Genomic DNA, 60,948 nt, shown 5'->3' with positions numbered 1-60,948 from the left:
AGCGCCAGATTTCGGAGTGCAGGGGACAAGCCGAGATGAGCTATGAGACATACGTTCACACTCGGTATCATGTTTCAACACACTTTAGGTCAATATCACACCGGAATTCACCTTTAAGCCCGCCTAACGACTCTATGCACGATGTGATTGTCCCTGTCAAATTTTAAGGGTGCGTCTAGATTTCTAGGCTACCGAATTGTGAGTTTATTCGCTTGAAAATCTCATGGAAAAAGGGCTATAGATAGGCTAACTGTCTACGATGCATCCTAAACACCAGGCTGGTACACTTCTGCTTGCTAAATTAGTCACAGTCCTTGGTGGCCCTGTCAGTGCTTTGTATGTTGCATTAAGACCACAAAACGTCTACACAAAATAAATGTGAGCATCTGAGCTAATATTCATTCCCAAACACCCACTAGACTACTCCCTAGTTTCAGTCTTCAATTTCTTGCATTTCACAAACAAAGGTGTTTCAAGTAAGGAAGAACATGGTTTAGGCTACAAAGGTTAAAAGTAAAGTAACTGATCATACTTCTAAAATGTTTTGCTTGTGTAAAGGGATAGAGTCATTAATGGGATGGTTTGGAGTAATTTCACCCCAGGGCCCTTTGCACCATGACCTCGAGCCTAATGGTGGTGCTCCTTCCATCCCTGCACGGGACAGCATGTGTAAGACTGAATACACCTTGAAGATATACGAGTCTGATAAGCTTCTTGGAATATGGGATGGAAAAGTCTAACAAAAACAATGACTTTTGGGGATTCAGCATCCCAGATTGTATGCTGCAATGCAGTTGGTACTTCTGGGAAACAACCCATCTTCTCCCTTCATGTAGGTCATGAGCCTTTTGTTTGTCCTGATGTGGGCATGGATTCTGTTTGACGTTGCCATGCCATCCTTACAAACCTTGTGTAACCATGGCGATGCACAGAGAAGCAATGGCGGCAAATGCTACAGTGAAGCAAGGGGAAGAAGGGCCGGTCAATGAATTTAAGTGTTATGTTGGGGAAAGTAAAATGGATGCCTGCCTTCCTTTGTTCCTTCTGGACACATGATGGTCCAGTGTTGATTAAAAGGATCTGTTGGCTGCCTCCTGCATGACAACACATTTTCAGTTAAAATAGGATAGTTTACTGGAAACAGGCACCAGATTGCATCAGACTGTAAATAAGCCAACTAAGATTTACCACTACTAGTAGAGTAATTTAATTATTATGTGATACACCTGCAACATGTGGTATTACATCTGTATTTGTTTACTGTTTGATTAAAGGTACTATGTCATATCAGACAAAAATGAAAGACAGTTTCCTGGCTTTGAAATGCTGTCTTCTGTTGAATGTGCTGAAAGGATACTGTTTGTACTGGGCACAAGAACAGAGAAGTGTTTGTAAACTAGAAAAGAAACTGCGGAAAACTCTGGCAAACTGGCTTTGCCATTGTCTCTTTGGCACTGTCTTTTTTGTTTCAATGGCTTGAATGGTCTGGCTGGTTTACACTAGAGTGAGTGACTGTGTGTGTACGTGTGTGTCTTAGCAGTTTTGGGGACTATATTGGTGTTCTCTTTACTCCACTCTCACACAATTCTCAATAGGGACTATTGAGTCTTCACAGTCCCTCCAAAAGCCGATTAGCTGATTTCTCATACAGATTTCATTTCCTATAGTATTCAAATTATATTGGAAATACTTTAACAAAAACAAAAGAGTGAAAAATGTGTATACTCTACAATCAATATACATAATAAATATAATGTGATAAAAGTTGTGTGAGGGGAATAGACATAATGTGCCATCTATACGAGTAAACAAATAGATAAAACATATGTATGTGTATGTAGGTGTATATATTATGTAATGCCACATACAGTAAACCAAAAAAAAGAATAAAGGTTGAATCAGCAAAGACTGAATCTGGGTCAAAGCCCCAGCAGTGCTTTTGATTAATTGATCCTCTTTTTTGTCCCTGACAGCTTCATCGTTTAAAAGGTACTTTCTTAACCCAAACTCTTTATTCCTGTAGTGGCCATCTGTTGCCCAGGGTTCCCCAGGAAAATTCCTCCCCATAAGAGTTAATGGATCTCATTTGTGTTGACCGCCACTGCGTTTTACAACTCTGTGATTCATTGCTCAGTAGTTGACATGTTAGAGAACCAACTGAGTCAGACACAGCTTTCCCCCTGGATTTACCACCAAACTTTCCCTCAGCAATACCCAGCCAGTCTCACTAAGCGTCATCTCTGCCTAATCCTCCTACATCTACAACTTGTCTTTATTTTCTATTGAATGGTAAGTTTGTACTTGAACTATTCCCTTCCATTCTTTTTTTTACCTCCTTGGTTTGTTGAAAGACTGTCCGTGCAGAAGTGAAAGACTGTCCATGCAGAAGTGAATCAATATGCTCACACAGTCCCATTTGTCTTTATAGTTTACAGCGCTGCTCTGCACAACTCTGTAAAACTCATGTCATGATCACCCAGCTCTGCTCCACTCAGCACATACTTGCATGTCCCTTTGTGCTGGGGCCACACCAGGAGCCAACGGGAGAACAAGGTTAGGGCATTCTCCAGACATTCATTAGGTTAGTATGTGGTCACAGTGGTGTGTGGGCTATTGTTGGAGCCCAGAGAAGTGATGGATTCTGCTTTGTGGGGGATTTCTGTGTGGGTACAGATGTCTTAGGGGGCAGGGTGTTTAGGGTGCGCAGAAGTTATACAAACTGGGCTGGTGTTTAAATGATAGTGATACATGTTTTTTACTCATTTGTTTTTGCTCATTTCTGCATAGTATAGTATAGTATAATAGTTTTCCCTGTTGTAGGGCACTAGATAGAATTATACCTTTTTTCTTTTTTACAAAAAAAAAAAAAAAAACCTGGTTGCTTTCATCAAACCTCTGTTGCTAGATGTCCATCTGCAGTGCCATACTGTGGGACCGGGCAGCTGTTGAATACTAATGGAGGGTTTTGTCTTACACATCGGTGTACGTTAGGCATTAGTAATGTCACTGCATTTGTAAGGCCTCCTTACGCACATGCACACGTGTGTTTAATGGGGCGAGCCAAGAACTAATTCTCTCTCAGCACAAGGGAAGTGTAGACTAAGGAGCTTTTCCTTCCACCCTCTTTTCTTTTTATCTTCCCCTCTCTTCTTTTTTCCTTCTGTCCTTTTCTTTCTCATATATTTTGTGCTTTCTGTTCTTTTAAATGCTCTTTGTTCCCAACTTGTTTCTAATGGACATCACGGAAACATATTACTGATATTACAGAGTGCTATTAGCAAAATCTGATCTCTGGTAAAACAGCTGGCGGGTGACACAGTATGTATTATTTATGTTTTACATTTTGGTCCTCTATAAAGAAAGATAGAACTGAAAAGACACTCTGTACTAAAAAAAGAATATATTCTATATGGCCAGCGCTCTTCCTATGGCCACCTGCTGTTCTTGATTAACTCTCCATGCCAAGGTTGACAGTGCTTGCGCAAGAGGTTTCTTTGCAGAAATCAGGCCTATTTGCATGACAAAACCCTGGTACAGCACCACCAAAGGCAGTCGGAGGGCTTGAACAGAGGGAGGGTCTGCATTCACCTCCTTCCCAGCATCAGAGCCTCACAGACAGACAGAGAGGAACAGGCACAGGGGAACAGACCCAAGCTGCCCTTGGATGTGGAGGAAAGCTGAAGAAGATTCTGGAAGAAGACTTTGGATGCTCGCATGTGCTCACTGTGACTATACTGTGGATTTTTTTGCATAGTGTTTGATTGAGGAGGACTGGATCTCTGGGAGTTGACCAAAGGGAAGAAGACATGCTCCAATAGGACAACATTGACATTAGATGGCACTCAGCACACAGTCATCACTCACAGAACACACATGCTATACAAACACAAACACACATACACACACACAAGTGAACATACAGAGGGTCTTCTGAGCATAACTGCAAATTCTCCAAAAGTGTGGCTATTTTCCATGTAAGTTTGTTATTTTCATGTGCATTTTAATGGACATACGTTCTGTTTATGTTTTGACGGATACATTCACTGGAAATGTTGGAAACAATATTAGTGTTTTTTACATTTCAGAACATTCTATGATTTCATTATTTTTCTTCTATTCGCTATTTTTTCATCAATATTGAAACAGTGATCACTTCTCACGGACTGAGAAGCAAACTCAAGGACAAGCTATGCAAAGATGACGGGAATGTTGTTTATCATTCTTCTGGCCCATGCTGTGGTAAATAATAACAAAAAAATTGTTTTGATTGCTTTATTGCTTTTAATGACTATATATTTTTATGATTATATTCAATGGTAAAATATTGCATAGGTGTACCTTTTTAGCATCCTACAGTTTGTAAAGTGTTAATTCATTATTTTTTGCCTGGCAGTTGATTTACTTTTCCATGGTGTGTGTTTTCTTTGTTGCACTCTGTAGGTGGTTAGTGAGAGTGAACCCACCCAGCCCGGGCTTGAGAGAGGGGGGCAGGACTCTGAGGGTGAGTTCTGGAGCTGCTCCTGGCTGTGTGTGTGTGTATGTGTATGTACTGTTATACTGGCTGCTAGATAAAAGAAGCGCACAGTAAAGAATCCTAGTAAATCCAACTGGGGGCAATTGTAATGTAATACTGTCTGGAATGTGTTGCATCTCTATACACCATGCACTTGCCAAATACTCCTATTGTTTCTCCAAATGTTCTCCTAGTTACAGAAGTGGGGGTTATAGATCTTGTGCTGGTCCATATGACGGAAGACAAAGTGTTCCAGCTGATCAATGCCTCCTTGAGTTTCCAGTGGGCCAGGCGCTTCTGCAGGAGTCACTTCAGTATGCTGACTCTAAAGGAGTCACAGGAGGATGAGGAGGGAGCTCTCTGGCTGCTAAAAGAGTTCCAGCTGCAGGAGCCCATTTGGGTTGTAGATGGCAACAGACCACTCTTCAGAGAATCTGTGGCTGTGTCCAAACAGTGTGAGCATACTAGTACTGAACAGGGTTTCAGTGTAAGCGTTCTAGTGCTGAACTAGGTCTTGTTTTCAACCCTAATAAAACAGATTCAGTGACAAAAAAAAGTATGATTATGTGAATCACTCACGTAAAGGTGTTTATTATTACTTCTAGTAGGCACGTTTTGTAAGGCTAAAAGTAACTCTTCAGCACTTCACAAAGCTTTAAGGTATGGACATGTAAAACTTCATTCATATATGACTTGATTTCTTATCTCTTTTTCTGTTCTTTGCAGACAAGGTCCTGCCCACCTTGTCCTTCTCTCTGGACACCATGGAGGGCCACGCTCGCCTCAACACACACTTCCCACTGCTGCATGCTGTGAGTGTGTGTGTGCGCATCCAGTGGGATCAACGGCACAACCAGGTCTCCACCATCTTCTCCTACGCCGCCTCCGTCTTCATCAACGAGTTTCAGCTCCGAGGACGAGCAGATGGCGCGGACCAGCAGGTCCTGCTGGCCCTCATCGTTCATGGTCACCACTGTCCGTATAAGGCCTCCTTCCCCAATGATGGAGAGTGGCATCTGGTGTGTGTTAGCTGGAGGTACAGGGATGGACTCTGGGCAATATACGTTGATGGGGAGATGAGAGACACGGGGACGCAGACTGATACAACTCGAGAGATCCACGGCGACGGGATTTTCATCGTGGGTCAGGATCAGGATTCTTTTGGCGGTGACTTTACAGAGCCGTTTGTGGGGAATATCACGGATTTGAATGTGTGGGACAGGGTTTTGGAGGAGGAACAGATTCAGACACTGAAGGCATGCTGGCCCCTGGAAAACCAGGATGCCCTCTTCAGCTGGACTAGTCAGAATCTGACCCTCCACCCGGATGTAAAGGGAATACCTGCCAATATATACTGCCCAGGTAGGATAGGCACCTGCTTTTTACTTTTGTTTCTTTTTCTTTTCACTTACAATTAAAAATAGCTTTAGTACAGTTATAATAAAATTATCATTCATTTGAAATAAAATAATGATGTAGACTATTACGTATGCATCTGTTATTGTAAAAAAAAATATTTTCAAGGTATACTTTACAATTATAGCATGCATAGAGATATTATTGTTGGAAATAATATTTTCAGTTTACCGTAGTTGTCTAAGAAGTGAATAGAGCCAGATAACTAGGGTTAGGTACCGAACTCTGTACTTGAGATAACCCTGACAGATGTGGTCTCAAAGAAGAATATCTTCTACATTAAATCAGTTTGAATATCACGTGTTCTGATTTAATTAGATGGAAAGGGACAGAGTTCAATCAAATTAAGTGCAGCCTGTTGACATGTAACACGTCATTGTTGCCTCAGCTGCCTTTGTCACTGGTTTCCACTTGTTAGACCCCTGCTTCGTTCTGGATGACCTCACACCAAAAGACAACAGTTAACCAGTGTGCTGGCCATACAGATGTCGTCTGCGATAGTGAGAGATGGTCCTGACCAGACCAGGGTCAATAAGAAGGCAAATGGACCATGGGAAAATATTTCTGGGGAGTTCCTCCTGTCAAAGGCTGTCTGAGAATGAAATGAAGCTACTAAGAATCTTAGAGAGCACATTTTATCTTAATAAGGAAATAGCAGAGATGCTACCATTGAATATTAAAAGACGTAATAGCTGACAAATTATTTGAAACATTTCACAGACCTCTGTCTGTTGTGGGCTTTATTCTCTATATTCTAAAACGGATATTTCCGGTCCTTAATTATGATTGGCTAAATCACATTTTATGCCGTTGTAAAACCCAGCACAACCTCACATGTTGACCTCATTTCGTTCTATGGACCCTTTCAAGAGAGTTCCATTATCAGCATCATAGTTGGCCCCACAAGACTTCCTTTTTTAACATTCCATATGTTATCTTAATGCAGAGGAAGTAGATTGGGACCCAAATAGAACGTCTAAGCATTGTTTTTGTTTTTATTGTTGAAAGGGTCTATATTACTCTGCCACAACAATGCCCCTTAGCTGTTCTAAAATCATTGTAACCTATGGCTTCTCAGGGCTTATTGCTTAATGAAATTACCTCTAATTGCCCACAAACCCCTGACTATGAATAGCAATAAAAATCTTCATACACATAGGAGGAGATTAACAGTGTGCTTAACAGTTGTGGCTATATCAACAAGGAGCAGTTGCACGAATGTGAATGTATTGGACATGGATATTTCTCATACCGAAAATACCTGATACCTTAATTCACAATGAATGGTTTCATAATCTGTTAAGTATGATTAACAGCATCAGGTTTTGTCCTCCCTCCCCACAGGTATACAGAGGCAGAGTGGGCGAGAAGAGTGTGATGTTCTGCAGGGCTGGTCCTCTCACCACCTGCCACAGTACAGCAAACAGCTCTGCTCTGAGGAACTGCCCTTTATCTGTAGAACCAGCAAAAGTGAGACCCGAAACATACACACACACACACACACACAGTTATACTACAGATTTCAGAATGACTGTATTCTTTTGTACTCTTTCTCACAGAGCGTTATATGATAATGAAAGAGCTGAAGGAAGTCCAGAGCTCTCGTCCGAGTCCTTTCATGAGCCACTTGATGCAGGTCTCTGGGGATACACAGGTAGGCGTTGTGCTTCTGTACTACCAAGTCTCATGGATATGTGATAGCCAACCCCTGAAACAGGGGCGTGCAGAGACCTTTGAAGGGCCAGGGGCTCAAATTTAAAAAAGGGCACATGGAACAAAATTTTCAGAAAACGTGTTAACTTTATGTAAACTGGAACTTAAGTTTTACATTCCCTAGCCTATAAAGCTTTAATCTGAACCTGAGCTGGACTTTTTTTTTGCATTTTAATTCTAGCATTATGCTATTTCAATGATGATGGTGGGACAGGCTATTATATGGTTTAGCAATTTGCAAAGTAGTCTAATGTACTGATAAACATTTTTATAAATTTTCATATTTATTCATTATGTATCAAGAAGAATGGGTGTAAATAGCAGACAGAGCTGTAACACATTTTTCTCATTTCTCTCCTTGGTTCTGAAAATTCAATAGGAGTGCATACTGTAGGCCTACTGTAGCCAGGGCACAGACAGATAGGTTTTTTCCGTTTTCATTAGGCTATTGTCTACACAGAGATCATAGGCTATAAGGCTACATCTTATTGATTAAATTCAAAGCTAATTTTATTAGCCTAGAAATCTAGACGCACCCTAGCGGCAGCAAATATGTTATTGCCTAGTCTGGCTTGTCAGGCTATAATTTTAATGTTTATCACAGTGAACTACCACCATTATCAAGCTGGTGTCTTGCAGATTCACGTGTTGTGCATGTGGCCACTGAGTGAACGTAATGTAGCCTACTGTAAACAGAGAACGACGTGTGGAGTTGGGTTAGTTAAACAACTGCAGTAGCCTATGTCGTCGGCTTATGACTATTTAGAAAAGGTTTGCCTACTCTGTTTTATGAACTAGGTCTACTAACCTAAGCTATAACATAGTAACCTAAACAGAATATGTTATGAACGTTCAGCCTTAGATTTTCGAAGCTGCCAGGTTATTGAAATGGATGGACCATGACATGGTTAAAACGGGTTTGATAGCCTACTTCATTAAACATGAAACAACTTTAAACATTTTATTCTCTAAGCTGAATACTATTGCATGTTCAGATAGGCTAACTGCCAAGTGACCTTACCTTGCTCCCAAACGTCTCCTGCAGCACTGTGCCTGCGTGCACCTTCTGAGAGTTCACTGAATGTATGACGTCACGGATTGGTGGCCGCAAGGCATTTCAATTAACACAGAAAATTGTTATTTTTGTAAATTTCTAATTTCACAAACTATTAATGAGACATTTTAGCGAATATTCACGTTGGAACTAGCGGAAGTATTACAAATTTTAACAAGTAAAAAACGGGTCTTGTCAAAAGGGCACTTGGACATCAAAGGGGCAAAAGGGCAGGTGCTAGAGCCCCTGTAGCCCCCCTTCTCTGCGCGTGCCTGCCCTGAAATGACTACAGTGACTTAGTATATTAAATACATACTACACAACACAGGCTACTGACAATTTGCCTTTAGTTTGTGTTAGTTTTGTGTGTATAAAAAAGTAGCTCTAGAAAGTCTGTTATACCTGGTGTATAGTTGAGGAATCTGGCATGTAAAAATTGTCTCTGTGGTAAAGCAAGATGGATGTTCACATATTCTCCATTTGTTTTGCAGGTCATGGAGGAGCCTGTAGCAGGCATTAGCTTGGGGCAAGCGTCTCACCTCCTCAATGTCTCGCAGCAAGCTCTGAGTGAAACGCGCAAGCCCCTGGAGCCAGCAGACGTGCTGTCGCTCATGCAGATCCTGTCTCGTGCAGCTGAAGTGTCCACCGTTGCGAACGAGAGCCGAACAACCATCGAGCAACTGAGTCAACATTTCGTCACAGTGGCGGACAATATCATTAGCTCTGACAATGCCCGTATGTGGAATGTGGTCAAAGAGGTAAACCTCATGATAGAAGGTTCTGGCATAACAGGTGTGAAATTGATCACAGTGCTATGGCTATCAAAGTAGGCAGATAGCTTTTTGAGGTCATTATAGTTATTTATATTATCTACGTATATGATTTTTGTAGGTGATTCATGGCATGACTCTGTATTGTTTTTATATTACATTCTCAATGCATACAGTATTTGAACCTAGTCAAGTTAATTACATCAAAGACAGAATTACACAGGCCTAGGTCTGATTAAGTTTTTGTTTTATTAATGACAGTGCTTTGAATTATCTTACATTATCTAACTCTTATAACTGTAAATATCTGCATTATTAATCAAAGTGTGATGCCATAGTAAAACACTTCTCTAGGATATTATATAGAATGGTGACAGCGATACATTTGATGCTTGGTGTCCATGTTTGATTTGGCAATTATTGTGCTTCAGGTTGCCAGTGGGCCAATGTCTGTGGTCCGGAGCATAGACCGCATGGTGACCAATCTCAACCCCTTGCTGATAGCTGATAGAGATGTTGTTCAAATCCAAAGCGACAACATCAGTAAGTCAGATCACTGTTCTTACTTTTGTCTGTACAGATTGTTTAAGCTTGTATGTATACAGTTGATCAAAATAGTGTTTTAATTTATTACTGCATGTGCTTCGTTTAGAGCTGCAGGTTCAGCAAAGGAGTCTGGGAGAAGGCACAGAGAGTTCCAACTTTTGTGGTCCACTCTCAGAAAATAACACAGGCCTGGACTGCATCTCCCTGCCATCTCAGCAAATGGAAGAACTCCACAGCAATGGTACATCTAAAACAAGTTGTAATAAAGAGTATGGAGCTGCAAGATCTTTATCTACTGTACACCAATGAATAAAAAAGAAAGTTGACAATTAATAAAAGTCAAACTCTGTTTCACATTTCAAAATGATTTTCTCTTTACTTGTCTTTATTAGCTAAGGAGTGGTATATTAAATACCTCCATATATTCTTGTTTGCAGGGTTCAGGAAGGTCACATTCTTGAACACCTGGTATGGTTCTCTGCAACAGCTCTTTAACACAGAGGAAAACATCACCACATTTCCTGAAATCAGTGATGGAACACAGAGGTAAGCCTGCCTCTATTAGGTTATATTAAGGACTTTTCGGAATTGCACTTGCACAATTTGTAGGCTTCTGATCAGTCAGACCTCAGATGAAGGTCATACTGACCGAAACTTCAGTTCAATAAATTGGATGCACCGTGAAGGATGCAGTGTCACGCTTTTCTATTCCCCTTTTCCTAAGTTGCTTTTGTGAAATTGCTGCACCTGCAGTACAACCTATCAAGGTGTGCAGACTCCTCTCTACAATTTTATCTACAAGGCTCATCACAGTTTTAATGATCAAGGGGTAAGTCTACAAGTCACACCAGGGTTAATTCTTCTAAGTCTTATTTATACACCAGGTTCCTGGGCACCATATTAGGCTCATCAGTCATCTCCAGCACTGTTCTAGGGGATGGGCAACCCATCAGTATGCCTGTACGCTTTCAACTACAGCACAGAACACAGGCAAGGACATTATGTGTATTCTTCACCTCAAATACTGCTGTTGTGTGCCCTAGATGACTGATGATGGTGATATTTGTATTGGCTTAGCCTAGCTTACTTTCCTGCACTGAAACTGAATACTGCACTCTTTTGTTATACAGAATCCCACAGGTTTTGTATATGAACCCATATGTGCATTTTGGGATTTTAACCTCATGTGAGTATGAGAAATAGCTTGAATACTGCGGTTGTGTGCTTACTGCTCACGTGCTGAAGATGTTGTTGGTTGACCACCCTCCCAGGCCAGAGGATGGTGGAAGCTGGTCCTCGTATGGCTGTGAAGTCCTCTCCACCCAGGAGGACTCCACTACCTGCTCCTGCAACCACACCACCAGTTTTGCCTTGCTTCTGCAGATCTATGAAGTCGAGGTGAACTGTGTGCATCCTCGCAGCCTTTACACACTATATCACAACTCATCTCCTTGATCATTATCATTTCAGATGACTTGACATGGTCTTGTGTGTTACAGAGAAGCCCAGGGGACGAGAAGACCCTGCAGATGCTGACGTTCACTGGATGTGGTGTGTCCCTGTGTGGCCTTATTCTCACTCTCATCCTCTTCACTGCAGTTGGGTAAGTGTATGGAAAAGTGATCCATCCATGATGTGCTTATTAGCCATTAATATCAGCAGATCTTAATCCACTTAGATAGATTAGAGTCAAATAGCAATCATTAGTACATTACAGTACAGTACTTTGCTTTCTATTATTCTACTGGCCTGGCTTTAAGCTGATGGACACCTTTTTGTTTAGCCTGGGCTCTTTTCAAGGTTAAATTCTATTGAGGGGGAGTTTTACCTGCCACTGACAGTTATTTGCTTGTTTTGGGTTGGTTTGGGCCTTGAACTCTGTAAAATGCCTTGAGCTAACTAAATTGAATTATTTAGATTACTTCCCTTTCATGAGCAGAATTTATCATAACATCTCTTGTTCAGAGTGCCAAAATCAGACCGCACAACAGTCCACAAGAACCTGATAGTGGCTTTGGCAGTGGCACAGCTCCTCCTGATGATAAGTGACTGGGCGTCCACAAACCATGTATGTCTTGAATGTTTGAATTTGCATTACTCTTAAATGTGTGTTTGTAGAGAAACACTTATGTTGTGTTTTATCATACAAATCAGATCCCACATCTGTGTCAGCAATTCTTGCCATATGGTAGAACTGAGTGTATCCAATAGGATGGGTGACATTATACTTACAAGAGCTTAAAATGAGAGTGAGTATGAGTATCTTTTTGTCCTCATGCACTGTGCTCTGTGGCCACTAGGAGGCGTGCCTGTTGGTGACAGCTCTGCTGCATCTCTTCTTCATGGCTTCATTCAGCTGGATGCTGGTGGAGGGGCTGTTGCTGTGGAGTAAAGTAGTGTCCGTAAACATCAGCGAGGAGAGACGTATGCGCTTCTATTATGCACTGGGCTGGGGTATGAGTTTCCATGTCATGCACTTTGTGGGAGTGATTACTAGCACATTTTCATCAGAATTTTTAAAATGTAAATTCCAAACCTGCAACCTACTAGTAATTTTAATTTGTATATTTTGCTCATATTTACACACAATGTATTTCACAAACGGAGAGAGCAGTGGTGCAAGGGACAGCAGTCATACCAAATTTGAGTGTTAAGAGTTTAAGATTGATTCCTTTCAACCCATGGTCATTTCCCGGTCCCACGCCATCTCTCTCCACTCACTTCCTGCCACGCTTGACTATCCTGTCTGCATAAACACAAAAAGCCCCCCAAAATACACTCAAAATAAATTAGTAAAACATTTCCAGACAGATAAGCATTTGTGATCATTTTGTACACAATTGTATTCTCTCAATTATAATTGTTTTCCCGTGTAAAATATGAATGAATAATTTTCTCTACTTCTCTTGTCTCTCCACTTCTAGGTTTACCTGTTGTGATTGTCACTTTGACCTTGACAATATCCCTCAACAAGTACAAAGCAGACAACCACTGTTGGCTCAACATAGAGTCTGATATAATATGGGCCTTTGTGGGACCTGTTCTCTTCGTTTTGGCAGTATGTGCTTTTGTGTGTATTTAACAATAACTGTGAACATCTCTTTTCTGTTGAATATAATATATTATAAATTATTTGCAAAAACATATTTATGTCAGAATGAAATATGTCCACATCAGACTTCTCTTTCTCTCTCTCTTATAGGTGAATACTGTTGTGCTTTGCCGTGTTGTCATGGTAACTGTATCCAGCGCTCAACGTAGAGCAAAGATGCTCAGTCCAAGCTCTGTGTCCAAGCTCCACACATTTGACCTCACCTGGTGAGTCTCCATGGCTGTTAGCATATATGTGCCTCTCCGTACTGAGTTTAATGATATCTGTGTGATGCTCTTTACTAACCTGACCCCTGGTGGTCGTTGGCCAGGGCTGCGACTCGTCCTGTTCTGATTTTGCTGCCTGTGTTGGGCCTCACCTGGCTCTGTGGAGTCCTGGTGCACACGTCTGTGGTGGTGGCCTACATTTTCATCATTCTCAATGCCTTTCAGGTTAGGCCATTTTTTTCTCAATGACAATGTGATATGTTATACAAGGGAAGCTGTTTAGCTGAAGAAGGCAGTGTTTCTGTGCATATATGCACACTGAGGTAGAAGGTAGAATCAACCCCATGTATCTTCATCTTTATTTATGATTTAGTAATAAGATCAGAATTTGTTGATACATTTTAATCCTGGGGTATGTTGTAGGTTCTTAGGACTTTTATTTCCATTACATTTCCATTTATTTCCATTATTTCTTTATATTTAACATTTTAACCTGACATGAAATATTGCATAATACCATAGACTGCTTTGCCTCGGTTCTTTGCCTTTTCTTTGTCCATTAACCCTTAAAGGAGTACCGTCACACCGGTGTGATGGGAATGTTGGGAAATGAACGTTCTAAAGAATATCTGGGTTCATTGAATTCAACATAGAATTTTAGAACCTTCAATTGTTGCGGAACTTAGAATGTTCAAAAACCTACACCTTTAAGGGTTAATTCCGTATTGGGACACGTCAGCGGTTGTTACCCCTTACATATTATATATTCATAGAGTGGTTCTTGGGATTTGATCCAACCCAATTCAGTAAGCAGAACACCTGTGCATCTGTAGTGTTTCTGTGGAAAGCACTGGGTTTTGAGTTTTGCACTGAGGTGAGAAGAGAAAACTAAAAAAATTAGGGTCAGGGAAGCATTTGAAGGACAAGTCGGGAGGGACATGACTTAAGGGCCATTCACACCAAAAACGATAACTAACCATAACGATAAAAGCATCCACACTGACCAACAATAAGCAAAGTCTCTCCTTGTCTTAATGAATGCGATTGCTCAAATGTGATGGGTTTTGATTGGCTATTAGCTTTTTATCGTTCTACAAAATCGCTCTGAAAGTGATCCCCAACGATATCGTTCTTCATGTTGTTATCAATATAGTTTATGTGTGAACGTAGTCATTATAACGAGAACGATATTTGTTTATAGTTATTGTTATAGTTATTGTTCTTGGTGTGAACAGCCCTTTACACTTTGACTCTCCATAAGGCTTCTTTGGTTTTGTCTGGACCTCTGCATTTATGCCTCTGCTCATTTCTCTTTCAGAAAACATGGAAACACACGAAAACCCACACCTACACAAACACACACACACACACACACAGACATGAGAGAGAGAGAGAGAGAGAGAGAGAGAGAGAGAGAGAAAAATCAGTGCTTAGAAGCTCCCATCTAGTGTTGCTTTAACTAATCATGATGAAATGGCCTTTGATTGACCCGTAGCCAACTGCTCATTATTTCAGATTTACAGTAGACCTATGTGGTCTCAGGAGAGAGGAGGATAGGAAGAGAGAGAGAGAGAGAATGATAGAATGAGAGAAAGAGAATTTATGTCTTTGAAAAATCTTGGTAAAGAAATAAGTCTGATATGATTAGCCTGTGGGAATCCTGGTGTTTAAATCCCATTGGGACCATTCAAAAGTTATCTTTGTACTCAACCACTGGAAAACCTATTTATGTGAACCTTTACCATATCTATCCCCTCTACACAGGGCCTGTATATATTCCTGGTGTATGCCGTTTACAACAGTGAGGTATGTCACAAACTCAATAACTCAAGGAAGGAACCCCAAATAACCTTTAACAGCTTATCCCAACTGCATGCGAGCGTCCGACTGTGGCCTAGCAGTGTTTGCTCTCTGTCCAAACTGAATCCTTTAAACATTCTGTTTTATTGTGTCATATTTCTCGTTCAAAATAGAACAACGCAAGTGGCAGACATAAAATAGAAACAGGGCAACGACAAAAGTTCTGCTCAAAACGTTGCGCAATGCATCTAGTTCGGACATTCCTTTTGAAAACAATGTAGTCTAACTGATTTTCACTCGCATCACATGCAGCTAGGGCATGATGTAACACTCATTGATGTTAATAGGTGTTTCTATCAACTGTTTTGTGTGTGTGTGTGTGTGTGTGTAATGTATAATAATAATAATAATAATAATAATAATACATTTAATTTCTATAGCGCTTTTCAAGACACTCAAAGACACTTATTTCAGGTACGAAATGCCATAAAGAGGATTCAGGAGAAGAGGAAGGCGTTGTCCTTCACGGTGAGCACCAAAGTTGTAACCAAAGAAATTTTACCCCTTTACTTTTCTTATGAAACATTTCTGAATAAATTAATGTATTAATAACATTGAGTGTGTCATCAAGCTGTCTGCAATATGTTCATAGGACATTCTGGTAATAGTAGACAGACCGAGAACAAGTTGAAAATGTAGTGCAAACTTTGGATATGTTGCTGTAAAAAAATAATAAAATAAATGTACAGCTTTTCAGTTTTTTTTTTAAAGCTTTTTTTTCTTCTTAAAAAATAACAAAAAAACAAAAACAAATCATATTTCAATAAACAGACTTCAGCACACGTTAATATTTATATTGTGTGCCCTTTTCCTGAAGAACTGTTCTCAGCCCATCAGCTTCCTCCCGTCCCAGAGGACTCCCACAGCCTTCTGGGCCCAGAGCCTGCCCACTCCGTCCAGCCTGGAGAACAGTGATGCATCAAGCCCTGTCACAAGCACCACCTCCAGCTCACTGGTCTTCAAGAACGGTGGGGGCATAGTGCACACTAAACCTGTTTTTACACATTGCCTGAATGGTTTTCTGTTCACACCTGTAGCACAAAGACAGAGTTTCATTACAGCCAGTGGGAAAGGCGTGTAGGTATGAATAGGCATTTGAGTGATGTATCTTTATTAGGCATTTGCCATGTCTATTGTCGTTTTTGGGGGGCATAAATGCTTAGGAAACTCATACATGGGGTAAACATGCTGTGAATTGCACACTTTTGACCACCGTTCCTGTAATGGCAAGTGATTAGGAGTCTGTGAAACTTTCATTATTCCAGAGTTGCTTCCATTATTCCAGAGTCTGCTTAGTGCTATTTGGCTCAATAGTCCGGAGTGAACTAACTATCTAACTTTTTCTTTTACAGAGAGTTTCAGAAAGGACAGCTTTGTCAGTTTTTCTCTAAAACCAGCTTCTGGGAATCAGGTGTGTCATCTCCAGCAGCATCATTTTCTCAGCTGTTCATGTTAGTCTTTCATGTCTTACAAAGCTTAAATAAAACAAGACTATAACCCATTTTTATGATTGTTTTAAATAATTGTTTTTTGTTTTTCAGGTGGTTGAACTGACTGCCTTCAAGCCTTCAGGTAATGCAAGTGTTTTGTATTTTTTTAATTCATTTTTTTATGTGTGGTGTGTGGAATTCATCTGCCATATAGATGTTAGTCATTGTAGTTGTGCTCCCTCTTCTTTGCCAAGGTTGCTGAGATGAAATTGTGATAGTTGCTAAAGACCTGGACTTCACAGAAATATGGACTTCTTTATGGGATGAAGCAAAGGACACAATTTAGCCAAACATTAAAAATATGACATGCACACTCTCATTATTTCACACTCTTCCACCCAAACACACACACACACACACACATGCACACACACGCACACACACACACACACACACACACACACACACACACACACATCAAGCCAGGAAGCAGCTGGATAGATAGCTGCCTCCCCCACGATGCGCCAGAACTCCTCCACATTTTGCACAGCATTCCCAGGATTCAGTCCAGAGAACACAGAACAAGGTGAATGCCCAAGCCTGTCTACTACAGAGCCAGAACACCAGTATCATGAGCCTCTACCATTGTTTGCCTCAGTATTAAGTGCTGCAATTAGTTAAACATACTTCATCAGACTTGGCATTATTGTAAATACTACCATTGCATTTGTCTGCATAATACAATCTCCAATGAGGCATATGCAGAGACAAAACTGTGAGTTATTGCCTTTCATTTTATATCAGAGTATGTAACGCACAAAATCAAACTAATTAGAGGTAGTATTGTAAAACATTATCAAAACGCATGACCAGACAGCACTGTTGTATTGTCAGTGTACAAATGTAGATTTTGATTGAGGTGGATCTTCCCATCTGTACCGATGCTGTTCTGTAGATTCTGTGCAGAGCTCAATGAATGCACAACGCACAATGAAGTAAGACAACTGTGTAAACCTATCACTAGCTAAACACCTATCACAGCCTCTGTCTGTTTAAAGGGACATCCTACTGGGTGAAAAACATAACGAGCTGCTTTATTTCACAGAATATTCCAGAAACAAAACAATCAAAAAACAGTTGGGTCAGTGTACTGAGTACTGCATTCGGGTTTAGAACTTAAATGTGATTTTAGGGGAGGGTAAAGTTACTGTAGTAACTTTGTTTTGAGATGTTTTTTTTTGTTGTTCATATTGTCATAGTTCCAGAAAGAAGAGTCTGTGGAAAAGCTTTGTAGGGGCTTGTAATGGGTTTGGTATGTACATAAAATATTTGTTGTGATCTGAACATTGAAAGTTTGAGTGTTTTCTTTTAGTCTCAAGAGTTTCAATTGTCTTGTGATCTAAAACATTTTCAGCTGTTTGCTAAATAATAATAATAAACACAATCATTTATTTATATAACAATTCTAACAATTTATATTACTAATGAAGTGCTCTTACAACAAACAAGCAAATAACACAGTATTATATTTGAAACACTAACTGGTGCCTTTTATTGTTTTATAAATGTAGATATAGATTTATGACATATTTTCAGATAAATAAAGAGATAGGGATTCATCCTTTGTTGCCAGGTTGGAGTACAAACAAAAGCTCTGACTTTTAAGGAGCTACAATGCTCATGTTAGCCAGAGTAAAGTGAAGATCATCATGTCAGAATTGAGGGAATCCATCTAAAACATACGTCTATGTGATGAAAATGCAATTAAATAATTCAATGTTTATGGTAATGACTCAAACCTTTATTCGCTATACGTGGCCTATCTTTCAGGGTGATGAGGACAATGCAAAGTATTATAGAATGAAAACAGCTCTCTTATTGTTCATCGATTTTTATTAAAAACGCCTTACAATGATGTTAATAAATAGACAACTCTCATAAATTGTGATGATTACAGTAATGCCTTTTAATTACATTGAATTACAATTATTTAATACACTATTTTTCCAACATGCTGTACATGTAATCCTCAAAAGAAAAAAACAGTCTGCATACCATAAGGCACTTTTTAAAGTATAAAAATTAATTTTGAAAAATGTGCACTACTGTAAAACAGCATATAAAGTAGCATATATGAAAAATAGTACTACCTTTTGTTATATAAATACTTCAGCTTTCATTTACCCTAGGACAAAAATAGTGTTGTAAAAGATGTTTAAAGATATACAATAATTATTTTTTAAATAATACACTATTTTGAAATAACACAAACAATCAAAGTGAGTGAAGGCAGTAGCAGGTAAACATGTTTATGTTGGGGGAACTAACAAGGACTGACCTAAGTAAAAAGAAATCCGCCAAAATACTGCCATGGTAGAAAAGTAAATATATTGGCACAGACCTATGTGCTCACACATACATACATGTAGGCAACATGACATAAAAAGTTAATCTTACAACATAATTAGCTTATCTTGTTCTTACTTTAGTGTCTGTTGCTCAGTGCTCTCTCTCTCTCTCTCTCTCTCTTTCTCTCACACACACACACACACACACACACACACACACACGCCTGTGGATCATACCATGGCTCTCTTGGCATGGAGCATTTCTACAAGCAGGTTGTTGCAGGGCACCTCCCCGCTCAGGTGTTTGAAGAGCAGGTAGTCCTCTGCCTGTGTACTCAGGGCACGTAGCTCTGGTAGGCGCAGCAGCAGCTGGCTACAGCGATCCACTGTCTGGGGGTAAGAGCAGAAGGTGTACTCCTTCAGAGCACAGTTCACTTGCTCCTGAACGCTCTCCACAAACGCCTGGTTCTCCAACAGTTTCACACCTGGAGGGAGAGCCATCTCACGTTAGTCATAACAGGTAAATAGAGACTCTAGGCATGCAATGGGTCACTGACAGGAACTTTCCAGATGCTGTGTTATAAGCCTCTCTCTCTAGAAAGTACATGCATAAGAAGGGTGGCAGAGTAATGTAACATTGTACAATTACATTTTGACTCAGTGTTTGGATAAATCAGACTAATGGTGGGCTGTGGACTGAATCATTTTCTACCTGACTGATTTTCCAGTTCATTTCCACCAGAAGTTGTGGCTTCAAGATCCAACATAAAAATGACAACTCATTCTCCACCTCATCTTGTGTGTCTGTGAGCACAAATTTCTTACTCGGATTGAAGAGGATGAGAAACTTGAAGCAGGCCATCTCTCTTCTGTCCATCTGCAGAGCCTGTAGTCTCTTTACCAACTCCTGGGCCCTCTGTGTAAGGCTGATCAGAGGTGGCCCTGCTTGGCTCAAAATGGAGGACATCTCAAGCTGTAACCAAAATGTAAAGCAAGTCTCAGCTTAACAGCAGGATAACCTAAACATACCGGACAGGAGCAATTTGATTTGCCAAAATAACAAAACGTGTGTGTGTCTACCAGTTGATCACTGCTAGCGTAGTGCATCTTTATCAAAAGCAAACCAACCTCCTCGCCAGTCACCAGTAGGAGAGTTCCCTCCTTCCCATGGTGCACCTGTCTGCAGATGTGATCCAGCAGCAGCAGCTCACTCCAGCAGTTATGGAGGAGCCTCATCTGATCGCCAACCTACAAAGAATCCAAGATGACAAATTGTGAATATTCCTGCATACACAAATCAGCATCACCATCCTCCACAACCATCCAATCATCCTTTCAATCCAAGGTGGTTTTACAACCAAAGAACTACCTCTATGATGTAGTGTACACCATTAAAACAATCCTTTAATCCAATTTCTTCTTCACTTGCTTCTAGCACCTCTCGTCTGTCCCATGAGTGAAGCCAAGCACACCAAATATACAATCACAAATCCTCCGCTTTAACCCTCTCTGATACAGTATATTCTTGGTAGATCTTAAGGCTGAGCATGTCAGTAATATTGTAGCCAGTATCACACAGTTTGTTGCCACGGCACCCCCATAGTGCTACACTGGTTTGGGAGACGACACTTATCAAGCACAAGGCTGATAGAATTACTGCCGGCTGAATTAAACGATATATATCTGTCTGGAAGGCTCTCCAATCTTCCTCCCTTGGCCATGGAAGCATGCACAAACGTTGAGTCATGGTGTGATGTGAAGGAAGTGTACTATTTGTGTGTGTGTGTCTGTAAGGGAGGTCATAAAAGGAAGTTCAATGCTCACACACGCACACACACACACACACACACACACACACACTCACACACACACACATAAACTATTAGTGTATTTTCAAAACAAAGAATCAGAATCCTCTGCTCCAAACACTGTTGCTAACAGTAGTAACAATATCTCAAAGTAGTAACAACCCAAAGGAGTGACACAAGTTAAGGGCCCAAAAACACATAGAGCATGATGTCATTTAAGCAAAAAAAAAGTCTCATTGTTTTGGTCCTTCTCTCTATTACATTCACATTACAGTGACAATAAATAAAGCAAAAAACCTCAAGTGTTACCACTAGCTCACATTCCTGAGTTATCTGCTGTTGGAAAGAATGCAATTCCAAGCGAGAGAAAACGGTTCAGAGTGGGTGAAGCCCGGTGCACTTAGCAACATTTAAGGATCTGGCATTGCCCTGCATATGGTGTTAGACTCACAACTAATGCCTGCTAATCTACTATAGAAATGTCAGGGATGATTATACTACAAACACACTGGTTTAAAAATGCAGTTGTTGTGGGAAAAAAAACCCTCTCAATAGGAAGATTGAGAGGTTTGGAATGCGAATAACATTTGGAATACATGTAAGACATGGAATAATGGAGCAAGAGCTCTGAATTGTAATGTACATCTTTGTAGCCTGTATTGCTAGTAACTCAAATTCAAATGACACTTTATAGGTGCAATCAGAGGGCAAACACTATTAAAAGCAAACACTAACATGTAACCAGAGTTAAAGGTTACGATATGTCACGTTGTTTTCTGTTGTATCTTGTCAGAGTGACAATGGTTCCATTGTCTGCATTATCAGCGTATCATTCTCTGTGCATGAAACAGAAACAAAACTATCCCCTACAAACAGTGTTTCAGTAAACATTTAGTCTAGGCATTTATGAAAAATGCCTCAACAACAGTGCCTCTGTGTCATTGTAATCATCTCTAGTTCCCAGTCATCTCACAAACTTGTGATGGCTTATTGTTTTCTTTTTTCAAAGGGATAGTTCTGTCAGATCTAAACTGAAACAAGACATTTGATAGTAGGATGCCACTTTTTGCTTCACAATAAAAGAGGGAATTTTGAGATTATGATTTGTAACAAAATTAGGCCACAATCTGTTTTCAAAATTCCCTCTTTTATTGTGAACAGAAAGGGTATAGAGTATTCACAAAACGTTATATCAGTGTGTCAGGAAGCAGCATTTGTACCTGGAGTTCCCTGAAGAAGATGCAGCTTCTGGCCCAGTCCACGATGGAGAACAGCGTCTGGTCGGCCATGACGCAGAGCAGCTTGAATGAGCTGAACTTCTCCTGCTTTGCCCGGCCGTTCTGCTCCTGGTGGAGGTACGTCACCACCTTCAGCCGCACCTGAGCTTCATCTAGCTCACAGTGCAACAGGTTCGACACCAGCTGCGGTGGCATGGTGGGGGGCAAGCTGGAGGTTTGTGGGGAGCCCGGCAGACACCCCTCAGAGTAAGTGTACCCGGGCGAGCAGGAGTCGGAAGAGTAGGTGTACTGCTCAAAGTACTCAGACTTGATAGACCTGGAGGGGAATGGGGTGGCAGGGTATTGGTACTGACCGGGAAAGGAGCCACCATGACTTTGAAGGGCAACACCTAGAGAAGGGGGGCAATATGGAGGGACACAGTCACAGTCCGGAGGGGTTAGCGGGGGTAGAAACCCTGAAAGGCCGCCCGGAAAGCTGCTCTCGGTCTGGAGGCCTGGGGCCAGGGAAGGACTTGGCTCCAGTTTGAAGTTGCTTACATGGACCAGGGCTTTCTTCTGCTGCTTCAGCGCCCTGTCACGTTTGTACATGGGGCCAAATTTATTCCTTCCCCCTCGCATCCGGTCAGCACGTACCGCTAATGAGAAAGAGAGATGAATGGATTGAAAAATGTCCACAAATTTCTTACATCAACTTGAAGAAAATACATAATGCCATATTAACTTGTTAACTAATGTTTCAGTCTTAGCCATGTATTTGCTAAATAAGGGCAAATATGTTAGATGTTTGTTATTGTAACCACAAAGTTCAGGAAAGCCCAAATTAAGAGAGAAATTTGGGCTTTGGCAAGACCCCTGGACAAAAACATGCAAAGGAGTCGTTTCCTGAACTTCAACTGAACTTTGGTACAGTAGTGTTCCTACATATGTTACAGGTCCAAATGGGGTAGCATTCTTTCACACTTGCAAGGTATTTTGAGAGGTAACACATTTTAACAACTGTTGCATTAATGACTATGGCTCCACCTTGTAGCTTTCTGTCAGATAAATGCATTCGAAACTAGAGGACCTTATCAGAAAGTAAGGAATGTGTCATTTCTTTGCGGAAACAGGTGCTTTCTGTATAACTGCCTGGGAATCACAAATAGTTTATTTCCCAGATATTGCCAACAAGGGGAATATTTATGGGTGGTGGATACATTTATAGCACCATAATTATATTGAACGGTTTAAACAATTACTTAATTTGTAATGTATAACATTGATGATACATAATATAAACTTCCTCAACTAAAACAAAACTAACTGTCAACTTGATGGGACAAAAAATGTAGCCTACCTTCTAATCTCATCCCAACGTTTAGGCACTTTTGAAAACGACAAAAGGGACATCTCTTTCGCTGAGTTTTGTCGATTCTGCAATTCTGGTTTTCAGCGCAAGTGTATCTCTTAGTATTTTGAACAGTCCTCTTGAAAAATCCCTGTAAGAAAGACATTTAATTTCAGAAAAAAAACATACCAACAAAACAACCAGTTTGCACGTAGTCCACTTACATCAATTTAATTATTCGTTTTTCATGAAAAAATACCTTGCAGCTTTCACATGTCAATAAGCCGTAATGGTACCCTGAAACTTTATCTCCACACACTGGACAGAGATCTTCGAACGCATGGCTAAACTCCATCACCTTGAAATGTTGATCTACAAGAAAAATAAATAATACCATGCTTGAAAACTTATTCTAACTAATTTTTAGGCATTCATAATTAGGCTTATTTTTGCAAAAAAGAGGCAATTCCTTTTTCTCAGTCTGATAACACAGTCAAAATATTTTCCGTTTTCCAATGAAAAATGACATTTGTAATAGAGCTAGTCATAAAGTCAATGATTTGCAAAGCATTTGATGTGCAACTAGTGAATTTCGGTCGAATAAAATACCAATAAAGACAAGTTTTAAAACCACTTCCATAGGCCTACAGCCAGACTTACAGAAAGCGTCACTTATTAATACTTCGCCTCAATAGTAGTCTAACAACAAATAACATTAAACATAACCAAGACTAATTGAATTGCATAGACGAAGAATCACAGTTGATCATCTATCTATATTATCCAACATACCTGGGAATATGCAGCTTTTTAAGTAATTATTATCCGCAGAATAGGTTCAGAAGGCTTTGAGTGAATAGGTCTACCACCACCAGAGATATGCGCACATCAGCATAACACACGGGACAGCATGACAAGTGAGATCAGTCATCTTCACATTGGCGGCTTTAATAGTGCGCGTGTCAAATGTGTCCATGCCCCTCGCGCACACCAGGTCATAGCCTAACTTCCCACGTATCTGCAGCCCGCCAATCAACTACTGGTATCTAATCTGAGGGCCCTAATGCTTTCTTCAAGAAAGAAAAAACATCAAGTTGGGTAAGTCTGTCCGAGCAAAAAGCGGAGCAAATTATTTAGCCTAGGCTACTCTTTGATAATTTGGTCTGTTTTTATCAGTCGTTAGCTAGGCCTAAAAGACTGGTTGCGCACGGACGCGAATTGGCAAAGCCATCTGAAATTCTTTGCTGTCCAATTATATACAAGTCTATCAAAACTGCCTTTTGAAAGTGGCATTTATCAGCGTACAGAGACATGACTTGTGTTTCAGTAGTCAACGAATATTCGCCTTTATTACGATAGGTAGGCCCTGCCTGTGGCGAAAGCACCATTTCAAGTCCCTTTACGAAAAATGAAGTGGTCCGTCATGGATAAAATCGCGCCTTTAATGAAAGTGTAGGTTAACTGTCCAAGTCGGTAACCACACTGAAAGCTCCACTAGATACTATAACACTATGACACTGCTCACATGACACTATAATGAACAAATTCTACACAGGTCTACATGGTATTGTTTACATTTAGGTTACATTTATGCTATTACTGCTACTACTACTTCGTATTATGCATCTAATGAAACCTAGGCTACATGGGTCATTTCGCTGTAGGAAGATGACTTTGGAGTCCCAAACCATGACAGCCACCTTTTAAGAAGGTATTTCAATTTAATGCATTAGTTTAGTTTAATAGATTAATATAGCCTATGCCTAATCTGTAGGTTAGTTATGATGCGTTTAATAGGCTACGGTGTTTTTGCTTATTTTGTAAAAATGATTCAAGACGACAAATTACGAGTTTGATATAGCAACATTCCATATCCGTTAGTGAAATAGTCAATAGGCTACCACTAGGCTACTTGATAAATAAAACAAACACCGGTGTCAATACAATCGGTCAAGACAACTGTAAACACATGTGTGCTCAGTTGTAGACCTAGCATGTGAGTCAGTTGACAGCACTTACCTTTTAAAAGTTTCAGCATGAATATTATCAGATCAAATATTGGAGACTTCGACGGTAGAATGTAGATTTAATGGACTATACAACATGTAAAACTAGGGGCGTTCCACTATAAAAAGTATTGTAAGATTATCGCCGTAACACTTTCATTTTTCGGTGTGTGGTAGTTTGAAAGTGACTGTATTGGACAAGATATTCTCATGTGATGCTGTGATGCAAACTAGGGCAGGGAAGGTTGATTAAAGTAGCATAGTTGGTTACAAATTATGGAAGTTTCTATACAACATGTAGCCTATTAAAACATTCACAACGTTATTCTATAGAATTTATAGTATAGTCATGAATATAAATTATATGACTGACATATGTTAAAAAGAGCTGCATAAACTACTCGTGCAACAATATGCTTAGCTACAGTATGTCCAGAAGCTGACTATCTATCTCTTATATATTGTTTTATATGGTAGGAAAGAATGAAAACCTCATGCCTCATGCATGCAGTAAAGTAAACACTCTAAACCATTTGAACATATAGCAGCATATCGCTTCATCACCCTAAAATATATAAATGGCATTCTGTGTCTGCTGTGTGACCTTAGTGGTCATTTGTTTTACCACCTTGCTTTGGCTACAGAGCCACAAGCTCTTTCTCTGTGGCTGCAGCGATATCACAAAGACTAAGTGATGTCATGGTTTTGTGCAAGCTCCATGTTGCTTTGTCTTCAGTTTTGCTATTTTATTTTACATTTCTGCTTGCTCTGCATTCAGCAGGGATCAACATCTAACATTCCAAACCAGCAGGGCTTTGACTTGTGACACTATGTGAATGTCTTCCTGGGCTTGAGTCATAAGCTCATATTGGTGATTAGGTGCATTGTAGCACAAAAGTTTCTTGACATTTTGTAATGTTGATAGTTTGCCATAGCTAGGCCCTGCCAGCTTGTACCTCAGCTAGTTTTTTTATTTTACTGAGTCAGGCTAATCTCAATGTTAACAAATATGCTTGTAACTTAAAAGGCTGCTTATTAACACTTACGAGCTGCATGTTAACAGTTAGTTCATATTATTAAAGGATAATAACAGCTAGCTAACTGTTAGTAATGAATTGTTAACTGTTCGGTTCAGCTAGTGAAGTGAGACTAGGCATCCCTGTGATAATGAAAAAATCACATTAGAATGCAGGCTGACATTGTAACTTTTGTGGGTCCTTTGTTGGATGCAGGTGTTCATTTTAGTCCACTTAACTGTAAATTCAGTAGAATGCCCGTTAATGTTGTGGTATATGGCATTAAAATAGTTATGCAAGTGATCTATTGCTTTTTCCCTCATTTTCATTGCTTATTTTATTAGGCTATTTGTTTGAATTGACATTGTTGTTTATTATTGCTGTAACACTTTAGAATAACATGTGCTTATTAGGTATTAACAGTGCATTATAAGCAGTTAACAATTCATTACTAACAGTTAGCTAGCTGTTATTATCCTTTAATAATATGAACTAACTGTTAACATGCAGCTCGTAAGTGTTAATAAGCAGCCTTTTAAGTTACTTACAAGCATATTTGTTAACAGTTGTAAGTGTTAACAAGCAGCTTGTTAATGCTTGTTAATGGTGTACGGTGGATAACTAATACGCTTATAAGACCTTTCTTACCTATTTGTAGTAAATTTTGGAGCGCCCAATCTAAAGCGAGGACCATGTAGCCTATAGCTCCACAAGCCCTTTTTCATGGGTTTTACGGGGTTTTACAGGTTATAGTAATGTTGTCAAATAAGCCATTACTTCAATTCATCGTGTTTCCTTACTCTCTGACAACATATGGTGATCATTTTTGGAATGGTTACAGTTTATTTTCCATTATTTCCTACATACTGGACTTTTAACCAACCATTTTGACGCATATATTACAACAGTGGGGTGTGGAACAGTATGGTATGCAATGGGACAGAATGTGCAGCAGCTTTGTCATGCCCTTGAAGGATACGGGAAGCTGGTGTTGTTGCCATTATTTTTTTTATTTATTATATTTGGTAAACTATATTTGAAGACAGTCAACAGTATTGCAAGTCTGACACATTTGAGACCTTGCATAGTTACACATGTGCTGTATGGCACAATTATTTTCCAATTACAAAGAAGTCATGAGAAACTAATGAAAGCATTATGTTTTAATAGAAATGTAAGGTTAAATTGATTTAATTTTATTTTGTATGAGAAATTATAACCATAAATGAAATTGTATAAATCTATCTATGGCTATTCATTCCAGAAACTATGTCTATGGGTGTGAATTTGACAGCGAATTTTGCTGACAGTGCCTGCACACTGTGGCCACAGCCAAGTCAGTAAGTGGGTTGAGTCAGGCTTAAGTTAATTACTAAAAAATAGATAGATAGATCAGAATTTAACACTGGTTACATGTGATTGGTTTATTCAATTTCACTTCACCGGAGAGGTCTTGCCCATTTCAGAGTCCCTTCCTTGACGTAGCTTCCCTATATCTCTGTCTGTCTAAATATCTCTCGAACCGTTTGCCTGACCAACTTCACACTTGGCATGTGCCTTGCTAAGGGCACACACAGTGACTGGCCGACTGGATTTTGGGCACATGTCAGAAGGGCTGCGCATCAAATGGGCTACTCAGAATGCTGGTGAACGTAGCATTTTATCGGCCTTATATCAGCATGGTGCAGGATCATATAACATCCAGTTGTAGGCAGGCCCTCGTCTACTTACTCATTTCCCTAAGTTATCCATCAGGATTTTTAAATGGATTTGGTAGCCCAATATAACTATAACTTGAATACTATTGCTACTGGACAGCTGACTGCTACTTATTCATGGGCTTCATCAGGTCCCTTACCACAGGTGTATTAATCAAGCACCATACACCGTACATTACATTACATTACATTACATTTGGCTGACGCATTTTTAACCAAAGCGACTTACAACATGGTAAACAAGTTTAAAGTTATTTAAAAACAATTCTCCCAACAATTCTAGAACTATTTCCCAACAATTCAAAAGGTAGAGTAGGCCTACAATAAGAGCAAGTTAGTGCATCAGTGAGTGCTGTTTTTTTAGTCAGGTGTCAGTTCTAGTCAGGTGATAAGTGCTAGAATTAGCAGGCTAGTTGTAAGTAGTGCTACAAGAGGACAAGGGCCAGGGACCTGATGAAGCATTATTTGACATGGAACTATACTCTCATTCCAGCATAATAATCAAGGAACACCATGGGCACAGCAGCACAATGATATCATGCAGCACCTGAAAATAGTCCCTGTAGGCTAACTTCCAGCAACAAGGTTGAGCTGCAGCAGACAAATTGGTTAGTTACTGGATTATTACGCCTGAATGAGAGTATAGTTCCATGTCAAATCAGCCTAGAAAATCGCTATGTTTCATTTTCTGTTGTTCTTATTACACTTTATAACTTGAGAGGAGTTTTAAATTGGAAAATTACCGGAAATCTTAGTCACTTTTAAATGTGATGCTAGCAGGCGAGAAGCTAATGGTCTAATCAGATTCAATGATCTATGCGCTAGGCTGGAGCTAAAACCGGTATCGCCAGACTCAGAGAACGGCTGGATGAACTGGAGAAAGGTAAAAATCAATTGTTTAACTGAAGGGGAGGTGGCAAATGAGTGTAATTCTCCAAATGGTGGAATATCCCTTTAATTTAATTGGCATGTGTAAGTCACTTTGGATATAAATAAATGCAAATGTAACCTTTAGCCTACAACTAATTTGTAAATGCGTTGCAAGGCATAAAAAGTCCTTACTTTAGATGAGCTCAAAATATCATTAACCAACCACTTGCAACCATGCTTGGAATCTCATAATTTTAGGGGCATGGCCACTTGGCCTCAGTTGGGCATATTTTGGGGCCACAAAGGCCATACGTCAGGACACCAAGGCCAAAGTTAACAATACAGTAGGCTACATAAAAATGATCAAAGTTGTATTTAGCCTATTCACAGCAGTAGACCTGCATCACTTTATGAAACATGACAAAAACATGAAACATGACATATTACATCAGTGTTTCCCATACATTGACTTATTTGTGGTGGCCCTGCCACCACACAATGATTTTCTATGTTGTACTACTTAAACTGGATGAAATCCTTTCATTGTAGAGCTATGTGCACCTTTGCAAAGCCTCTCCTTGTGTCTCTGTCCCTCAACAAACCTGCATGCACATTTAAAGAAAACGTTAAAAATCCGGCAAGGATTGTTGTTGGCAGAGAAGACGACTGGCTAAATCTGTTAGCAATCATAACCATGTTGCGCAAAATTTGTTCAAAACTGAACACCCCCATCACCAGAATTTTCAATTCTGTGGGAAACACTGTACATAGAACTGTAAATCGTCTGATTTTAATATTAACAGATATCTAGGCTATATTTAACATTTATTTTCTATTTGGCCTGTTATGAAATCATGTATTGAACAATTTAAACACACCGGATTACTCTGGAATGGCTAACTGTACAGGGGAATGCTTTACACCCTTGTGTTTCAGTAAGGTTATTCTGATATGGTTTGTCATGTGTTGAGGGAAGAGTTTGTGAAGTATTTCACCGAGATGAATGGGTTGGGAGATGGTCGCAGAATAATATGATTAAATTAAAGTTACTTTTGTCAAACCGTTTACCACAGCAACTAGCAGCTAACGACGTTTAAAAGCTGAGAAAAAGCTCTTTCATGTGATGTGATACATGTAATGTCTGTGTGATGAGTAAGCTACTTCGCGAGTAGTTCAATAGAGGAGAATGGGTGAATTTGGACGCACTTTCTTTCTTGCGCTGTCACTTTCTCCACTATGTAAAATACTAAATTAATTTGCGCTGTGAATGCTAAGATTATTTTGACAGGCCATAGGGTAGATAAAAATTAACGCTATTAGTGGGATACAAAGCAGAATATAGAAAGAAGAGGGCACCAAGGCCACAGTGGCCTATGAACCTCCGATTTTCAAAGGGGCATCACGGCCAACACAAGGGGCCATTCCAACCCTACTTGCAACTCCTGAGTTAATCATGAATTATAGTATTAGGAAGTGGTTTATAAAACATTTATGATATCAACACCCTTACTAATGCCTACATGTAAGTGTAAATAGTTTCCATATACAATTCCTTAGCAACTGTTAAATAATTAAAATATTCCTTCATTAACAAATTATTATTGCATAATTTATTAAGTATTAAAATCAATGTATAAACATATTTTAGATATATGCTTATTGACTATGAACAAACCATTTATAACTGTGTGTACAAATGCTTTACTGATGAGAAATAATGTATGAGCAAAACTTTACAAATGATGAACAAACCATTTACTAATAGTTTACAAATGCTTAATAAATAATGAATTTAGTGTAGTTATTATAAAGTGTTACCGAATGCATGTAAGAAGAAAGTGTAATGAGTACTTTTGTCATTCAACAGGAAGAACATGCTGTGCCTAGCCATTTATATGAAATAAAAAAGGTATATATGACAATATTTTTGAAGAAGCAGATGCTTAGGGTCACTACTATAAACCAGGCAATCAATGCGCATAAGTCTTGACATTTTTGTTGGTATACTTGAATTCAATTCAATTGAATGAAAACTATCTCCAGCACACACAAACAAGTAATTTACATAATTTTCACATCAAAAATGTGATGCATGTTGATTAAATTAAATTATGATTTTCTGCTGCAACATTTTCCTAGGTGCTAGTCAGCTGACTGTTGACAAATTGAGCAGCCTTGATGTGGACAGGCCTATCACTGTCCACTCAGCCCTTATCAGCATCAGGCGCGTGTGTGTGTCCTCTCTGACACACTCCTGGAGTGTGCCGGCTTCAGGTGTGGTCTGACCTCTCCAACTGCTACTCTCTCTGATCTCACTACCCTTGACCCAGACAAAAAAAAAACAGGATTCTTGATGATAGCCAGTAACACCACTTTCAAAATGTTCCATCCTGAGATTCTCAAACACCTATGTCACTCATACACACGCACACACACAGACGCTTGCAGGCACGCACACATGCGCTTGCACGCGCGCGCACACACACACACACACACACACACACACACACACACACACACAAAGACACACACGAAGACACACACACACTTGAACTTGAGAAGCAAATGCTGTATTGACTTAAGACAACAGAAAGTAGTAACGTTGTAAGACAGATTAGATATGCGGGTAGTGGAGATAAAATATCATAATGTTGCCTGATAGGTCTGGATGTGACACTGACAGAGACAACTTGAAAAATAATGTTTATAATGTTAACCAGAAAAAAATAGAAACAATCCTGTACATGTGTCAGTTTTACCGCTACATACGTCTATAGACCTAAGACGATAGATTTGTTTTTACAACAAATTTGGTTTTGGAATTTATATCAAAGTAGAAAAATACCTCAAGCCCTCAGATCTTGAGCACTGGCTTGTATATGCATTTTTTCTTCTAGGAATAGGATACTATGCTTTAAACATGATAACAGAAGCTCAAAGTGCAGTAGCCTTTGAGAATTTTCAAATAACCTGGAGTGGACCTCACATCATGCATGTCTATCCACTTCCCCCCCAAAAAACTTTACCTCCTCTTTTCTCTTTGGCAGTCACACACAAAACATCACACACACACACACACACACACACACACACACACACACACACAAGCATAGCTTTCTGCTCTGTATATTCTGGGATGATGGACTTTAAACCCATTGAAATAGAACACATCCTCAGCCTTGAGGAGTGGTGACGGTGGGAGGTACTTGAATTGAAGGTCAGATGTGAGAGTGGGGGAAGGGCATCGGAACAGATTGTTGAATAAAGGGGAAAGAGGGGGGTGAGAGGGGTCATCGCCTGCATGTACTGTTGGAAATATCTTGGCAACCTTGGACTGATAAATGATGTACCCAGGCCCACCCCTTAGGCACGCAATGAATTCTGATGTAAAAGGACCTCTTTGCTGACATCCATGAACAAAAACTGCTCAATAATATAAACCAAACACCACAGCTCCTACAAGGGTCAAATTGGGGTATCGTCAAATCAGCGGGCGTGTTTGATCGAACCTGCTTTGCGCAGATCTGGCTAAACGTAAGGAATATTTGTATTGAAAGATTCAGCAAGATCTGCGCAGCACTGCAAGATCGAACACGTCCGCTGATTTGACGATACCGGACCAGGAAGCCATGGAATTTTCTTCCTACAGATACAGGTCTTGTTATAACCTCACTGTACACTTTCAAAGTTTACAATACTTTGGTTTGTCTTTAGAAACCCTCACCACACTATCAAAGAAGTGTAATTATACTTTCAGCATTGTTGGTGGTATAAAATATAGTGGTGGGGGAAAAAATCAATTCTGTTCAGTATCGTGATATTTTGTGCACGCAATTATATCGATACAGTAGCGCAAAGTATCGCAATATTAATGACCGCCGCTAGCGAAGATAGCGAAGCGGTCATATAGGGATTGTCAAAGTTTTTTTTTTTTTTTTTTTTTTCCCCCCCATCATCTACTTCCTGAATTTTTGGTCAACGATACCCGGGACACCGAACCACCGGGGCACATGAAATTTGGTGGGTATGTAGCCCCACTAGACTTTTACGGAGAAATTTAGTTTCGTCCCCGGGGTCCACTCCCCCCCCGTGCTGGGCCCCCCGAACCGCAAAAAAAGCAGTTTTTCCTAAATAACTACCTGAACCGTGGCACTGAGGATGAAGAATCTTTTATGGTATGTTGGTCTCAAGGGCCCACATCAATCTGGCCCATAATCACTCATTTGTGATTTGCACCCCCCCGGTAAAAAATGAAAATGCAATATTATTCTGCTTTAATCGCCCCTATCTTCAGTTAAGATGTTCAGAACTGCACCAAATTTTATGTGTATGATTGACCTGGCATTCTCTGGGGGTATGCCAAGTTTCGTAGAATTTCATCCATGGGGGGGTCTAAAAAAAATTAGGTTGTGTACATTTAGTGACTGTACACTCATTGGCCTGTAGATGGCGGTGCACACATATACGTATGCACACACACACAGGCACCCACATACTATCGGTATTAGAACGGCCGATACATAATTACAAATTCAGTAGGATTAAAAGAAAGCCAAAATAAATATTCATCATCATCATCATGGCTGCATTTCCAGTATTGGCGATAAGTAGTCGTTTGTCCACTAGATGGCGCGTCGTTGCAGTGAGACGTAATTTTGTTGGAAGTTAAAAGTGGGTTGGAAAAACAATGGACGCTTCATACAAGGAGTGTAGTTTACCGCAGAGAATGTCTAATAAGGATAGGACGATGTTCACATGAAGTGTAATTCCCATTTCTTCTTGAAGCCGAAATAAATCTGAGGATGTTTATCGGACATGCTTGGTTTTTACTGCAGGTACGTTAATCTTATAATATCAATAAGGACCTAGGTAATGTTACTGTTAGCGTTGGTTGAGTGATGGAGGCCAATTTGATTGATTGCATTTGTAGAAAACTATAAATGCGGTTATACCAAGCAAATTGATAGCAGCACTGTAATTGTATCTTTCGACTGTCATTTGTTGCACGTGCTACAAAAATCATTCTGTGCAATGGAAGATTTACCAACGTTACACCGGTCTGATACAGTTTTGCCTATACATGCGTGAGACTGAGACGCCTGTTTATTTTGTTTTAAGTGCGTGCAGGGTGTGAGAGGGGAATCGATGTGCTTTGATTCCAGCTTGGTAGTTGTAGTCTGTGAAATTAAAAAGCACGTGTGTGTGAAGTATCCAATGACATGGCTGCTTTAGCAACACACCTTAAGCTACTGTGTAGGCCTAGTGGGTCCCATTTAGAAGTGGCTACTTCATTCGCGCTTTCCTTGACTCATGGAGCTGCGTGAATTGTATTACAACTTTTCGCCACGATATGGCAGTTTAAGTCCGCTTGATACTGTAAGGCGTAAGCCATTGGTTTCCAAAGGAGATTTTATTTGTGTCGCCAGCATAGCCTATTGACAATTTATGTTGTAAATAGGCCTACCTTATAAGCCTACCTGTAGCTTAGGGAAGCTAACAGCTTTCTATTATGATCTAGTTTGTTAGTTACAGTTTTGTCATAACTCCCTGATGCATTTTTGCATTTAGAATAGCCAGAGCGTGGATATCTCAATCGGAAAATTAAACAATATCGGGTGCCTATGGACTGGGCTGGGTGAACCCAGCCTGATCTGCCCGCTATTTATTTTTTGATTTCTTAAAAGATTGAGCTTGGTCTGGTGAAAGCCAGACTAGCCATGGACCTCAGTTACACAATGCAAGGGAACATGAATCAGCCTATATTTGCACGAACAATAACGGACAACAGCTCTTCAACTTTGGCCCGTTAAAAGTGTGTATGAACAATCTAGCGACGCATTTCATCAAGACTTGTCAGTTATTTGCACCACTGGTTAGATGTAAAACAGCATTTCGTTTCAGACTACTTTACTAGTTACTTAATTTGTGCATTAACAATAACGTTTCAGACTACTGTTGCTTAATTTGTGCATTGACAATAAAGTATTACATGAACTATAGTCCGGCAGCCAAATGCCATAATTTAGGTGAACCTGGTTTTGTCGGTTAAAGTTTTTTTTTTTGCTGTTTCTTGCTGTCAAGGGGTAACTCAATAAGATTAGAGAGGGTGCCCGGTGATATCCCTTGGGCAATTCTCGATATTAAGCCTTTCTTGTCCAATGTGTTGAATATAAGGCGAGGCACCACAGGTGAATAGGGCAAAAAAATTAACTAGCAGATATCACTATGAAACTTTCCCAGTTGATTACTTACATTAATATGGAAAAGAAATGTATTACAAGTTATCTGTAATATAAAGTTTAAATATGCAAATTAAGCATAATCTAATTAAATATGTGCTGATTTGCATAAACAAAAAAAAAACTAAATCGGAACATTGGATGATGCCAGGTTCAAAATTACTTGTTCATTGTGTTGACATATTAGATGAAAAGTCTTTTACACAGGGAATTTTAGATATCTCTTTTATTTATTCCGTAAATCAGAAAATACTGCCAATAGCCTTTAAAAAAATACATTTTCGCCATGTTTTTAGGAATAAAATGTAATATAAAAAGGCTAGGAATAACATATCAACAAACCCCTCTGTAGAAGCCTTCTAAATATAGTTAGGTATAAGACTGGAAAGTTTGGTGTATGTAGGTGCTTCTGAAGTGCCGATTTCATTCTCAGAGTGGGAGAGGAAACTAATCCACGGGTGCTACGTGCTATTATCTCTCAATAGCACGTCTCTTAGGTGTGGATGGAGGTTTACCAGAGACTTTCTAATGAGGAGTCACAACACTTAAAAAATCCTCCATAGAAATGCATGGGAAACTTGCACCAAACTACGTTTTGGAGATGATCAGATGTGGCTGCAAGAGTGAAAATCCTTGTAGCTCTAACAGATGCAGTTGCCAGGTTGCAGTTGCCCAAGGGATATCACACTGGGCACCCTCCTAAGTATTAAAGAGCCACCCCAAGTCAACAAGTCTAAGCAAAAATGAATAAATAAATAACCCACAAAAACAGGTCTGACCCCATGGCTCCCTGACTGGCATTATCTGAAATATAGAAATTCATTAATTCACTTAGTAAAGTGTTAAATTGTCCAAATTTGAATGTACTGTCTGAAAAACTATCACACAGAACATTGTATTTTAGTACATTTTAATTGAGTTGATTTGCATTTAATATGAGTATGCCTACTCATCTTGAAATTAGAGGTATATCCTATTTCATGATTTTGGCACATTGGGCTTTTTCATATTTAAACATTAAATTACAGAAAACTTGTAATACAAATTTCCTGTGTAAAAGACTTTTCATCTAATATGTAAACACAATGAAAAAGTAATTTTGAACCCGGCTTCATCTAATCAATCAGATTTTTTCTTTTTAAACTTTATGCAAATCAGCACATATTTAATTAGATTGTGCCTAATTTGCATATTCAAACATTAAATTTCAGATAACTTGTAATACATTTTTTTTCCATATTAATGTAAGTAATCAACTGGGGAAGTTTCATAGTGATATCTGTTAGTTATTTTTTTTTACCCTATTCACCTATAGTGTCTTACCTAGTATTCAATACATTGAACAAGAAAGGGTTAATATACAAAATTGCCCAAGGGATATCACTGGGCACCCTCCTAAATCTTAAAGAGATACCCCTGGTCTACAAGATTCTGCAAAAAAAAAAACTTTAACCGACAAAACCAGGTCTGACCCCATGGCTGCCGGACTACTAAAGATGACTAAAATCTTATGTAGAAAAAGAAACATTCACAAAAAATCCATCCATCCAAAAATGACCTTTGTTTTTGATAGCTGTTGAAAACGGCATGGAACTGACAGAGATGTTTTTGTTTATAAATAAATAAATAAATAAATAAATAAATAACATTATGCTGATACCTTTTGCTTTTCCCAAATACAATGTAGCACAGGTGTAAGTGACCTTTCAATCCAGTTGCAATGGATGAACTGTGATGAACTGCCCTACTTGTGATTGTTTAGAGATTTTAAAGGTTTTATAACAATGCTACATCTTCTTTGGCTATTCTACAATCTATTCACCTTTTCAGCACCAGTAGGCTACTTTCTGTGCAGCCGCACACACACACTCAGGCATGCCAAACAAGCATACACAAAAGTTTCAAGAGTGGGGGATGGAGTAAAATATGGAGACAAATTGAAGTGTGATTTACGGAACGGATGTACAGCACTGAGCGGCGGTCATATTTTGTACCGCTATGCGGTACATCTAGTTACTTATATAATGATCTATTTTACTTTTATTTGAGTCGGGTTTACTCAGGGTTTACTCTCAGGCCCTAAATTTCAGCACGGGATTGCAGGTATAGCGCATAATTTATTCCCGCAACTCTAGCCATCATATGTGGACCTGACGGACCAACTTCTGACTTGAATCGAACGTAACCCCATGCAGGGATCCCCCCCCCCCCCCCCCCCCCTTTTTAAAAAAATTAATTTTAAGTCCTGACTCTGATAACATTAAATTAGCTTATTACGTCCACAAGGTGGCACTTGTTGTGGCGCTTTGTTGTTGTGCATTCAATGGCTTCACAATCACAAACTGTCATACACAACGCAATTTCACATCGAAAGTGTGGGTGTATTTCGGTTTTCAACAAAAGCTAATAGAAAGGACCTTGACATGCACCATGCCATGACAAAGTTTTTGCTCTACCCTCCTACTAAGTTTTTGCACTTCAGCTAAAGTGTAGAAGATAATGTTCACAGAATTAAATGTGAAATTTGAAGTGAGTTGAAGTCTTATTTTCCTTATTTTTTGTAATGCCTTTGAATAATATGGGAGACATGAATCGCAGTATATCACAGTATCGAATCACAATACTTGTATATGTTAAGAAGTAGTTAACTACCGTAAAAAGACCCTAGGTTGGTTTTACTCCGGAGTTAACCTTTAAGATAACTGCCCATATACTGTTGGTGCTACTGCCTAAAATAAAGCACAAATGTGTGTTGCCTGAAGGATATTAGTTTAGCCTACTCAAAGGTCAAACCTGCTTTACTACTAGAAAAAGACCTTACACATATAAATACTGGAAACCAATGATACTGATATTTTGCAGTTGGAGACAGGATCTGTATTGAAATTGTATTGAAATTGCCTATCATTTACAAAAGCAAACTTTTTTTTCATATACTGATATCAGTTCATGTGATATCACTTCACGCTGTGTGACATGCAAAAATGCTTTCCAATGAAGCACAAAATTGCATTTAATGTTGCCAGATTGCATTGATATCATACAAGCATTTACCTTCTAGTGAGATTTTATATATTACCTAGGAACACGCCAACTTTTTGGGAAGTTACCTTTTTTTCATCAGTGGGTTACACCAGTTAGACTATAGCTCCCTTTTAGTTAAAGGCTAGCTAGGCTAACTTGTATCATGCCATGTCAAGCTCACAGTAATTAACCCAGCCATGGGCGGATTATGAACTTTAGGGCCCCTGGGCCTAGATGTATTAAGGGCCCCCTACTAATTGTCGTATATGTGGGAGGGTGGGTTTGGGGGTCCTCCCCCAGAAAATTTGTATGTGTTTGATGTGATTTCCTGTATTCTGGTGCATTTTGGCGATGACCAATACTAAATTCAATCAGATTCATAGCCTACATCCTGATTTGTTGATATTGAGGCAATGATTCCATGCAAAGGCTTGGGCTTCAGGGCCCCCTGACCCCTTGGGCCCCTGGGCCCGGTAGGCCCGTGCAGTAATCCATCCCTGAACCCAGCCTCAAAATGTTACCAGTCAACTGAGAATTCTCTGCATTAAATTATGTTACAGTGTGAAGCATATAAAAAATATTATCAATTCATATCCAAGAATGACATGCATTTCCAATATATTATATAGTTTGTGTCATAAATGAATGAAGAAATAAATTAAATGATAAACGTTTCACAGTTGCATAAGATTCACATTTATTTGGTTTCAAGTTCTACCACATTTTAAACATGCTTTAATAACACATGGATCACATTCTTCACAGGTAGTCCAATAGGAGCCAGAGGTCCAGGCTGACCACACAAAAGAAAACCTGATGTTCTAAAGTGAGCTGTTTCAGTTAAACTTGTTTCACTTTACAGTTACCCCGTGGGGGAGTTTCTCTATATGTTGTCAGCCCATACTGGCCATCTCTCTGGTCTATTTGGTCTGTCTAAACCCCTTACATTTATAATTGTGGTATGTGTAAAATCTCTCCTTTGTAATTTAAGAGAGAGGTGCAAGGGACCGACCACCATCTGTGAAGGTTATATTTCCATAACATTGACATTACTAATGATAGTCCTTCAAAAAAAAACAATCAGCATATACCCGTAACAGTTGATAGAACAAAAAAACTGATTGGCTGAGAAAGTGTCATAGCCTTGAGAGGTAAACAAATTAATGTCACAAGCTACAAAAAAAACGTAAGTCTGACAAGAATTACATTCTTAATGAAATGCCTTCACAACAAAAATACTGGCATTAACTTTGCTGTTGCCACTATCCTTGACATTCTTGGATACAGCATGCAGTTACAGAGAGATTAACTGTGCTCGTATACACTTTACAAATTTTATTTCTGACCCTGCTGGAAGAATACTGCCATGTAGTTTTAAAACGATTCTGTATTTCAGAGCTAACATGACAGGGATGGTAAAGAGGATATGAACTGCTCAGTGCCTGTTTAAAGGATGCTGCACAGAGCTACCTGAAAGTAATATTCTCCTGCAAGGGAGTCACAGAACCAATTCGGAAGAATGGAGTGACATACAGTAAATGTGGGATGTGGCAAATAATGAAAACAAACACTGAAAGAAGGCTTAGGTTCAGTCTGAGGTAGCATAGTATTGCATGTGAAGAATATATATATTTTAACAAATGATTAAATGTTAAGCAACAGATACAAAGGTATGACACATAATCGTGAACAGCACTGATGTAATGTAACCAGTGGAAAACACTTCTTTCTATCATGGAAACATGCAACATGATGAGACATAAAAGGAGGTAGTTTCAATGTTGAATGTTAAAATAAAAATCGCAAAACAAAGGTAAGCTCTGCAAAGACACATGTAAAAACATAATAAAGAAAACATTAAAAAAAAAACGTTAAAAAGCATGTGAGTGGCTTTCAAGATGAATTGGGTTAAGACCAAAACACAAAGCTTAGCATTGTGCTGGAAGTATCCTTGGACATTAGCTGTACCCTAGCTGCTTTAAGGTTACACATAATCTCCAGTGTTGAGTTCATAGGTCATGATAGTCAGTACAAGCGTCAGGCTAAGGTCAAAAAAGGTCACTCTAACAGCATATTAATCCCTGAGAGTTAGAATGCCTCATCAAATAAAAACCCCTAAAAAAAACATCAGGTCGAAGCTTAAACACTGTTCACCTCGTAAGCATAAATCAAGTACATTGTAACAACTGATACATGTGAAGGTTTATAACAGCACATGGATTACCTTAATTATAATTCCCTTTAGTGGCACATATTGTTGTCATTAAACCAACAGTTTAGGAACTGAATTCACAGTTAATTAGCAAATAAGGCTGGAATATTAAACTGGATCAGTTTCTGGAGCTGTCCCAATAGTGTGGTGGTACTGTGGACTAGAGTCCTTAGGATACTTGAGAGGTGTCTTAATGAAAGTATGAAATTGTGAAGGATCTTCTCCAACAGTGTTTGAACAACTGAAAATGTTTTTGAAAGAGTTTTTGTGCAGAATATTAATGACTATAAAAAGTGATAAAAAAAAAAGGATGTAGGAAAGCAGCTATTAAGCAGGAAGCTTAAGATGGGCCTAATAAGCCCGAGACTTGTCCTCTCTTAAAGCAAAACTCTCGCCAAAATGCAACCTAGGGTCTTTTTGTGAATGTACCCGAGTCAAATTCTTGTTTAAAGGCATAATTACGACGTCAGCGCCACTTTTAAGATTGACCATATTTTAAATGGCCTTTTGAATGGGAGTGCTAGGGGCAACAACTATGATCGCATCAAAATCACCATAACCGCTTTTGAACAACTCACTTCTGGCAAGATGGCAGCGAGCGGAAAAAACAACTGCTAAAGTGAGTTGTTCAAAACCTTTCTTTTTAGTAAACTCTTGTGTACACAAACAATGTTCTCAATGCTCGAGTTCATGTGTGAGACCCTGGTGATTCTTCGAGCAAAGTTTCATGTTGTGTCGAGCCTTCTTAATGTTTTAAAAATAGCGATTTTGATGCGATCATATTAGTAGTGTCCCTAGCACTCCCATTCAAAAGGCCATTTGACCCGAAAACGAAAATACGGTCAATCTTAAAAGTGGTGCTTACGTTGTAATTATGCTTTTAACCGAAAGTTTGACTCGGGTACATTCACAAAAAAACCCTAGGTTACATTTTGGCAAGAGTTTTACTTTAACATGCATATTGCTCCCTGCTAGTCATTGTCTGGTGCAAATTGTAAACATTTTCATTTTGCATTCATTTTTGGAATGTTAACAATGACAATGAGGAATTTTGTTATCATACCTAACAAAGTTGTAGGCTGTAGTAAACCATGCAGCTAGATTGCCACTCATTAGTAATGCTGTGGCTAAAGATATTGGTGATCTGATGAATCTCTCGGGGGAACATTGTGATTTGATTCATGTGTGAAAATTTCAGCTGATAATCACAGTCTCACAAAACACCCTCAAAATAAATCTCCTTCAGTACAAACAAAACAAAATAATAATAGAAAATGTCCAAGAAAACAAAAACACTAAAAGGACCTACAATGTCCATGTTTCTACAACTACAAAACAACAAGTTTGTCAGTATTGTGATATCTGAGTAACTGTAAAATGAAAACAAAACAACAAAATTGGTCATTTTACCCTGTTTAAAGCATGAGTCCAATTGCTGGTCCAACTGCTGGTCCTGAAAAGGGTTTGACCTCTTGTCCATTGAATATTCACACAAAAGCTGCTGAATTGCACCTCAGAAAAAGGAATGACATTTTTCTTTCAAGCAGCATGTAAGACTAGATACATTTTAAGACTTCATTATGTCTCAAAAAGTAACTGAGTCAAGAAGCCTATAAAATAATATTTGTTGCTTTTAAACAGTGGAAATAAAAAAAAAAATTACTCCTTGTCGACTAGACAAGAATTTACATTTTTTGCATCGGTGGCAATGGTGTACCAGATGGCAGCTGATTTGAACTACATATAGTCCTCATCGAGAATCAAGTAAAGGCCAGGGTAGTATTTCCCCAAAAGCATGATTTCACCACCATCATGAGGCATTTTCTTAATGTCTATCTGGATCTGCAGGAGAATGGTGAATGGAGAATTAGGCCAGTACTGTGCAAAGAAGAGACTTTGAGTGTTATATGAACACTGTCTCCCTGTAATCAAGACAGCAGTTGGAATTGACTTTGTTTATCCCAGCAGTGGGTGTCTACACCTTCATCAGTTTAAAAATCACGTATCTGTGAGGTCAATGGTTTGCATAAAATTGATGTTCAACAAATGAACATAAAGACTAAAAAAAAATATTTCCATAAAATGTCTTGCCCTCAGTCTATGATTTCACCAACTAAAACACCCACATTATTCCCCCTAAGGATTAGACCACTTTGTAGTGCAGTGTACAGAGAGAGAGAAAGAGAGAGGTGGTGAGAGAGATGGAGAGAGAGCAATACAGTTACCTACAAGTCTGCCCGACCGTTTATGTAACCATTCAAGCAGTTACTCAGAGGCACTAAAGAGTCTAAATCCTCTAGTTTGTGGGGTTAATGTGGGTTGTTTTAAATAGACTGGGGAGCATATAATTACAAGCACAGAGAGAAGGTACCTGAATAATAGTAGAATCACATTCCTGAGGTAGTATTTCAATAAATCAAAAATATAATTTCACATACAGTACTGTCAAAACTAGCTCTACTGATGGCAACACCGACACATTTTACAATTGAATACACACTTGTAAACTCCGAAGAAATATTATTTTTTTTGTGCATTTGTTTTAACAGAAGCATTTGCACAGTGTGGATCAGTATACATTCAGCTCTGTCAGGTAATAAATATATAAAGAAACAAAAGTAACATATAGCTGCGTTACACATTCATTGGATGTCATCGCCCTTCGACCCTGTCCGCTCACTGTCTCCCCAGAGGTAGGCCTACAGGGTGCCTTTGTGCTGATCGAGGACGTGTCATGGCGGGACCTCAGTTGGCAGGGGCAGTGCCCTTAGGAGGACATGGGGAGGCTCCCGTGCTGCGGTATGTGCCATTCAGGCTGGACTTACAGGAGTGCAAGACTGCTTTGAACAGCAAGGGCAGCTGCTCCAGGGGAACGTTTACTAACTTCCCTGAAACACAGACGTTTGGTTTAAGTCGTGTTTTGGTTAGTGCAGTTGGCATGAAAGTGAGTGCGTTTGAGGTTACTTACCTGCAATGCAGCGAATCTCAGGCAAACACATCATGATCTCTGGGAAGCGTTTTGGTTGGTGCGGGTACTTGCATTCGGTGTAGTCCTGGCAGACATACCAGTACCGTTTATTCAGCTGCTCCAACTGGGAAACACTGGTGACACCACGGATATCTGCAAGTGAAAGAATCATTGAGAGCAATAGTATGACAGCAGTGTTGCAGTTTTCAGTAATTTAATTTTTAATTATGTTGAAGAGGCAGGCTTTACAGGTGCTGGGGCTGGGTACCTTGGTTGAGGAAGTTGATGGCTTTCATGCAGGCATATTCTTCATTGCTGACCTTCAGTTGGTGGAACTTGCGGAAAAGATATATAAGCTTCTCCATAACCTCCATTCCATCCTCGCTGAACCTAGATAGATTAGGCTAGATTTGTAAAACTGTTTGATCTATGGTACACTTATAGTTAGAAGCTACTGTATATAGAAGTTATAGCATTGATAAAGTGATAAATCACCATCTATTTGTTACTTATGTTGACATACAGTAAAATGGAAGTTGTATTTGTTTCTCTGTTAGTGTATCTTGCTATTACTTCCCATTACTCTTAATTCGACTGTTAGACTGGCTGATTTACCAACATCTACATCAGGGCAAAATTTAACTGTACATCCATGTGGAGATTAAAGTGAGAATCTGTAAGAGGACATATTTATACCAGTGCTAATTTACACTCCACTGTGCCCCTTTTTCTAGATCTCTGGTCTGTGATGAACCTGTATTTCAAAATGTGCCAAAATCTGTCATAGTCTATAGGATGTTATTCTATACAATTTGTTATATTAATATACAGTATGTAACATTAATATATTACTGCACTTTCCTCATGATATGAAATTGTTACATAGTGTAACTTTTACATTTGTTGTTTAAATACAATGACTACATTCTTGTTCCTAACTGTATTGTTGAAGTGCCTCTGGTGGAACAGAGTTGTAGTTATTAAAACCTGCAGGAAGTTCCATTCAGTGGAGACCAGCCCAGTCTGCAAGTTTTTATCACACACTGTGACATATTTACAACTTAATACCGCGCCTTTCTTACAGTGGGCGTCAGACATAACAATTATTTTAGGTTCTCCCTGTCTATGTCAGGATTACTCCCGCACATCCTGTGAACCTTCCCTCAAATAAGAAGGATGAAAGGGTCCATTTGAACATCTGTTTTTCTCCAGAAACATAAGGTCCAAGTGTGCCAACTAAGCAGCCTGTCTATACTCCTTAAGTCTTTAAGGTGTACGGGAATGTTGGGAAATGAATGTTCTAAAGAATATCTGGGTTCATTGAATTCAACATAGAATTTCAGATCCTTAAATTGTTATGTTATTCAGCGTTCACATTCCCTTGGCAGAAAAAAGCCCTTGGCGCTGATCTTTTTTTCCGCGGCGCTCTGAGTGCTGAAAGTTGAAATCTGTTCAACTTTTAGAACAACGCTGGGCTCGTCAATGTCACTTCTCTCTTGCTAGCCAACTGAAATCAAGGAAGGGGCGGGATCTACACTGTCAACAATATTGGTAGTGGCAGAGGAAAACTCAATCAGCCAAGTCCCATCTTGACTAATATTAAACCACTGCTGCAAGCTGAACGCAAATTACAAAGCCTAGAGGGATGACCTATTCTATTGTAATGCCAAATGAACTCCTTTTGTCAGTCGAAGTCATATTTAGCGAGCTGAGTCCTGAATGATTGCTGCTATTTCAGTTAGCTAGTTAGTTAGCATTAGGCAACGTTCCAAAAAGACATGCAACAAATTATTCAGCCAATCACCAACGAGATGCACGTTCATGTCAGTTTCAATTGCACGGGAGGAAGGGGGAGGGAGGGGCGAGCTCTCAATAGAAGTGACGTTACCCAACCGTGCTAAGAGAACCTTTAAAGGTGATTTGACACTAAACTATACTGAAGTCATGAAGTTAACAAAGAAGTATCAGCTTACATCTTTGTATTATTACTGGGAAAAGGCTTACTATGACAAGTTTAGTAAGTGAAACACTGTATACTGAATGTCTGTGCTTCAAGTAAATTTAATTTTGCCACAAGCCTTTTCTCATCCTGTTGTGCTATACGATTGCACCATGTCTCTTAATGGTATGACCACTTTTCCTCTGTTCCTCTGCTTAGTAGTCTAATGAGTAGCATGTCTACTCATAGGCGTAAAATACCCCCCCCCCCCCCCCCAATGTGCTAATGCAACCCCAAATAATCATGTCATCATGATGAATGAAACTATTTCACCCTTGTGTAAGACATCGAGTCCTCTGTAACTCACCCCTGAAGTTCCTCATCCGTTGGCGTGTACTTGGTGGTGACGTCGGCCAGGTCCTTCAGCACCTGTGCACTGTAGATGGTCAGGCAGGCCAGCAGGATGAGCTCCTGCCAGGTGGAGCTGAGCAGGCACGTATAGTCCTCGATGGTGAGCTCGCAGAAGAATGGGAGCTTTTTAATCCATGCGATTTGCCTGAAGAGCAGCTCGTCAGCCAGGCGGCACAGCAAGGCAAATAGCTCTACCTGGGTCACCCTGTACCTGGGGGGACAGTGGCTGTAGATATAATTTTTGTATATTGGATATATGTGAGTTGTTTATATCAAGTCACAAAGATTTTCTATTCTGCAATCGTGGACCTCTATGTCTTATCATGTGGCTAAAAAATTGAGGCAGATTGCAATTCTCAGTTTGCTTTGAAATGCTGGAAAGTAATTCTCTGAACTTGGACTCCAACAAAGTGTACTTCCCAAATGCATGTACGATTTAGAGCTCTTACCCTTCCTCGATAAGCATGGGTGTTTCCAGTGGGGCTAGCTCCTCTGCAGCCACCAGCTGGGTGATGAGGGTGTGGGATTGTGGATAGAGGCTGCGTGGTTGGGTAGCATAGCTGAATAGATGCGGAAGGAACTGGTAGTGTGTGGTCATGGCGCTGCCAATGTACTGGTCCCTTAGTGCAGTGGTATAGCCATTCATCTCTACAGAGCGACTGCAGGGGCATAACAAGGCAAAATATGCTCTTTGAATTGTGATGACAGCAAGCAACAGTGGACATATTGTGTCTCTCTGAATGCCTATGCAAAGAATGTGGTGAAACATTGCATTTTCCTAATTTCTGTAACTAGCAAAGTTTTATACAGACTGTGGAGATCCGCACTTGAAACAGTCATTTACATTTCTACAGATATGTTAATATTCATCATCCTGAGACATTTAGAGCATTTTATGTCCTTGCAGTATAGTGTTTTATGTAATGAACGAAAGCTTGAAAGGGCAGAACCTACATGGACGATAAGGTGGAAGCTGGAGATGGTTGGTTGCCTTCGGAAACACCATTGCCAGGGGAACTGTGGTCACTGCTGTCGCCATTGTTGCTCCAAGTGTGGTCTGGCATGTTGGCCTCCTCCTTGAACTCCTGCCCTGACATAATCCTTTCTATCTCCTCATCAGTTATCTGTTTGGGGGATGGGGTGCAAATGTGAGAGTGGAACCATCAGACAACCATATTTAGAGATTCAAACCAAATCTCTTGTGAGGTTTACACATTTTTATGTAGGCCTAGGCCAAGTCATAATTCACAATTAACAGTTAAAAACTAACACAATTGACTAATGTTCTGTTCTTAATGAGAACTGATTTTCAAGAGACAACATTTTGAGAATTACAATTTATACTTAGAATTTGGCTTTCCTATTCTAGTCGACACATTTTGACATGCAAGATTGTAAGAAAGTATTTTCCCCCTCTCTGTCTTGCTTAACTGAATTGAAATTTCAGCTTTACTTCTCTGTACTTTAACAGGGCACAACAAGAGGTAGGCTAGCATGGGCTTTGTATAAGGATTGATTAGGGAGAGCAGAAGGAGACACACACACACACACACACACACACACACATAGACAGAGCGAAAGAGGCTCACACACACACACTTCAAGGACATTACCCCAATGTGAAACTGCTCCTAAACCCAACCCAAACACCCACACACATAGACACAGACACCCGTACCCAAACAGTGAAAGTTAGGATAAGTTTTCAAGGTCAAATGTGTCTAAATTACAAATGTGTACACATGAGCTGTGCAGAAAATGTGCAACCTAGACAGACAACATCAACTAAAGTATCTAAGAAATATTATCAGTGTGTTCAGTCTGTACAAATTCTGCAGGATATACAGTATGCTCGGCAGAGAACCAGACATACAGAACATATGCCCTCAATAGATTTCACAATGGCTTTGCTATAATGATTAGGTATTTATTAAACCTTTACAGACTTCATCACAATGAAACAATCTGATTCCTGTCTGGACTTACCTGTACAGGCCCAATGCTTTTGTTCCTCCCTCCTGGCATGCCATCCTCCCTAATTGCTGTGAAGTAAAGAACAAATATGGTCAGCAAAGGTTTGAGAAAAAGTTCTTTGCAAAGTCTCACAAAAATCCATGTGCACATACAATATTGCTATAGTTTTGATATTATAAAGAAATAATACTGCATAAGATGATTTAAACACTTATCAACTGAAATGACTTTGGTCAAGAAGTGTCTGCTAAATGTAATGTAATGTAATGTAAAAACTGATCTTGACAGTGACTGCAACTTGTCATACACTACTATGGCCACTAGATAGTGCCATGTGTTAACCAAAGCTCGGTGCTTTTCCCAAGTTGCCTGCATTATATTCCAGTTCCATCTCTCATCACCACAGATTGTACTAATGAGAGAAGATCATCCAAAAGGAATACATCATTTGAAACCCTGTAACCAACATGAGCTATGATACAAATTTAGTGCATAATTAAATGTAATTTGGTCACTAAAATTCTTCTTAAACTCTGGGCTCACAGATCAGCCTCACCTTTGCGGTTCATGCCCATCTGCAGACACTTGAGCAGTCGGCAGTACTGGCAGCGGTTCCGCTGCTTGCGCGACATTTCGCAGTTCTTGTCACGGCTGCAGCGGTACACGCGCTTGTTGCAGATACTGCGCTTGAAGAAGCCCTTGCAGCCCTCGCAGGAGATGATGCCATAGTGCAGTCCAGTGGCGCGGTCACCACAGATGAGGCAAGAACGCTGGTCAGCCTGATCATCTGAGGGAGAAAAAAGGAGGGGAAATAACATCACTTCTAGGGAACTATTGCCAAGGATACCTTTGTGTTGCTATTGATTTTAGCTGGCATTTGCCGGTGACATTCACTTTTTTTCAACAAAGTCAAGGAACAAGAGATAACATATCATATTCAGAATACCAGCTGTAAAACAGGCAGTATGAATTATAGATAAACCAAGACAGGCCGAGGGGGGGTTGGGGAATAGTGCGTGAGTGTGAGAAAGAGAGAGAGATACACATATACATGTAGTCAGTCTTAACTAAGAAATAACTACAGTGGAAGACTATATCCTGGGGATTCTGATATTCTCAAAACCAAGACCTGAACTAACAAAAATATAACTGTTACTGTCACTTGGTTTATATGTCTCCACATCTGTGAGCATTGATCAAAAAATATTCTACATATCCTGTTGGAATTTGTATTTTGAAATGTTCAGTGACATATCTATAGCATTAACAGCCTAACCTCCCTGTGTCTGATAAAGGACCTTGCTTAGACAGTTTGATACCTTGAAATCATGTACTAGTGAGCTAGCTACCGAAAAAGCATGCACAACCTTGCAAACACCCAGAGCCTTAATTGTCACTGCTAAACATCTAACATCAGTTGGATAATAATACATAAAACAGATCATGATTATGGTCTTGGGAAAATGTCCTGCACCTCTTTCCACAAATCACTTTCTGTCCTAAAACCTATTCTTTTAGGCCTGAATATATGTGTTTGCATAAATATTACTACCATCAGCCACCTTTTATTGTTTGAGACAGTTGAACATGCAGTTACTCATTTGGACATGTGTTCCTTTGATGAAGTTATCAATAAATAATATGTTTATTAAGTATTAGTGGAATCTTGGCATGAAGTACCTGAATGTTGATGAATTGTTCTTTCATCGCAATCCCTTAATTGTAAGTGTGATCCACTCAGTGAGTGCCTGCTTTAATTACACTGTACTTGCCTAACTTGCTTATCATATTACATAAGTGCCATAAACAGTAATCAGTGCATCCTTCCACACCTGGGACGTCCACACCTGGAACGACTGTAACTACGATAACGGCAAAAAAACAATTGACCGTTTCAAGAGAGTTCTATTATCAGCATCATAGTTGTTCCCACAAGGCTTCCGTTTTTAACATTCCATATGGAACACTAGCAGAAGTAGATTGGGAACAAAATAGAATGTTTATCCTTTGTTTTTCTTGTTGAAAGGGTCCATTGCTCTAGCTCATATCAATTACAATGTCCACACATAAAGTATAACAACATAAAGAATGATACCATTGCAGATCACTTTCAGAACGATTTTGAGAATAATAGAAAGCTGACAGCCAATCGAAATCCTTCATATTTTAGCCATCGCATTCATGTAACTCCTCTCCTAGTTACTCTCCATTGGCTCCCTATAGTAGCCAGAATTAAATTTAAATATCTCACTTTGGCCTATAGGACACTGACTGGATCTGCTTCTAGTTATTTTAATTCAATAATCAAGCCTTACATCCCCAAGCGCCCACTGCAGTCTTCTGATGAGCGTCTGTTATGTTGACCAGTCATAACAACTAGGTCTTATTCAAGACTCTATTCCTCAGTGGTTCCATGTTGGTGGAATGAGTTGCCCAGTGCTCTCCGTTCCTGTGGTAGTTTTGGGTCGTTTAAGAGGGGTCTAAAGACATTCCTGTTCAACGTGTACTTAGTTGTTTAAGCGCTTCTTATGTGTTATAGTTTGTATAATATTGTTTTATTTTCATTAGGCTGTTGATTAATTTGACATTATTGTTTATTACTGATATTCTCCTTAATGTAGTCTTACCATGTCATTGTTTTTATATTATTGATTGAATGGACATTATTGTTTTATTATTGCTTTTCCCCTCATTTTCATTGCTTATTTTATTAGGCTATTGACCAACATTCTAATCTGTTCCCTGTTCAATTTAAATATTATGTTGTTTTGTATTTGTGTGTCGCTTTGGACAAAGGCGTCTGCCAAATCCATAACCATAACTATAACCATCAACACCGGGAGAGACTTTCCTTATCGTTGGTCAAGTCAAGTCAAGTCAAGTTTATTTATATAGTGCCTTAAACAAAACCAAACAATAATAACAAATTAAAGCATAGAAGTGTAATATAGTCAAAGAGTAGATCAAAAGGTAAAGATCATAATAAAAAGAAAACATAAAACACACAAAGTAAAATCATTTAAAAATAGAGAATGATTAAAAAGACAAAATAATAGACACAAGGTAGAATAATTTTCAAGACAGATTCAGAAATTATAACTCATTGCAGAAAGCATCTCAGAACAGTTTGGTCTTAAGTCTAGATTTAAAACTGGCTACAGTTGTTCTGTGACTTACTGGAAGGCAGTGCAGGGACTTAAGAATTGGAGGAATGTGGTCAGTTCTTTTAGTTTTTGTGAGAACCCTAGCTGCTGCATTTTGTATCACCTGAAGCTGTTTGATAGTCTTTTTAAGAAGGCCTGTGAAAAGTCTATTGCAGTAATCAATCCTGCTGGAGATAAATGCATGAATGAGTTTTTCTAAATCATCCTTTGACATCAGCCCTCTCCTTTGCTTTCAACTCTTTTGTGTCAAGGACAGTGGCAACCCTAAGTCTTTCCTCCTTTTTACCAAATATAATTACTTCAGTTTTTTCTTTGTTCAGCTGAAGAAAATTTTGAGACATCCAGGTGTTGATTTGTTCTATACACTGACACAGAGATTCAAGGGGGCCATAGTCGTTTGGTGACAGAGCTAAGTAAATTTGTGTGTCATCTGCATAGCTATGATATGAAAACAAATTATTTTGGATGATTTATCCAAGTGGGAGCATATAGAGGTTGAATAATCGTGGCCCCAAGATCGACCCCTGGGGAACACCACAGATCAAGGACATTGGTGTTGAGGTACAGTTTCCAATGGCAACAAAGAAACTCCTTTCTTGTAGATATGATTTCAGCCAGTTGATAACTATACCTGTAAATCCAACCCAGTGTTCTAGTCTGTGTAATAAAATATTGCAATCAACAGTGTCAAATGCTGCATTAAGGTCCAGTAGCACTAGGACTGATGTTTTACCTGAATCTGTTTTGAGGCGTATGTCATTGAAAACCTTGATGAGAGCTGTTTCAGTGCTGTGATTTGCCCGAAAACCTGACTGAAAGTAATCAAAATACCCATTTGATGTTAGGAAGGTGGTTAGTTGATTAAAGACTATTTTTCCAATAATGTGGTCAGTGTGGAAGCTTTTCTCGTTATAGTTACAGTTATCTTTTATCATTCTCGTTCCTGGTGTGAATGGCCCTTAAGTGCCATAAATAAAAAATGGCAATGGATTCTGTATTACCAAGAATGTGTAACTACTTAGATCTATTTACTCCCTCAGACACATTCATTCTTCATTCAGATTCCATAGAATTATGGCCGCTGTATTAATTATGCATTCAAAAACTTAAGTGAAGCTGTGCCCCCTCCCCATTTTGTTAATCTATGTCTTAAAATCATTAAAGGGGATATTCAAGAGATACTTATCTCTCACCTGCATTTAGCTTGAACCATTCACAGAGCACTATCTACAAGTCGGTTGGGTTCCCAATACAGAGTTGAAACAGGAGGTTAACTGATGTGGAAAACAAAAGTTCTGAATTTGGGCTCAAAGTCACTGGCAGAGACAGAGCCTTGCCTCTCATAGATGTGCTAAATACAGAGGAGTATTACCATCTAAATAACATTGGCTTGGAATTCCTTGGAGTCATACTGTAGTATCACAATGGTATTTTGAATGACAATAGAATTGGAGTTTCACCATAAATTGGTGGTTCTGTTGAATGATGGAGAATAGCTTTTTGTCAAGGTTACTGTGGGACCTAATCTCATGGGTATGCCTTTTAATTCATTTTTTGTTTTGTAGTGATTTGGACAATGTAATGTATAAAAGATGCATATAGTATATACATGCAAAGAATATCAGTATTATTTAGTAGTAGTAGGCCTATACTATGTAGGTCTGGAAAGCAATGTGACGTTACATGCCTTTGTGTACATTTCTCACTTTGTTGTGTTTTGTTTGTAATGTAAAAAAAACACTGGTGGATATAGCATATTGAAGGGTGTCAAAGCATGGCAAACACCAATTTGGTATCACATTTGGACTTTTCAAAACTTACAAAGTAATCTCCTGCCAACAGCTACAACTAAGATTAAATATAATTCAGACATACTGAGCACCAAAATGTTACAGATGAGATAACAGATTCCTTCCTGTTTGCTTTGCCATTTGTCAGTAGCTCACAACACATGTTGAAATTCAGAGGATTTAAAACTCTTATTAACTGTGCCATGTGAAATGGTAGACTTCCTTCAATGAGAAAACATTTCAACGAAGGTAAGCTTCCTTTATTCACACCATAGCTTCCTTGATTAGCCAAATTTGCCACCCTCTCTTTCAAGTGCATGGCCACCATATAAGACCCCGCTTCACACCTTCACACACTTGATCTCAATGTGTCACCTCATTCCCCACTCCTGTCTCCTCCTGCCCTGTAAATTCTACAGCTTGACAACAGTTGCCAGGTCTATTACAGTAATCACTGAATGAGGGTTACACTAAAAAAAGGAAACTGGGGAAATAAGAGAGAAATTGAGCTACTTTAAACCAAACCGAAACATACAGTAATGTCCTAACTGGTCTACTGGGTTGAGGCATTGTTTACAACATTTAGATTTTAACCCTTCTGTAAATCAAGTGCAATTCACCAAATGAATATGCCTGTCATATGACGAAAAACTGATATTATATATAATTATAACTCTTTTTATTAGAGACAGGAGCCTATGAGTCAGCCCTAATCTTAATTTACCCTCTCCCAGGACAGACATACTGCTGCCCCTTCCCAGTCCTTGGGCAACACCCTTTGGACATATTCAAGCCTTCAGGGTCAGGATTTGGTTGATTTTCAGGAAATGCCAATCCAACAGGACCTGTCTGGCAAGAATAGCTCTTGTAACAAGTCTTTAGTAACACCCCAATTTTAATTACTAAGTATGCAGTATCTGGACATTCCTTTCCTCAGCCAATCCTCTGCATGTTAACCGATCTACCTGCCCTAGTGTGTTGTTAGTAACAGAAACAATTCACTCTCGCTCACCCACCCCTGTCATGTACGAACACATTTGACTACATTGACTACATGACTTAATTTACATTGTAATCTCATATTTGTTTTCTCTGTCCTTTAACTTAAGCAAATGCTCAGCTTTGCTGAGTGTGTAAGTAACTTCAACTTCACCCCAGTCTCATGGAGACACATGTTGGCTGACTGACTGACTACACCAAATTGGCCTGCTTGGTGGAGGATGGGTTTGAGGACAGTTGGTCGTGAGGAGCAGTGTGCTGAAGAGGCTTTGTCTTACGTTTCCATTACAATCAAGCCAGCTGAGGGGAGCCACAAGGGAAGGGAAGGGGGGGGGGGGGGCCTGCTGCTGTACTTTTCCGCTAGAGCCTCCTCCGGTATCCCCCCTGCTTTTCTCAGCTCTGTGGACATTCCTCTTATTTTTTTCCTCTACCCACGCCCTCCTTTGAGAGTATTTACTCTCTCCCTTGCACACACACACACACACACACACACACAAACATACTCACTCGCTCTCATTCTTGCTAATGACATCCACTTTAGCTAGCTCTTCTCTGGATACATGTTTAATTCTAAAGATTGCCTGACTGGGAAGGAACAGTCTGCTTTATATATTTTTAGCCATTTTCCACTGTCATCCCTCCCCTGCTGAGGACATGTGTTATGTTAATTGTGTTTTTCGATACATTTGCAGATTTCAGCTATATTGACAGTGTGCCTCTCTTACTGGTAAAATAATGATGTATATGTCCCCTCTCCCCAAGGTTCCTCTGTATAGATTTTGAAAGTGGATAGCTAATGCTTAAGTACAAACAAAAGTGAGAATTATCAGCCTTTAATTGTGCACAGAATGTTAATGTTAATTTTGTGAGTATTGCACACATATTGTGCATTAGCATGCTTTCAAATTAAAAACAAAAGTACACTACTTTTTTGTTATCAGCTTTTTCAAACTGACAATAAAGTAGTATTTATGTATCTCTCCTTTGACTACAATTTTCAAATTAGTCTTTGATGACATTTGCATTTCCCCTGTTTTTTTGTTTTGTTTTGTTTTGCTTTCTGACCCCATTACCCTGCTTGTTCTCATGGAACATCCAACACTTGTAATAGATAATAAGCCATGTCCTTTTGTTTACCTAAATGCAATAACAGCAAATGAAACACTAGGCCAGCTTTACTTGTCTCCATAACAACTATGATTGGATAGGACTATTGACCCACTCAAAGCAGACCTATTGTTTAGCTGCCATTAGCGTCAACAAATCAAATCAAATCTGATCAAATCAATAAAAGATAAGCAATCGCCATTGATACATCAAAATATGTACACACATAATATGTGACCTATTGACTCTCTCATCCAAAATGAATGACCATATGGAATGTGCTCTTCCTGTTGCAAAAGTTTCCTATCTTTGTCTTGATGAGCACATGACAAATAGCAGAAGATTACTATGCACAACTGCTTTAAATCAACACTGACGATTTTGTAATGCTAGAAAATGTTGAATGTTTTTTTTCCCCCAAACATAATCATAAATCTGCTCCACATCAGTAATATCACAAGATGCTAGAACAGCTACCAAAATCAACCTAATTTATATCGCTTTCTTTCCCATAGTAAATTTAAGTTGTGTAAGTTATTCAAGTACAGGGATTTGTTATTCAGATACAAGGACATTGCAGAATTTTAAAGAAACAACTCAAAATCCTTGTGCAATGTTCTATAGTTTCTGGATACAGAATCCCAACCAAACCATGTAACGTGCAAAACACCTCATCACATGTAAAAAATGTGAATGTAAATGTAAATCAAAACATATAATGAGTTTGGGTCTAAATCACTTGTAGGCTATTTGTCTCTGTGCTTGTTCCTGGTGGAAGTAGCAGCTCTTGGTTACAATGTTTATTCTTAAACTTATGGTTAATGTGGTTACAGTGTAAATGTGTGTGAAATTAAATCAACATCTGTGTATTTTAACACTTCTTTCTGGAAGGGATGTCTCAGTTTATTTGAATTTAATGTTGAACAATGTGGATGCCAGATAAATAACTTGAACATATACCATTTCAAAACAGACATTTTGATGGTATGCATTGGCTGGCATTGACGTTACTATATCTATGTATGTAAATAGAGGTAGCTAGTACAGATAGGGAAACCTATGTAACGGATAGAATTAGTCAAGCAGTAACTAAGAGGTTGAACAAGACTTCACAAATCAATCAAACTTGACACAGACAAAATAAATCCTGTCTTTGAAGAGGTATCAAATGTTTTTTTTACATTTGTGTTTACCAAGACCTTCTGTTTGTAGGCTCTAGGCATCACCAGGGGGGGACACAAAAGCCAATATGGGAGAATTGAGGCTTTAACTCATTTGACACACTAAGCACAGTTTCGACCATTACAGAGAAATTGGAGGAAAGGGTCCTTCGTGTCCATTATAAACAAGCTTAGGGCACGACTAAATTTAGACAGCATTATGGAACCTTGAGTCGCTGACCTCCTCTAGTGCTATTGATCTTCACACAGCTTTAACCCCCATCCCCCGACACCACACACACACACACAAACACAACACACATCCCACCCCTGCCACATCGCACCCTCCCCCGCCTATTCGAGAATGCCAAAGAGAAGGGACTTCCTGCTCGGGAGAGTGACGAGTTGAGGGGAATAGCAGAAAGGGAATGCTGAATGCCCTGACGGAGATAAACTTCCCCCCACCCCGAAACAAAAACACTGCCATGGCCAGCCGCTCAATAGGATTATCATGGAGGTGGAGCCCGGTACAGTAACCTTTTCAGGATTTCTCAATCAGTCACCTTCAATCCTCTACAGAACAACAATGGCATTTTCACCCCTTCCCACTGGGTCAAACTCAGTCTGGCTCACAATGCAATGGCATCTTTACAGATGTTGCATTCGCAACTCAATTTAGCAACAGCAGACAATGCTACTTTCACAGTATCACTACCATCTAGGGCAGCATTACTGAAGCTTATAACATACTTTAGGTGATCCTCCCCTGATCAGATGCATGGTGTAATTACCAAATCATAAAGTCACTATTAAACTCAGATAAACATATATACTCTTCTTTTTTCAACAATGTAACATTCTCTCAAGAGCATCACAAATGTGTGTATGTGTTGAATACAGCTCCTTGAAGTCCAACACATTAAACCCAGCAATTGATCAACACATTTTTGCATAGAAATACATCTGTACTGCATCCACATCTATAATTATTTTGGAAATGTATCAAGGTACGTTGATACATTTATAGAAACACTGAACAGCTTAGATACTTATTTAGAAATTAAATAAATGTATACCTACAGAACCACTTTTATCAGTCTTTTCTGTCAAACTGTTTCTGTTATATCTCACTATAGCAACCAGTGTAACAACCAGGAGTAGTCATACAGGCCTATATCAAGAGTATACAAAAACAGGTTTAATGCAATTAAACTGATGTGTTGTATGTGGTACTATTATAGGCTTTATTCGGTTTATAACCTCATATAAAATATTGTTTTTTGAGTTACTTAATAAGAGAAATATTAGATACATCGGTTGAATTCTAGTTTTTGGGGCAGGTGGTGTACAGAATCAGAAATTCAACATTTCTAAACTTGCTTGGGGGACTGAGATACAATGCTGAGTCTGAGCTACAGTGACACCAGAGGGGGTTGGCCTGCCAACTGGTCAGATCTTAACCAGATCTGGTCAGTTCAACTGACCAGATCCTATTGACCCCTTGTATCACATGAACCATCCAGCTTTGCCTGCGCAGCACACAAAACCTTTTCCAGATGGACCAGAGAGCCACATACCTCAGGTCAGCCACACACTCACCAACACCAAACAGAGCTAATCAAGGCCTACATGGTGTTTTTTTCAACCATTATTATTATAAAGACAAAATGTGCCCCAATTTACATAGTTCATAATAATGAATATAGGTAAGTTACATTGAAATCCAGGCATGGTCTGTGCACACGTGATGTTTTAAATATTTGAAAACGAATATGCTTAATCAACATGATACTGTTATCATTAAAACAGTACAATTGCACCCCATTCATAAGAATGGTATTTGTAAAGCCTTCTCATATTTAATGAATACCTCCTTGATTTCTTTATGATTTCAAACAGTCCCCCTATTTGTTTTTTTCAACTGTAGGTAAACAATCAAGCAGCCAAATATACTAATATGATTTTCCAACATTGGTTCACACAGAAACCTGTTCTTCTACAATAAGCACATAAGCACAGAAAATTCAATATCAACTCTATGAAATGCAATCAATTATAAGTCCTAACCTGTTTTACAGATATCCTAATAGACATCAGACTTTTGTCCAGATCTGTACCTTAAACCTCATGTATCTCTCTTAGCATTAGCTAGGGTTCTTAGCTGCCAATGACAAAAAATAAAAAAGCTCATCATCATCTGCTGCCATTTCTCCCACTCCATTTTCCCATCACATCCTCATCCTCATGTCTCTTACCTTCCCATGCATCCATTTCATGCTTCTCCCAGTCTGCCAGGCAGACATTCACTCAAGTATTCTCCTCAGGAAGAGCTTAGGCCTCATGACTCTTTTCTGCTTCCCTCTCCCAGCCTGCAGTCTTCCCCTCTCCACCTCCAGTGCTTGGCTCTCACTGAGCTTCCTCTCACTCAGCCCTGCTGCTGGTCAGTTTACAGCCTGGTCACATGACTCTAGAGTTCAAGCCCTGGGGTCATGGCTTGGCTCGAGGTCCAATGGCAGTGAAGGGGGGGGGGGGGGGGGGGGGGGGTTCTGTGTGGAACTGATAGCCCTATTTTTCTGTGTGGCTGAACAATGCAGAGTCTGCTAACACTAGCCTTCTCTCTCTCTCTCTCTCTCTCTCTCTCTCTCTCTCTCCCATAATAGCCACAGAGGTAAATTCAGTGACAAAGCACCAAGAGAACACACTTAGTGTGGTGCTGACTGTCTCCATCTCCAGATTTCCTGACTCAGGTTAAAACAGGTTACAGGTACATAGTGAGTAAGGCCCATATCTGTGTATTAGAAAAGGGTTTAAGGCTAATGAGGGCTGTTCATTTCAAATACTCAGCCAGTTAATTTGACAATGTTATTGTTATTTGCTTGTAAAGACAATCTTTTATTTTCTTTTGGAGCCTTGAGGTCCAGCTTCATCCAGCAACATCCTCAACATTTACTATCACTGTGCTTTGATCATTTAAAAAAACAAAACAATGGCTGCTTACACTGTTGTCCACACACAGGACTAAGAACTGTTGCATATGTAGAATGCTCCCAATGCCAAAGCCCACTCCACCGACCAGTCTAAACCAGACCTGATCCCGGTGGCCACCAGAGCACCTTCCCTGTGAGTTCTCCAGTTCCGAGACTCCCCTCCCACTGACACTGCCCCCCATACTGACACTAATGACCACCCCCTAGTAAGTCACACATAAGAGGCTTTTTACATTCAAATGCAACAGGGGAGTCAGGCAGGGGGAAGGGAGAGGTGCTGTGTGTGTGTGTGTGTGTGTGTGTGAGAGGGGGGTGGCAATTTAGAGAAAGGTGATGGACTTTGTCGTGTGGATTTGATGGATTTGCTCATGAGTCTCCTCTTAATTTACATTTTTTAATTTAACATTAGTTGTTTTCTTTAACGTTTGGATTTCCCTTCAGTGGTAAAACAGGTCTTTTGTGGATTCACAATAGTCTTTTCCATGCCTGAATGTTTCAGGTTTTCAGGTGTGTCAGAGAAGTTGATCAAATATATGTCCTTAAATTTTATTTAAATGCATTACCTATTAGTCTATAACACATTTATTTGATTAAAACAAAGAACATTAACACAGAATTATATTCTACACATCACAACTAAATCACACATTGATGCTAAATAACATATGAAGAAATTAGTCTATGGTTCTTCATGAAATCTGAACATTGAGATTTGTTCTTATGCAAAGCAAACATTTGTCACCCCAAGGCGGTTTATGTGTGGGAACTTGTTTAAGCTCTTTGACAATGACATTGTTACAATAGAAACAAGACATACAGTACTTTGAACTTATGGTATCTAAATTTTAGACTTTTTAGCTTTGGTTCTATGTTTATTGAGAATTAATCCAAATGTAATTATTGTTAAAATCTTCAAATCTATGATAAAACACTTGAATCATCTACATTTCTGAAATCAATTAAGCTATCATCAAGATATTTCAATCGTCTGTAAATTCAGTCACAGTAATTTCAGTAATAGCCAAGCCAAATAGATTTAATCAACCATTTACTTGTTACATTGTTCTTGTTGATTTCAGTATGGCTTTGTTTGCCTAGGGTTTTTTTCAGCCAAAAGATAAAGGCCTTATCAACTAAACTATGTCTGTTGTTTTGATACATTTGTGGATGATAACAGGTAAAGTTCACAAACTGTAGCAACCCTCTTGGCCCTTTAGATTACTCCCCATAATGCTTCCTTTTCTAAGCAGGGTATAGGCCTACCATCTGCTGCAGGCCAGGTCTGCTCACGCCCACACACCTAATTACGTTTCAGTTGCATGTTTTCTCTGTGCTCTCTCTGTGCTCATTCACACATGAGGAATCAATAAAATAATACGGTACATTTAGGTTATTTTGTATGTTTTGCCCTTGTCCAGAGACTCTTTCATCATTTTGTTATAATATTGTTGCTGTTGAGATACCAACACCCCATGGGTGTGTTTATCATTTTTGTATTGCTTGACCAAATGTTCAATGTCACAAGTGTCACTTATAAGGACTAAAATATGTTTTCTGTGGATTTTTGTATCTATATTTTGGTCATTTTGTAACAGTCATACATGACATTGAAATGTTGTATGCCCTTGTTCCCTTCAGAGGCAGTTTTCCCTAACTGAATGTTTATACAATAACCATGGTGACATAAAATGGACGTGGTCACAACATGACATTATAACTTTGGTATACATAAGACACCAGAGACCAGAGCTGTAAGTAGTACCACTCTGTTTCAGTTTGAACCCACAAGAGATACAAGGGACATGACCTCCTGTGTCATTCTTAATAAGTGATCAAACTAGATGAGCATAGATTAGCCTGTGGGCACCATATGTCATCCTTGACCTTGGAATACGACCTTCCCTAACCTGTGCATGGTTAAGGCAAATCTGTTTTTTTAAAGCCTCAAGGTCAAAGTTGGCAGAAGTATATAAAATGTTGTTGGCTATATTATTAGCACAAAAACAATTACACCATGACGAAT

At 39.3% G+C, this 60,948-nt stretch overlaps 3 protein-coding genes across 8 annotated transcripts; 1 reads left to right on the top strand and 2 right to left on the bottom strand.

Annotated features, from left to right (window-relative positions):
- Positions 1–3,544: 3,544 nt before the first annotated feature.
- Positions 3,545–17,964, top strand: adgrd2 (adhesion G protein-coupled receptor D2). Of its 4 annotated transcripts, none has more exons than XM_042101540.1 (26): positions 3,545–3,974; positions 4,147–4,239; positions 4,441–4,501; positions 4,714–4,968; positions 5,240–5,875; positions 7,274–7,399; positions 7,489–7,583; positions 9,188–9,454; positions 9,898–10,009; positions 10,119–10,253; positions 10,450–10,558; positions 10,897–11,002; positions 11,143–11,198; positions 11,284–11,410; positions 11,512–11,615; positions 11,978–12,080; positions 12,313–12,466; positions 12,937–13,070; positions 13,215–13,330; positions 13,435–13,555; positions 15,095–15,136; positions 15,605–15,658; positions 16,008–16,158; positions 16,543–16,641; positions 16,732–16,762; positions 16,875–17,964. In XM_042101540.1, the coding sequence occupies exons 2-25, from the start codon at positions 4,198–4,200 to the stop codon at positions 16,737–16,739; spliced, it is 3,213 nt and encodes a 1,070-aa protein (XP_041957474.1). In that variant the 5' UTR covers positions 3,545–3,974; positions 4,147–4,197; the 3' UTR covers positions 16,740–16,762; positions 16,875–17,964. The 4 variants fall into 4 exon arrangements, with proteins under 4 accessions (XP_041957474.1, XP_041957476.1, XP_041957473.1 ...); XM_042101542.1 differs by having other exon boundaries at positions 4,708–4,968; positions 12,313–12,436; XM_042101539.1 differs by having other exon boundaries at positions 4,708–4,968.
- A 653-nt stretch (positions 17,965–18,617) lies between these two features.
- nr5a1a (nuclear receptor subfamily 5, group A, member 1a) lies at positions 18,618–24,153 on the bottom strand. Its single transcript, XM_042101547.1, has 7 exons — positions 24,134–24,153; positions 23,601–23,713; positions 23,351–23,492; positions 21,997–22,649; positions 20,097–20,216; positions 19,794–19,941; positions 18,618–19,453 (listed from the first exon to the last, which is right to left on the bottom strand). Exons 2-7 carry the CDS (start codon positions 23,694–23,696, stop codon positions 19,200–19,202), a joined length of 1,413 nt encoding a protein of 470 aa, XP_041957481.1. The 5' UTR covers positions 23,697–23,713; positions 24,134–24,153; the 3' UTR covers positions 18,618–19,199.
- An 18,777-nt stretch (positions 24,154–42,930) lies between these two features.
- Positions 42,931–58,333, bottom strand: nr6a1a (nuclear receptor subfamily 6, group A, member 1a). 3 transcript variants are annotated; one of them, XM_042101545.1, is made up of 9 exons: positions 58,194–58,333; positions 48,275–48,505; positions 47,731–47,786; positions 46,699–46,868; positions 46,194–46,403; positions 45,701–45,955; positions 43,663–43,784; positions 43,395–43,547; positions 42,931–43,314 (listed from the first exon to the last, which is right to left on the bottom strand). In XM_042101545.1, the coding sequence occupies exons 1-9, from the start codon at positions 58,207–58,209 to the stop codon at positions 43,172–43,174; spliced, it is 1,356 nt and encodes a 451-aa protein (XP_041957479.1). In that variant the 5' UTR covers positions 58,210–58,333; the 3' UTR covers positions 42,931–43,171. The 3 variants fall into 3 exon arrangements, with proteins under 3 accessions (XP_041957479.1, XP_041957480.1, XP_041957478.1); XM_042101546.1 differs by lacking the exon at positions 58,194–58,333 and adding an exon at positions 52,076–52,409; XM_042101544.1 differs by lacking the exon at positions 58,194–58,333 and adding an exon at positions 51,616–51,918.
- Between the last annotated feature and the right edge of the window lie 2,615 nt (positions 58,334–60,948).

The sequence above is a fragment of the Alosa sapidissima genome, chromosome 8 (assembly GCF_018492685.1).
Source record: "Alosa sapidissima isolate fAloSap1 chromosome 8, fAloSap1.pri, whole genome shotgun sequence".
NCBI classification, from domain to species: domain Eukaryota; kingdom Metazoa; phylum Chordata; class Actinopteri; order Clupeiformes; family Clupeidae; genus Alosa; species Alosa sapidissima.
This window is presented reverse-complemented; position numbering and strand designations above follow the sequence as displayed.

What these genes read in the sequence shown, in the direction of transcription:
- adgrd2 (XM_042101539.1), top strand. Translation starts at nt 4,198, where the DNA reads ATGACGGGAATGTTGTTTATCATTCTTCTGGCCCATGCTGTG. An exon ending in TGCCAATATATACTGCCCAG is followed by an intron (nt 5,876 to 7,273) that starts GTAGGATAGGCA and finishes CCCTCCCCACAG; the next exon opens with GTATACAGAGGCAGAGTGGG. An exon ending in TGCAGATCTATGAAGTCGAG is followed by an intron (nt 11,411 to 11,511) that starts GTGAACTGTGTG and finishes TGTGTGTTACAG; the next exon opens with AGAAGCCCAGGGGACGAGAA.
- nr5a1a (XM_042101547.1), bottom strand. Translation starts at nt 23,696, where the DNA reads ATGGAGTTTAGCCATGCGTTCGAAGATCTCTGTCCAGTGTGTGGAGAT. An exon ending in TCTTCTTCAGGGAACTCCAG is followed by an intron (nt 20,217 to 21,996) that starts GTACAAATGCTG and finishes GATTCTTTGTAG; the next exon opens with GTTGGCGATCAGATGAGGCT. An exon ending in TACTGGTGACTGGCGAGGAG is followed by an intron (nt 19,942 to 20,096) that starts GTTGGTTTGCTT and finishes TTTTGGTTACAG; the next exon opens with CTTGAGATGTCCTCCATTTT.
- nr6a1a (XM_042101544.1), bottom strand. Translation starts at nt 51,817, where the DNA reads ATGATAAAAGATAACTGTAACTATAACGAGAAAAGCTTCCACACTGAC. An exon ending in ACGGATGAGGAACTTCAGGG is followed by an intron (nt 43,785 to 45,700) that starts GTGAGTTACAGA and finishes TAATCTATCTAG; the next exon opens with GTTCAGCGAGGATGGAATGG. An exon ending in TGAGATTCGCTGCATTGCAG is followed by an intron (nt 43,315 to 43,394) that starts GTAAGTAACCTC and finishes TCTGTGTTTCAG; the next exon opens with GGAAGTTAGTAAACGTTCCC.